At 34.6% G+C, this 69668-nt stretch overlaps 9 protein-coding genes across 22 annotated transcripts in view; 3 read left to right on the top strand and 6 right to left on the bottom strand.

Moving 5' to 3' along the window:
- Nucleotides 1-4044: 4044 nt before the first annotated feature.
- LOC140969245 (DNA ligase 1-like) lies at nucleotides 4045-15269 on the top strand. Its single transcript, XM_073430539.1, has 18 exons — nucleotides 4045-5135; nucleotides 5738-5854; nucleotides 7321-7422; nucleotides 7499-7615; nucleotides 8722-8952; nucleotides 9048-9142; nucleotides 10288-10375; nucleotides 11331-11462; nucleotides 12276-12388; nucleotides 12597-12698; nucleotides 12779-12840; nucleotides 13016-13087; nucleotides 13207-13280; nucleotides 13379-13435; nucleotides 13734-13811; nucleotides 13929-14006; nucleotides 14126-14255; nucleotides 14601-15269. Exons 1-17 carry the CDS (start codon nucleotides 4251-4253, stop codon nucleotides 14192-14194), a joined length of 2472 nt encoding a protein of 823 aa, XP_073286640.1. The 5' UTR covers nucleotides 4045-4250; the 3' UTR covers nucleotides 14195-14255; nucleotides 14601-15269.
- Nucleotides 15270-17084: 1815 nt separating this feature from the next.
- LOC140969261 (uncharacterized) lies at nucleotides 17085-18261 on the bottom strand. The gene is made up of 2 exons (XM_073430566.1): nucleotides 18101-18261; nucleotides 17085-18011 (listed from the first exon to the last, which is right to left on the bottom strand). The coding sequence occupies exons 1-2, from the start codon at nucleotides 18155-18157 to the stop codon at nucleotides 17316-17318; spliced, it is 753 nt and encodes a 250-aa protein (XP_073286667.1). The 5' UTR covers nucleotides 18158-18261; the 3' UTR covers nucleotides 17085-17315.
- Nucleotides 18262-21721: 3460 nt separating this feature from the next.
- LOC140969235 (gamma-interferon-responsive lysosomal thiol protein-like) lies at nucleotides 21722-25760 on the bottom strand. Its single transcript, XM_073430528.1, has 5 exons — nucleotides 25472-25760; nucleotides 24968-25033; nucleotides 24683-24823; nucleotides 22354-22446; nucleotides 21722-22164 (listed from the first exon to the last, which is right to left on the bottom strand). The coding sequence occupies exons 1-5, from the start codon at nucleotides 25706-25708 to the stop codon at nucleotides 21958-21960; spliced, it is 744 nt and encodes a 247-aa protein (XP_073286629.1). The 5' UTR covers nucleotides 25709-25760; the 3' UTR covers nucleotides 21722-21957.
- Nucleotides 25761-26684: 924 nt separating this feature from the next.
- LOC140969272 (uncharacterized) lies at nucleotides 26685-34877 on the bottom strand. Of its 5 annotated transcripts, none has more exons than XM_073430579.1 (15): nucleotides 34781-34877; nucleotides 33879-33999; nucleotides 33671-33782; nucleotides 33489-33599; nucleotides 31609-31713; nucleotides 31135-31218; nucleotides 30929-31044; nucleotides 30127-30228; nucleotides 29912-30025; nucleotides 29750-29806; nucleotides 28990-29056; nucleotides 28796-28849; nucleotides 28494-28568; nucleotides 27292-27327; nucleotides 26685-27014 (listed from the first exon to the last, which is right to left on the bottom strand). In XM_073430579.1, the coding sequence occupies exons 2-15, from the start codon at nucleotides 33896-33898 to the stop codon at nucleotides 26922-26924; spliced, it is 1146 nt and encodes a 381-aa protein (XP_073286680.1). In that variant the 5' UTR covers nucleotides 33899-33999; nucleotides 34781-34877; the 3' UTR covers nucleotides 26685-26921. The 5 variants fall into 5 exon arrangements, with proteins under 5 accessions (XP_073286680.1, XP_073286677.1, XP_073286679.1 ...); XM_073430576.1 differs by having other exon boundaries at nucleotides 33879-34067; nucleotides 34780-34876; XM_073430578.1 differs by having other exon boundaries at nucleotides 33879-34018; nucleotides 34780-34872.
- Nucleotides 34878-36183: 1306 nt separating this feature from the next.
- LOC140969293 (exosome complex component RRP41-like) lies at nucleotides 36184-39689 on the bottom strand. 2 transcript variants are annotated; one of them, XM_073430609.1, is made up of 8 exons: nucleotides 39501-39689; nucleotides 39235-39392; nucleotides 38728-38806; nucleotides 37838-37940; nucleotides 37594-37714; nucleotides 37119-37207; nucleotides 36686-36835; nucleotides 36184-36508 (listed from the first exon to the last, which is right to left on the bottom strand). In XM_073430609.1, exons 2-8 carry the CDS (start codon nucleotides 39371-39373, stop codon nucleotides 36419-36421), a joined length of 771 nt encoding a protein of 256 aa, XP_073286710.1. In that variant the 5' UTR covers nucleotides 39374-39392; nucleotides 39501-39689; the 3' UTR covers nucleotides 36184-36418. The 2 variants fall into 2 exon arrangements, with proteins under 2 accessions (XP_073286710.1, XP_073286709.1); XM_073430608.1 differs by having other exon boundaries at nucleotides 39235-39431; nucleotides 39501-39687.
- A 1290-nt stretch (nucleotides 39690-40979) lies between these two features.
- On the top strand, nucleotides 40980-41441 carry LOC140969203 (uncharacterized protein At1g08160-like). The gene has a single exon (XM_073430476.1). The coding sequence runs from the start codon at nucleotides 40980-40982 to the stop codon at nucleotides 41439-41441; it is 462 nt and encodes a 153-aa protein (XP_073286577.1).
- Nucleotides 41442-43614: 2173 nt separating this feature from the next.
- Nucleotides 43615-63666, bottom strand: LOC140969289 (uncharacterized). Of its 2 annotated transcripts, none has more exons than XM_073430602.1 (25): nucleotides 63180-63666; nucleotides 61822-61983; nucleotides 61059-61133; nucleotides 59040-59118; nucleotides 58324-58388; nucleotides 57600-57689; nucleotides 56397-56486; nucleotides 56180-56266; nucleotides 55858-55941; nucleotides 54039-54155; nucleotides 52584-52615; nucleotides 52260-52392; nucleotides 51259-51798; nucleotides 49442-49983; nucleotides 49291-49354; nucleotides 49058-49160; nucleotides 48689-48861; nucleotides 47597-47722; nucleotides 47021-47091; nucleotides 46258-46320; nucleotides 45273-45345; nucleotides 44374-44493; nucleotides 44207-44284; nucleotides 43996-44046; nucleotides 43615-43902 (listed from the first exon to the last, which is right to left on the bottom strand). In XM_073430602.1, the coding sequence occupies exons 1-25, from the start codon at nucleotides 63429-63431 to the stop codon at nucleotides 43801-43803; spliced, it is 3372 nt and encodes a 1123-aa protein (XP_073286703.1). In that variant the 5' UTR covers nucleotides 63432-63666; the 3' UTR covers nucleotides 43615-43800. The 2 variants fall into 2 exon arrangements, with proteins under 2 accessions (XP_073286703.1, XP_073286704.1); XM_073430603.1 differs by having other exon boundaries at nucleotides 51259-51738.
- Nucleotides 63667-64760: 1094 nt separating this feature from the next.
- On the top strand, nucleotides 64761-67865 carry LOC140969226 (mitochondrial ATPase complex subunit ATP10-like). 5 transcript variants are annotated; one of them, XM_073430504.1, is made up of 7 exons: nucleotides 64763-64982; nucleotides 65146-65186; nucleotides 65265-65328; nucleotides 65459-65647; nucleotides 66254-66325; nucleotides 67232-67410; nucleotides 67535-67858. In XM_073430504.1, the coding sequence occupies exons 1-7, from the start codon at nucleotides 64836-64838 to the stop codon at nucleotides 67650-67652; spliced, it is 810 nt and encodes a 269-aa protein (XP_073286605.1). In that variant the 5' UTR covers nucleotides 64763-64835; the 3' UTR covers nucleotides 67653-67858. The 5 variants fall into 5 exon arrangements, with proteins under 5 accessions (XP_073286607.1, XP_073286605.1, XP_073286606.1 ...); XM_073430505.1 differs by having other exon boundaries at nucleotides 64765-64982; nucleotides 65115-65186; nucleotides 67535-67859; XM_073430508.1 differs by having other exon boundaries at nucleotides 64824-64982; nucleotides 65260-65328; nucleotides 67535-67855.
- Nucleotides 67866-68093: 228 nt separating this feature from the next.
- LOC140969251 (argininosuccinate lyase, chloroplastic) overlaps nucleotides 68094-69668 on the bottom strand; it is a 4720-nt gene continuing 3145 nt past the window's right edge. Inside the window, exons 5-8 of one of the 4 annotated variants that reach the window (XM_073430550.1) lie at nucleotides 69561-69668; nucleotides 68916-69080; nucleotides 68735-68809; nucleotides 68311-68546 (exon numbers count right to left, since the gene is read on the bottom strand). The exon at nucleotides 69561-69668 is cut by the window's right edge and continues 184 nt beyond it. In XM_073430550.1, the coding sequence (XP_073286651.1) occupies nucleotides 68774-68809; nucleotides 68916-69080; nucleotides 69561-69668 (309 nt within the window). In that variant the 3' untranslated portion in view covers nucleotides 68311-68546; nucleotides 68735-68773. Of the gene's footprint in view, nucleotides 69081-69560 lie in introns of all 4 variants that reach the window. The other 3 variants (XM_073430547.1, XM_073430548.1, XM_073430549.1) reach the window with 3 other exon arrangements.

Genomic DNA, 69668 nt, shown 5'->3' with positions numbered 1-69668 from the left:
CCTAGAAAAGATGGGCTGAAAGTGACATTTTAGTGAAACAAAATATTCATCAAAATAACAATTTTGATTACATATGCATACTGGTTTGATATTTTTAGTGATATTGTTACGTAATTATGTTTTGATTGTCAATTTTTGTTTCATTATCATCCAAATCACGTTATTAAATACACATAAGATCGAACGATTGTTATTTTACCAAAAATTATAGCGGGTGGTAATGATGCAACTCAAATATTTTGAATTGTATAGCAGTCCAAGTGTCATGGTTCGATCGTTTTACTTAGCAAAGACAATTATTACACTTCAACGATCTTCCTCTCAATAATTGTACTCCTTGCAGTCAATGTGAATATAACCCATGACTTTGGTTGTGATAGCAATTGTGAGATCGAGTCTTGCCGCTTTACCGAAAACTATAGTTGGTGATAATGATGCAACTCAAATATTTTAAATCACATAGCAGTCTAAGCGACATAGTTCAATCGTTCTACCTAACATGGATAATTATCGCACCTCTACAGTGACTAATATTTTTGTTAGATTTTTTTTTATAATTTGGAGGTTTAACATTGATATTAGTCATTTAATTACATAATGTTGAAAAAAAAAGACAATAAATTGATTGTCATAACATAGTTACATGATTATAACTGTCAGTTAAGAATACCAGACTCTAAAATCACGTATCGATATTAGGGATGACGATGGGAATATGTTTGGCACGGGTTTAGACAAACTCAAGAGCTGTCTCATCTCACTTCATACTCGTCCTACCCCATCCCATAAACCCATATTGGACCCGGAAAAATTTAATATACTTTCTAAATTTTATTTGATACAAATAAATTTTTTTTAAATTTAATAAATCATTAAATTTACATTTCAAATTTATATTACTGATATTTATATAAAAAAATATTATCAAACTGAGAAGTATGTAAATATATAGAAGTCCAAGTCGAAATATATTATCGAATATCTGTAATTTCATAATTATTAATAAATATATTTTCAGTATATTATTATAAACATCACTAAATATTATAAAGTTATTTTTTGAATGATAAAGAGCTTGCATTAACCCATTAACAAATCAAAGCGTATAACCGTCTTGATATACACATAGAAATTGCATTCTTAAATAAAACATTACTGCCATTAAGAAAACTAATACGAGCAAGTTCATGGGCGACTTGGTTGACGTCTCGAGAGCAATGTTGAATCGAAACTCGAGGTGTGTTCGCACAGATCAGGCGGATGGCTTCCACAATATTGTCTTCCTCGAAAAAGGGATCGCGATTCGAAATTGATTAGATTGCCTTAAGATCATCAGACTCCAAAATCCAGCATGACCAACCATGGTTTTTGGCCACCAAAAGCCCCTTGTGAATAGCTATCATTTTTACCATGTAAGACGGAAATCCGCCTTCCAAAATATGGCCTCCAGCAAGAAGGAGATGCCCATTCTTGTCTCTGTCCACAATGCCAATCTCAAAACGATCTTTAGACACAAAAATAACATCATCGACATTTAACCAAGACACCTAGGGGGGTGTTGGTTGCCAAGAAAACATCATGTCTTTCCTTGTGTGAATGGGATTATGATGACTGAGTCTGAATATCTCTCTTGTTCTATTAGCTCACACCAAAGCATCTTCTGGAGCCCGAGCAGTTTCATGGAAGATCAGCTGGTTTCTTTGGATCCACAAACTCCAACAAATCAAAATATGATTTCCCAAATTCCTTAGGCTGCCATTGTCAACAATCCAGTTGAACAAGTCACCAAAAAATCCAAATGAGAAACCTCTCAGTACGTGCCATAAATATGTATTTTCCAAAATTTGCGGACAAATCTGCATGACCAAAAAGCGTGAGAGATATCTTCCGACTGTGAAGCATATCTAGGACACATCTCATCCACCATAATCCCTCTTGATATCAGATTTGTTCTAACCAGTAGAGCATTGAAAATTAGACGCCAGAAGTGGTATTTTATCTTGTTGGTCTTGAGATTTCACATCTTCCGCAGAACTTTGGTGAATCCACAATACAATCCATTACTTGTTGAGACATCAATTTCTTGGGCTAGGTAGTATCTGGACTTTACAGAGTACTCACCATTAGATGTATAATGCTAGATTAATCTATCATAGCCCTGGCCAAAACCAACTGGCATTTGTTCCACTTCTGTCCATTCCATATCCCATAATATATTGTTTACCATACTCCCATCCCATCCCATCCCCCCTAGAATGCAACAACTCACCGACTTTTAGATGTAATTGGGGTGGATTGGGAATTGTAATGGATTTGAAAAGCTTTGGTTTTAACAGCCACAGATCATTGAATACATGAGAAACCACTGAACCGTTAGCTATTCTCCATCATATGTCTTTTCGCAGCAGCTCTCTTCCCCACATATATACTTCTCTGAACAAAAAATGGATTGTGACCCAACCGTGCATTCCAGAAATTGCCTGCTGAGAAGTACATCCTTTCATATAAAAAACCGGACAGTGAGTTTGGATTTGTCAATATTCGCCTTACTTGTTTGGCCAACAGAGCTTGGTTGAAAGATATTAAATCCCGAAAACCCATATTGCCTTGAGAATTAGGGTGACATAATAACTTCTGCTTTCTCCAATGTATCTTCTTTTCATCCCCTGTTGCGCCCCACCAGAACTTGACAATCATCGCACGCAACTTTTGGCAGAGAGTATTTGGTAATTGTAATAAGCTCGTGGTATAGGATGGGCTGGCTTGCGCAACTTTCTTGATAAAAACTTTTCTACCTCCCGCAGAAAGCATTTTACTTTTCCAGGTTTGCAACTCACGCCACATTTTTTCACGAATTCCATCAAACATGAGTTGTTTGTTCCGACCTATGAAAGATGGAAGTCCCAAGTAACATCATAAATCTCATTACGGCGCATTCCAAAAGAAGAGAATAATTGATTTTTCGTGGTTTGATTTGTGTTGGGACTAAAAGTGGTGCTTGATTTTTGAATGTTGATAAGCTGTCCTGATCCTACTTCATATTTTCCCAAAATATATCGAAATACTCAGTTTTCATTGGATCTGCTTGGTGTCATCCGCAAAGAATAGATGTGTAATTTCTGGTGCAACGAATACCCCTCAAATCACCCCTGAATGCTCTTCTCTTGATAAGTGAAGATAAACCTCGAGAGCAGAGTAAGAACAAATATATGGATAATGGACAACGTTGTCGGAGTCTTCGAGATGGTCTAAAGAAACTTGAAGAACGGCCGTTCATAACTTATAAGCATGACCATTTTTTGTTCTTATACATAGTAGACATTATAAATTATTAATTTTTTTCCAAAAAACTGATATAAATTATTTATATATCATTTCCCAAATTCTACCAACAGCTTAATTTTCCCATATCCACAAATTTGAGACCCAAATTTAAATAGAATAACACATTCTAATATCAAAGTACTTTACCACTAATTATTTAAACTAATGTAACTTATAGTGTATGTCACATATTTCGAAGACATTTATATTTATAATTTTTTGTTATAAATCACGACATTAATTTTTTTTAGAAAATTGAATATATAGGATATCACACATTATTGGAGTTAATTTTGTGATAAGTGACTTCTTTCTTTTGATTTTTCGCTAGAACAATAATTTTTTTTTAAAATGTGGTAAGTCTGTCTCACAGTTCAATTTTATGAAACAAAACTTTTATCCGACTCGATTAATGTAAAATATTAATTTTATTAATCCTAAAAATATTAGTTTTACCTCTTCAAGTGTATTTAAAATAATTTTGAAAAGATCATTTTTTTAAATAAATAATTGATCAAAGTTAAAAAACAAAGACAAAAACTTGTGTGAGACAGATATCTTATTTGAGTCATCCATAAAAAAAGTATTACTTTTTATGCTAAGAATATTATTTTTTATTGTGAATATCGGTAGGATTGACCTATATTACAGATAAAAATACGTAGAACCGTCTCACATGATATATGATCAAAAACAAAATACCCACCATAATGGATAGGCAAGTTTCCCGAAGCCAAAGCTCCCAAATTCCAAAAGACAAGTTTTCAATTTTGTACCAAGCAATTGAATTCCATGGCAAGCTAAGTTTTAAGCTAGTTTCATGACAGATTAATGGAGGTTCTAATCAAATTACCACTCACAAAATTTCCCGCCATTTCGTCATTCTCCGCCTCCTCCAACCGCTGGTCGATGCTTTCGCTCCGTTCATGACTCTGCTGCTCAATCAGTATCTCAATCTCTCCACGAAACTACTCCCGATCAAACTGTTCATATCATTCTCTTCGAAGGCTTCGTTCCTCTTTGCGAGGTCAAACCCTAGATTCAAGGCGATGTCCACCTCTCGCCCCTCTGCATTCGATGTCCTCATGTCCAATTCTTCCAAGAAAAAGCAGTCACAGCAGCAGAAGCCGCAGCAATCCTCTCCCAGAAAGCGCAAAAACCCCGCTGACATTTCAAAAACTTCTAGTTTGAACCCTAATGTCAGTGATTCAGGTAGTCCCGTTGCTAAACCGATTGAAAGTGCAAATTTAGGCCAAACTGGAAATGCCCTTGTGGAGACTTTGTCAAAAGATGGCGAACAAGCTGCAATTGGTCCAACCATAGCTGAAGATACCCGTGCATCGGGGAGTTCAAAACAGGAGAATATTAAAAGTAAAGAATTAAATTCCAAACAGGGTGGGTTGGGAACTGCTGATTCGGATAAAGATTCAGTGGTGGTGAAGAAGCCCAGAATGTCTATTACTCCTGACGAGAGCGTAGTGGAGTTGAAGAAAAAAGCTGCGAAGTTCAATGTGAATGGTGCAGCATATTGGGCTGTGGGAGAGCGGGTGCCTTTTATGTTCGTAGTTAAGGCTTTTGATGCTATATCAAAGGAATCCGGGAGAATTGCTATTACTGAGATCGTGTGCAATATGCTTAGGACTGTGATCGAGACCACACCGGATGATTTAGTGGCTGTGGTGTACCTCTTGGCAAATAGGATTGCTTCCGCGCATGAGGGGTTGGAACTAGGAATTGGGGACGCTTCAATTATCAAGGCCCTTGCAGAGGCTTGTGGGGGTAAAGAAGCACATGTTAAGAAGCAGTACAAGGTGATGAGTTTATTCTAGATGATTGTTGGAGTGTAATTGAAAGTTTTTTCGGAGCTTTTCTTTTTTAAAGTGCATAATTATCACGTGGAATGTAATAAGATTTGCCACGCTGTGGTCATTGGGAAGCATGGATTTGTAGTAAAACATGAGTTTAAAATGAAAATTCATGTGGATCCAGCATAAAACTAAGAGGAAAGCTTTTTAATAAAAAATTATTTTTGTTAAGAAATGCTTTCTGTATCATCAACAAAAGGTCTGAATATGCTCTGTATTCCTCAAATTTTAAAGGCACCTGTCTGCCAATTGCATTTCTAATTTCCTCGGCATAAATATTTTGAAAGAAGCAAACGTATGGAATTTTTAATAAAATTATCAATGTGATTGAGGTGGTATGTCCATAGTTAATGCTAGTGAAGGTGATGTTTTTATGCTGTGTGAGTGGTGGTCGATTGGACTTCCAGTCAACTTTTGATTTGTTCTAGCTTTTATGTGTTTCGCTATGAGTAACTATGATGGACCTGCTTTTATATGAGTTAATTATTTCCATCTGCTCCTATCAAGGAGTTTATTAAATTCATCATTTCAATGTCAACTGATGATAGGAGCTTGGAGATCTGGGTCTTGTGGCTAAAGCCAGTCGATCATCACAATCTTTGATGCGCAAACCAGAAGCATTAACTGTTGCCAAAGTTTTTGATACTTTTCGGCTTATTGCCAAGGTACTTGAGTTCCGTTTGGTTATCCTTTTATGTATGATTTGGGGTCGAAGAAGATGTTTCAGTTGTGACTTGTCTATTTTAAATTTGTTTTCTGTTCAGATGTTATATCTTGATTTGTTTTATTTGAAACATTTTTTTTGCCAATGCTTACTTAACTTACACCATCCAAGAATAGGGTCCTCACTCCACCGGTTTAGATACAAGGATAACTGTTGCTTTTATTATTTCTTTTGTTGAGCTTCAGTAGCTATACACAACTGTACTGGGAATGTAGTGGAATTTCTATTTTTATTGTCTTCATCATATATCATAGAAACATGACGCAAGAAATATGAACTGAATTTACCAATGATTTTGAGAAACGAAGTCAAGCAAATGGCTTCATAAAGATACAACTTTTATCTCAGTTTCTTCGTTATGTACGGATCTTTGGAGTTGCAAATTTTCTCTAGTGCTAGAGTTTTTGTGGGGCGTTGATTGTTGAAGATATGTGGCTTTTGATTATGGATATGTTAGCATAAAGTAAAATCATTTAAATCGATAAATTAATTGCCTCTTAAGATATCTTCTATATTTTATTTCGAAACCTTAAGGGACATTCTCTGTGCATTCAGCGAGATTAATTTTTACAGAACATATAAAGTAGATGGAACATTATAAATCCTATTTTTTGGGCCTTTTTGTTCATGTAGGAACGGAATCCAATTTTTGGGTGTGTGTGAGAGAGAGAGGGAGAGGGAGAGGGAGAGGGAGAGGGAGAGAGATGGTGTAGCTGTGGGCCTAGAGAGAGATAGTTTATATTGAGGACTGGTATGCTTTTTTTACTCAACTCAATTTGAATGGATTATCTGATTAAAGAGTCCCATCATTGAAAGAATTATACCCATGCTATGGATTTTACCCTTTTTTATATGTAATTTATTCTCAGTGTTAATAGGAAAAAAATGGGGGCTTCAACAATTTTTGTCCATACATCTTCCTTTTCTAAAGGAGTTAGATAAAATATTGATGTAATAATGTAATCATAGGGATGCCTTACCCGTCTATTGGCTCCAGCCTCTTACACATTTCACTAAATATTGCATTTGGGTTGATAGATTGTTATTTTATTGAAAAAAATAATTATTTGTCAATAATTTATCTGTCAGATGTAACTTGTAGATGGACATTAATGTCTGTTTGTTCATAGTTTATACCTCTCTCTTTGATACCTGTCATTGAAAGTTGTACTTTTGGTTGAAGGAGGGTGCAATCTGTCAGTCACATTTTATGCAGAAAAGCTTGTGCTATTAAAACTGTCATAATTGATGTATGTAGATGTTCATATGCAGGTGCATATGTTTTTTGTTGCTTGTTCTGAGCTTGTAGGCTGTATTCATTGTTATTTTCGTGGTGCAGTGAGTGATGGCCTCTTGAGTTCTGAAATTAAGTTTTTTTTTTGGGCATAAAATTGTGATTGTTGGCAGGAATCTGGCAAGGACAGTCAAGATAAGAAAAAGAGTCACATAAAAGCGCTACTAGTCGCAGCCACTGATTGTGAACCTCAGTATTTGATTCGTTTACTCCAGGTTAGCTGATTCGAACATTCGTAGTTCATCTGGTTCTTATTGTGTAGTGTAAAACTGGTTTTAGTGATATATACAGACAAAGCTGCGTATTGGGCTGGCGGAACAAACGCTTTTGACCGCACTTGGACATGCTTCAGTTTATTCTGTGAAGCACTCATCACCTCATGCAAAGGTTGAGAATCCTCTAGAAGAGGTATGTTGTAATGCTCTAAGTAGGTAGACTATTATCCTTGCAGTTTGCGATGTTTGAGAACACAATGAAAAATAAGGCCATTTTATGGCACGCAAATATGTAGCGATAGATATTTCTTGACTGTTTTTACTGCAACAAGAATGACTGCTTTAATTTTCTGGAGCTAGTTTGCTGCTATGTCAAGCAATAAATTCCTCCACTGCTATTTTTTAGCCTTTTTCCCTAACAACTTGATTTTTTTATATTTCACTCATTAAACTCGATAGCATTTCGAGATGATTTCCATCTTTTAAGTTCTAATTAGTAAATTCATGTTGATAAACAAGGGAACTTGGAAAATAATTGAGAAAGATGTTCTGATTCTTGATTTCACTGTTATTTTCTCAAGCTTGCTGCTTATCTTGGATCAATGTTGACATGGTTCCTTCTACTTTCTAGTACGGGTGCAAATTGTTCAAATATTGATTGCTTGGGTTTTTGGGAATTAGAAACTGGAATCAAGGGCTTTCCGGGCTTGTTTTCTGACTCGAAGCAGTACCCAAAAAGGATGCACCCAGAAGAAAAAATTAATGATAAAAGTGTACCTACCCCGAGGAAACTTGAAGTAATGAGTCTTAAAGGATGCACATAACTTAGATCATATTTTCTAAATTCTATAATTAAAAAAGAGACAAACATGAAATTTTGACTATGCATGGTTTGAGCAGCAAGCAATCGTAAAGTTATGTCTTAATGAGGCTACATTTCAAGGGAAGGTCTCTGCTTCAAGTACCGTAAGGTGACTGATTATGTTACCATAATCAGGCAGATCACGGCTTACTTAAAACCCTTTTAGTTAGTGGTAGGACAAGATTTCATAAATTACATGACTCAGAAATATTCAGCCCGTTCTTCTCAATTTTGACACTTCATTAATATGGTAAAAGATCTCCATTAATTAAAATGACATTTCGTGTCTGTACTTTTGTGCCTTTAAATTTTACATTCATCTTACCTATGTTTAATTTCTTGTAGCGAATCTAAATATATTTGATTCATCATACTTATGATTTGCTTTTTATTTTTTGAATTGATCTTTTATTTTTTCCATACAATCTTTCTGTCAGGCTGCAAAAATTGTCAAACAAGTTTATTCTGTAATTCCTGTGTATGATAAAATAGTCCCAGCTCTTCTTTCTGCGGGGGTATGGAATCTCACAAAGACATGTAGCTTTTCTCCTGGTATTCCAGTTGGACCCATGTTAGCTAAACCAACAAAAGGAGTATCTGAAATTGTGGAAAAGTTTCAAGAAATGGAGTTTACCTGTGAGTACAAGTACGATGGAGAACGTGCACAGGTAGTGATACCTTGTTAAAGAAATATGTTTATATCCTTGAGTTTAGGCTTTTAAGAAGAGGAAATTTATGCTGCAATTGTCTATATTCCATGTAGATACATTACATGGATGATGGTTCAGTTGAGATATACAGTAGAAACGCAGAAAGAAATACTGGAAAGTTTCCGGATGTTGTTGCTGCAGTCACTAGGTGGTCTTTATTTCATAAAAATGTATATAATGTTCTCTCTGCCTAGATATTGGAATGTGATGCTTGTTAAACAGTGTTATAAAATCGCATAGGCTCTGGCTGACCGCATCTATAAAGTGTTAGTTAGGCGGCAAGTACGCCTAGGTGGACTTAGGCGGCTGTAGACAGCCGGAAATTATCTTTTTTTGGTCTTTTTATTCTAAAAGTTTTTTGGGCTTTTAATTTAATTTAAACACAATTAAAAAAATGAAAAGCATTATTTTACAGGCCTTAAACCATAGTCCAACAAGAAATGCGATTTATTGACTTGTCCTAACAAATCAAACTTCATCCTTTTATGTTGATACCTTGGAATCCGCATATCAGTAGCTAGTCCCTGCCTAGGCGCTGGTCTGACACTCGACTAGAGCCTAACGAATTTTAGAATGTAAAATATATTCCTAAAATCCTTCTTGACACCATTCAGTTTCACGCTGTTTGTGCGAATTTCCTTGACAGTGCAGCATACCATTTTACCTGGCCTGTCAATTGACTTGAAGTGCGAGATGTCTTGCTTCTGTTGTGTATAGAAAAACCGTCTTACTCTGAAAAAGTAATGGATTTTTGAAAACACAGGGTTTTGTCATTTTTCTTAGTTGTATATTACAGCTGATTTGATTGAAATAAAATTGTTAGTTACTCAAGTCTTGAAGTTTAGGCCGTCTTGGTTCGTGAAGTTGAGTAATTATAGTTTGTGGTCTTTGTTCGGGTGAGTGGAATATGAAACATAGTAAGTCAAGAAATATGTGGTCATGAAAGGAGCATGTGATCCACTAAAATATATGTGTATGTTTTCATCAATTCGAGAATCCCCGTCCCCTCTTTCTGCTCTGGTGGTCTTGTTGATTTTTGTGTTGATTTAGTGATCATATTTAACTCTCATTTCTGAGACGGTAGAAATTTTGATGCTGCATGTTTTTGACAGAAAAATTCTTTATAAGTTATTTTATGCTAATAATGTTGGTTTATTATTCATTTCTTATTTTCCTTATAGTTAACTAAAATAACATGTGGAATTATGTACCTTTTATATATTTTTGTTCTTTGTGTAGTTTGAGATTTTACGCTATAGTGACTGGTCATTAACGTTAACTGTCTTAATGCAGATTAAAAACACCTTCAGTGACATCATTTGTACTCGATTGTGAACTAGTTGCATACGACCGAGAGAAGAAGAAAATCCAGCCTTTCCAGGTGAAAAATTTTGGATTTAAGTTACGAGGATTAATTTTCTAACTACTAAAGGTTCTCATTGAATTTTTTTATCCTCAATCGAATAGCTTGATCTATGTTATGTATCTGTATCTCTTGAAAACAGTGGTTTTTTAACTTTCATATTTTTAAGTACTCCAATCCATCAAGATGGCTAGATAGAGCCTCAAAAATTTCTTCTCACCAAGGAAACATGAAGTGTTAGCGAGATGTTTGATTGAAAACATGATTGATTCTGCATGACATTGATAGGTACCAGATCCTCATGAACTTAGCCGATACAAAACTATATGATAACACCTAATTTTTTCGATTCGGCTGTTTTGGCAACCATATCAAATTACTTGTTTAGAAAATAGCTGCTCAAATCGTTAACCTTTTTATAACCATGTTATGTTGTGTACGTTTAGTCCTCTCTTTGATATCTTCTTTGTAAGGAGACATGTTTTTTTAACAAAATTATTTGAGAATGCATATGGTTTTGATTTTTGAAATTTCAGCTTCTGTTCTCAATCTAGCTTTAATTCAATGGATGCTTTCATTTAAAAGTTAGAAATTGGAACCATGGAATAAAGAATGCTTGAACCCATTTCACTCTGAAGTTTCCTATCACATGAATGGGCTTGGCTGGTTCATCTAAATTTGGAAATTGGAGCTGATGTGGAATGAAGAATATGCAAAATAATTTTAAATATGTTCTCTGAATTAATAAGCAAAACAGGTCATTCACGTTTAGTTTCACCTTTTTCCTTTATGACTTTTGAGTGCCTCTCACAAGTCTCAATGTTACTTTTTTTTCAATTTAATTTTTGCTCATTCTTATGCCGCAATTTGAAGTTCTTCGTGCAGCACCTGCATATGCTAATCATTTTGTGTTTGTTTGTCTTTACCAATGTTATGGTATGTTTATATATTATAAATGTTGTTCCTCCGGCAGATTCTCAGTACGCGTGCTCGGAAAAATGTTGCGTTGAGTGAAATAAAAGTCAATGTGTGCATATATGCCTTTGATATTCTCTATCTTAACGGCCAACAACTTCTACAGGAGCAACTTAATGTTCGTAGAGAGGTATGATTTCCATTGTGGGTTAATTATTTAAGACTTTTGTCCCAGCTAAGAACTAGTGATAAATGGTGTTGCCCGTCTCGGTTTCTTTTTAGCGACTGTGTCATCTTCATGTGGTTATTATGGTCGTGATACTGTTGAATTGAAGGGCATAAGCTTTCTTAACTCTTAAGTGTTTGAAAATGATGTTGAGAGAGTGTTAGGATATAAATTTTTTTAAAAAATTAATGAAAAGGGTAAAATATTGTATTGACTGATAGAAAGAGCATAGAGAAAAATTAATTATGTAGTTATTATATTTGGATTAGTTGATTAAAATTGTGAATTGATGCGGAGTGTAAACATTTCAAAAAGAAAGTAATGAAGGTGGTTGAATTATATTGCCCGAACAATGTTTGAACTCTTGAGTTGAATCAAGAGCACAGCCAAACAGCACTGTCTTTCGAATTTCACACTTTTTTTGAGAGCTGAGGTTTATTTGTTTTTGCTTTATGAGCTTGTGCTTGAGAATCTTTACTCCTTGTGTTTCTTATTGTATAAAATGCTGAATCTTCAACTGGGTGATTTGCTGTTACGTTTCTGTAATTTACTTTAACAACTTCTAATGATATTTTACGTATCTTAAGTATCTGATGATGGATATATGAAATTTGTTTTCTTTTACTCAACTTTATTACTGATGTTCATAATCTCAATCAGAATCCTTGTTCTTATTTACTTTGTATTCGTTATTTTTTTTTTTTAAAAACAATTCTCTCTGATGTATTATTACTCACTTGAGAGTGTGTGTGTGTGTGTGTGTGTGTGTGTGTGCAGAATCTTTACAAGTCATTTCAGGAGGAAGTTGGATTTTTTCAGTTTGCTACTGCACTAACATCAAATGATCTCGAGGAAATACAAAAATTTCTTGAAGATGCTGTTAGTTCTAGGTGATTCTAATATTTATGGTTTTATGTCGTGATATATTTGAGATGTGCACTGATGTATTTTGAGACATTCACCAACTTTCTGGTGTTCTTCAAAATTAATGTTCGTTAGTTATTCTTGTATTTTGTGCAAAATTCCTTTGTCCACGCCAAAGCTGTCAACTGTTGACATATTTCCTTTCTCATGATACTCACAAATTCTTCTTTTCAGCTCTGAGGGGTTGATTATCAAAACCTTGAATAGAGATGCAACATATGAGCCTTCAAAACGGTCTAATAACTGGTTAAAATTGAAAAAAGACTACATGGAGAGGTACTGATTATCTCTGAATTTGTTTGAGCTATAGATACTGCACACATGTCAAGTTACAGTTTATTAGTTATGCTTTGCAGTATTGGTGATTCTTTGGATCTGGTTCCCATTGCTGCATTCCATGGAAGGGGAAAACGTACTGGTAATTCACAAATATACTTTCTTCAGTTGAGAGGATATCAAATATGTATTGATGCTATGCATGTATCCATTTTAATGCATTATCTTGCTTACTTAATGTGATTGTTTTGGATTTGAAATTATAGTTAATTTTTGTTGCTTCTCGAATTATCGGCTGTTCTATTTTTTTCTTATAGGTGTGTATGGCGCCTTTCTCCTTGCTTGTTACGATAATGACAAAGAGGAGTTTCAAAGCATTTGCAAAATCGGTAAGTTCTGCTTCTAGCTGTTATCAGCCAACATTTTGGCGTCACAGGATGGCTTATAACGTATCTGCTGACTTATATATATTTTTTTGTCTAAACAACATGTAAACTTGTATCTTTAGGCACCGGCTTTTCCGAAGCAGTGCTTGAGGAACGTTCTGCCAGTCTTCGATCTAAAGTTATTCCCAAGCCAAAGGTTTGTTTAGTTCAAATATTAATTTACCAATCGGAATGTGTGTGTTTTTTCTGTACTAATTAATTTCTTTATATGCTTGACATGTATGCAATCTCCAGTCATATTACAGGTATTCAGATTCGTTAAGTCCAGATGTGTGGTTCGAACCAACTGAGGTAGCAATTACATCTTTTACTTTATGTGTGCTTTACATACATGTTCATGTAATTTACAAACACATGCACAGCTATGTCCTTGTCTAATAGCAGAAAAGAATTGATGAGTGTTCCTATTGTTAATAATAAAGTTCTGTTCAAGACGAGAACTCTTACGGGTTATTGAAAAAGATTTCCAAATTTTTTTACCTTTATATAGGTTTATTCTCTATAAGGAAATGTAATTCCTTTAATCCCACTGTCAAAAATTTAAATATTTCTATATATGATGAAGTGTGTCAGTTGCGTTCTCATTTAGGTTTGGGAGGTGAAAGCTGCAGATCTAACTATCAGCCCTGTTCATCGTGCTGCCATTGGTATTGTAAATCCTGAGAAGGTACAACCACTGCAAAATTCACAAGTTCTAGGTTTCATGTGTTAATTTATTTGTGCTGTGAATCGAGTGGTTGACATCCCATCTCATTTGTTTTCTCTTTAAATTTGTTTTGCTAAGGGAATTTCTCTACGATTTCCACGGTTGCTGCGTGTTCGAGAAGATAAGAATCCAGAGCAGGCATCTTCATCTGATATGGTAAATGAATTTTACAGTTTCTTGGTTTCAGCCAAGTTTCTTGCTTATTTACTTTTTTCTCTTATTCATCTGAAGCTGACAAGGTGTTTAATCTATAAGCTATTTCTTTGGTAAATTAGGTTGCTGATATGTATAATGCTCAGAAACACAATCAGCGAGATAATCAAGATGACAAAGAGGATGATTGAGATAAGGAAAAAAATGCCTCTCTCCTTAGTATATGGAGCTGGTTCCTTCATTCATAAGAATGTAAGCTGGATTGTTTTTGCAATATATATGTTTTTGTAAGTCAAATTATGCGTGTTTCCCTCATCAAAACACTGGAAAAATGTATATTACACTGATGTTTTCGACCCATGTTGCATGCTTCGTTGAAGCTATTTGAAACAAATTTATCCACCATAACAATAATAATCTCAGTAGCGAAGCCAGAGGGGTGTAGCTAAGTTATTTTATAAACTCCTATTTTTTGGTTTACATTTAGTACATGAGTGCGCTCCTCTAAATTCTTCAAGTTTAAGTATAAAAAATTATGGAACTGAAGAACATTCCGTGCGAGTGAATTTGAAAGTCCGTGATTTGTTTAATCTGCAGGATGGCAGCCATGTTAATGAATCGGCAGCTCATGCTAGAGATTTGAATGTTCATTTCCTAGTAAGATTTCCAGTTGTACTAACATAAACCGTGGCATAATTCATATTAGTTGTCAGTTAAGTCATGCCTCTCTTTCTTACATTCTCATGTCTATTGTATACTTTTAAAATTCTTTATTGCCAGTTTTCATAGACTTTATTTTGTTAAAATCCGAAAATTGGGTGTATTTGTGGGTGGCTTTTACGCGGAAAAAGAGAATGGCATAAAGAATACACCTGCCTATGGCTGTGAGTGTCCATCTAGAAAAATTTGACACAGAACTTGCTGTGTACTATAGCTGTTACCTAGCCATTGATTGTTTGTTTGTTTGTTTGGGTTGGCATGTTTGAATATTTTCCATGTGATTTTGCAAATCTATGGAGTCATGAGGCGTATTCCGAATACCACGTAAGTTGCTGTCAACATACCTCGGATGATCGAATTTTAAATTTTAAAGAATTTATCTTAAGATTTTTAAAATTTGTGCATTTGAGATGGGACGATTATTGTCCGCATGGCTCGGGTCCGAGTATAGTATGAATGTTGTGTTTTGTTGAAATTAGGGGTACAAGAATGTTGGTTTCAAGAAAATGTGATCCGGCCATTGAATTTCAATGGTTTTTTTTTCTTCCTTTTTCCCTTTTCTCTTCTTTATCTTACCGTGTGGACCAATCTCGAATGATTTATTGGGGTTCGGTCCCCTATAATTCCAACCGCCTTTCGCGCCAAAATTCAACCAATCCGTGCCCATATGTAAATATGTACCATGAAGCGGAAAAAGTGGAATACTTCACGTTGACTTAATTTTGTTTTTGCCAATTGTCTTGTAATAAAAAACGGCTTCAACAATAACATAGGTGATGTTTTATATATATATATAACAAATCGTGAAAAATAATATTCATGCACACGAATCATTACCATATCTAAGAGGGATGCTTGTATGAGTAAAGATAATCTGCTTTTGGATTTGTTCACTTGTCCTTATCCATAATGGACCTTTCTTGTGTGTAATTGGTAGTAACATCCCGTAGAAACGTGCAAAATAATTCTTTCTTTCATTTTTTTGTTTCCTGTCCTAGCTTTTGGAAGATATGATTATCCAAGAAGGTAAATTTTAAACTAAAGCAATTGCTGTAATAAGATAAATATGTAAATTAAAGAAAAAAAACAAATGGGATCTGGAGGTGGATCTCAAATTTGATATGTGGGAACCTACACGAGCCGTGTCTTTCACTAGGGGTGGGGTGGGGTCGGGTATGGATCTGTCTTATAACCTTCTTGCTTAATTTTTATCTCTATAAAAATTTTGAATATTTTTTCTCTCCATCTCGTACTCGAAAAGTGTTGGAATCTGAACGTTCGAATCTGGTCAAGTAATGAGAGGATGTCGTGATAAATATTTTTTTAATACTTTGAATCTGGATAAGACACGTCGATTTTTAAGTTTAATGAGTATGAGAACGATAGAGAATGCACATAATCATTAAAAATTAAATCATCTTTCTCGGAAATTACAAATAATCTGAAACAACTTCTTTACTATTCAGAGCAAATCCAAAACAAAAATTAGCATGCGGAATCATTGTCTCGTTAAACCATCATACAACATTCTCAAGCTCCATTTGGCATCGATCAATATTTTGTTAGTTTAATAATGTTTAGCGATTATATTTGTTCACTAATGAAATTTTATGATTACATTGTGTTCCTTTGATTTTTCTCTGTGTAGGCCGAAGGAGAAAATATGATGATAAATTCTTTTTTCATTTTGCATGATTGTATTTGAATTATAAATTATAATATTTGCCTACATGAATTTTTTATTTTGATGAATTATTTAATCATTAATTTAAGACCTAAAATTGTTATCTATGAATGGCTAGTCTTCTTCAAATGTGTTAGCCAATTTCTAGGGGTTAATAATATTATAATAGTTTTTCAATCAGGACGAGAATCCCGACAATTCGGGTCGGGAAAGCGCATATTGATATATTTTCGGGACGAATCGAGATTTTGGAAGATTTTGTCAGCCCTAAGTTTCACACGTTGTGGTCTTAACCTTCTCTCTATTTGATGATTTACTAATACCTCGGCGCATGTATTACATGCTTGTTTTGTATTTGGTTAAATTTTTTTGGAGTTTGATCTAATTTTAATTAATTTGATTTATATTAAAAAAAATTGATGAGAGATCATAGGGCTGTGGTAACATTTTGGGAGATCTAAGACCTTGACCTTAATAGTATAGTAATAAATATACAAGTCTCAAACATTCATTTTATTAATACTCCATTTATGATATTTTTTAAAGATTGTACAAACACGTCTTTTAATATGTTTTTGTGATTTAAAACTGATATTTATTCGAAAATGAACCCAACAAAAAATCTGGGGACACCCTTTACTCGAGAATTTATTCTTTTTAATGATTGAAAGCAAATAAAATTAAAATCTTTTTCATATGGCAACACCACTTTGTACGCTACAAATTAAGAGACCGTGCTCCGACCAGATTACAGGTCAGAAAAAGCAGACAGCAAAATCCTCGATTTTGTCTGAACCTTCCCATCTTCACTTGATCCAAACTACTACACTAACGCTAAATTAATCATTAGAAATTGCAGAAGTTGAAAAGCATATAATACAGTACTAAAAGCAATCAATCTAGCTAATTCATGGCGATTGGAGAAATCTCTTTTGGTATCTCAACTCAACGGTGGGATAATCAGAGTTTTCAGACAGAGCCCTCTTCTTATATACCTTCAAAATGTTGTTTTGTAACGATTCTTGGTGGATGGAGTGAATGGACATTAGCGTTGGAAGAGATGTTGGTGATGATGGAATCACCACCGGTGGCGGTGGGATCTGGTTGGTGTCAAGCGGCGGTGGAGGCTGGCGCCACCGCGGGAGAGGGCCGGCGAGGAGGAGGTTATGTAGAAGCGGCCCCGCTTTCATCACTGCTTGCAAAAGCTTCCCCTTTTCCGGCAATGACCTTTCGAGTAAGATGGGAAACTCTGGTTCCACCTCTCCTGCTGGCGGAGGAAGCTGCGGGGGCGGGAGGTGGTGTGGAGACGAAACAATACTCTCGTCACAATCCGAGGAAGAGAAGACATTGGTTAATTCAATCCCTTTTATGGGATCATCTTCTTCGATGCTTGAAATACCAGAATTCGGAGCAGATTGGTTCAATCTCTGCTGAATCAAAATCTTCTCAAAGAACACATTTTGGCACTTTTCTTGAGCTTCGTTTCTCTCTTTAATGGTTACGTGTAGCATTTCTTGGAGTAGGGCAATTTGTTCATCTCTGATCCTGAGTTCTTCCTCCAGCTCCATGTTCAGCAGCACAGATTGCCTCCAATCATCCATGCTCTGTTTCAAGAATCAAATGTTCACAAAATTCCATCTTTACTTCTGCTGTAAATTTGTACAGAATCAAGTGAGAAGTTTCAATTCATTACCTTTTCTTGGTGGAAATAAGTACTGTTTAGAGGAAGGAGGCCTTTTTGAACATCCATTATTGCACTTTAGCTAGAATTGAAGTGAGAACTGAGAGAATTAGTGTTGTCTGCTTAATTTTTTTTTTTTTTTAATAAGACTAACTTTTAGCAATTGTTTGCTTCCCTCCTTTCACCCTTATATATAGCAGTTCATTTTTGTTTGTTTAGTGTTCACACTTCACACTCACTTTATTAAAAAAATAATTACAATTTAAGAATTGTAAAGTGAAGTGTTTCTAATAGTCTAATCTAATCTAATTCTAATATATCTATATATATATATAGCATGAATAAAAATATCTATTGTGTATTTATTTTTAGAGTAGGTTTTTTGTGAGATGGTCCCACGAATCTTTATCTGTGAGATTGGTCAACCCTACTGATATTCACAATAAAAAGTAATAGTCTTAGCATAAAAAATAATATTTTTTCATGGATGACCCAAATAAGAGACTCATCTCACAAAATACGACCCGTGAGACCGTCTCACACAAGTTTTTGCCTTATTTTTATACCACTGACATTTTTATTTTCCGATATTGTTAATTGATGATTGATATTCCGTCTTTTAGTATTCATAATTTTGATTATCTATTTATTACATCCATTGTTTTTCATATATCTTGATGTTTTGAATAAGTGAATTCAAGCCCATCAAATCTTCTGTTTGCATTTAATAAGTTGGTATGACCGGTGAATGATGCATGCTTATTGCTTTGGCTTATTCTTTATGTGTTTAATGGTGTCAGCTGAATGAGTATTAGGGAAATAAATACATTTATCTATTTATTTTAAGCTCACATATGTTCTTTGAATCCTACTTCCTCCAATTACTTCTTCTCTCTACAACTACACAAATTTATTTATAGCTTGTAAAAGTTCTTTAAATCCTACTTATGAAAACAACTACACTCTATTTTGTAAAAAGTAGCATACGTGAAGTGTCGATGAAAGATTTATTGGTTAGGCTTTTGGATTTGTTGGCTTACAAAGACTATTCAAAGGTTCCCTAAAGAAACTCTTCATTATATTTTATTACCTTGATAAATACAATAATAAATTGATTTTAATTTTCATTGCTAAATGGATTATAACTATTAAAATATTAATTTTTTTTTGTTTTCTGCAAACTTACATCTGTGAGATGAGTCGATACGATCCATATTTGTAGTGCTAAATTATATTTTAGACATAAAATAATATTTTTTCATGAACCAGGTCAGTGATTTATCTCATGAAATTGATTCATAAGATAATCTCATATAAAGTTTGATGTAATAGATCAATTGAAGCGTAAATTATTACATTATATAATTTTACTTATCTATATGTGATATCTATGTAAAATTATTTATCTTTTTATGTATTAACCAAAATAAAGAGTCGCAAGAACATCATACACCTGACATATCCCGGGAAAAATCAAGTCATTACTTATCAAGTACAGTCACACACAACCATAAAGTTACCTATCCTAGTACATTTTCAATGGAACTGGTAGGAAGATACAGAGATAGAAGACAACAAAAAACACAAACTTGATCTTCAAAAATAAGACATCTATTTAGGTTACTTCATCATCAAATAACATAAACTATACATTAATATAAAAAAAAAATACAAAACCATTTTTGCTTGGTGAGTAAAATTTCTCCACTTACAAGTCCAATCACAATTCTGGGAAAAAATAATTAAAACGGTCGTTTAAATTAAAATTAAATTTGTCGAAATTTTAATTAATATATCTCGTCATAATTTTCACTTATTGCTACATCAAATTATTTTCATAATTTGTAATCTAATATACATTAAAATCACATTGTAAAAAAGTATAAAATTTCGATTTTAATCAAATTAATGAAAACATACACTGAAAAGACATCATTGAATTTGTCTTCTATTTTTCATGTTTCGATTTTTAGGTTGGCCTTTTGGACTAAAGCAGAAAAAGCCAAGACTTTATAGCATAAATCTAATATTGACTGGAGAGTGAAAAAGTGAAGAGTCCAGTCCTTTTTGTTAATATTTTATTTTATGAAAATAATTTAAAATATTTATATACTATTTTTTTTTCTGAAGATAAATATTATATTATCTTGACACTTGAAGTTAGCCTAGTCAAAGTTATGGATATATTAAAGTCTTAAATTTTTTAAAAGATGAGATTTCTTTTATGATTGATTTTTTGACATTACTTATAAAAAAATCACTTTACATATTATTATTTTATCACTACCAGCTCTTATAGAAATTCCTGTCTCGATATTTTGTTACCAGTTGCATTGATTTTATATATTACTTCGTGGCTAACAAAAAAAAAGTGTTTGTATTATTATTATTTTTCTTTAGGGATGATGAAACTCATATTTGTTAATTTTCAGTATATAATAGATAAATTTCGGATTCATATAATAGTCTGAAAACCACGTTAATCAGATAAATCACACTAGATAAACGATTTGTTTATATTATTTACTTTTATTGTCTATATTCGTCATTTATATGGCTACTTTATTAAATAAATAAATGAAGATTTCAATTAAATTTACAAACTAACTTTCGGTGCGTACGCTATTTAGTTATTACAATCGCATTAACTTTTATCCGCTCGTATTAATTACACCAGGTCAAAAATAATAACTTGACTATCCAGAGTCCCACTCGATTTTTTTTTTAAAAATAAATAAAAATAGATTCGAACAAATTATAAAGTTGACCTTTGTTTCTACAAACCACTTGAATATTTTTCATAGATCATTTCTCTCATTTTCTATAATTCTAATTTCTATAAATTATTTTTTGAGAATTTTAAAGATATATATGAATAATATGATTACATTGTATTCACATGCAAGATTTTTATATGATTACTGGAATAAAAGAAGTGAGTGGTGGTTGTGAAAAATGGTTGTTTTCCTTAGACAAACCACAGCTACAAGTCATGAGCAATCAGTTGGCTGTTTTGATGCAAAACTGGCAAGCTAAACAGAGACAGCATTCACCAAAGGCGGGAACGAACGCCATCATCGCTCGTCTTTTGGTGGACTTGTGTCTTCTGAGTATGCCCAAAACTCCATTTCTGGTAGCTTGAACTTTAATCGGCACCATTTTCATGACAAGTGATCTGAGACCATAACAAATTAATTTGCAGTTTGCATTCTCCTGGGTAGCTTCTTGTGCCATTCCTCGAGCTAATTTTGGATGATCAAAGAACAATTCTCCTTTTCTAACCATTCAGTTTGATTGGGAATGAAACTGTTCTCTTTCAAGAAAACATGTATAATGGCACACATTTGGTAGCTCACATATAGTTTTGAATTAAAAAAATTATTCCTTTCTATCATTATTCAGAAATCATGGGCAAGTTGAATCTGTACATTTAGTGCCCTAATTTTCTCTAGTTTCAATCTCATGCAATCTGCAACAAAGAAAGTGATTTTTAGGAGTTTGAGGAGATGTTTGTTACAATTGTGTCAACTTATTCCAAATTTGTGACCTTCATGATAGATGAACTAGTTGTCAGGTATATCGAAATTGATTTTTAGGGCATGCTAAAAGGGAGATTTTGGTTAAGAGGGCCTATGACTAATCCCAGAAACACAATAAATTAAAATATCGACTACAATGTTGTATAAAAATAGTTATGTATTAATGTATATATGTATGCCCACATATACAGCACAAAACTTAACAAGATGAGCAAGCTTGAACACAACAGATGATAAGAGTAGGTCTTTAAACTATATGATCATGTTCAGACCAAAAACATCAACCAAGTAGTAATACTAAGCGTTGTAACGCTGGCGATGAAGCTACCATTATTGCATTACTTGGTCCAACCATTTCAGTATATATTGCCTGATTTGAGACATCTTTGACTTGTATGTGACTTCTGTATAGAGGGATGTCATTGAGTCCATCATCACCTTTCGAATGCTTTTTCTCATTGATGATTCACTGCAAGCAGATGGCTTGGTAGTTCCTTTATATGCATTGCAAATGTAGCTGATAAAGTTTCGATAGTCCTGCAGCAACACAGAGAACGTAAAATGTAGGAAACAAACACAATAGTACAATCTCATCATCCCATGTAGCAATAATCAGTATCAAGCAGCATCAAACATCTTCAGTTGGAAACTTTTTGTTTTCGTAACTTCGTCAACTCGTTTTAAATCACGTTGGCATAATTTGGAAGGAATTTAAAGGATAATTACATCATAGAGCGGCTGCCCATCTACGGTAACCCATGGTACATATTTATGAGGTGGTTGAAGTGCACTTGTTTCAGCTGCATATGCAAGTTCAAGCTGCAAAAAGATGATAAATTTTTATTCAAATAACGTCAGCATAGAAAATGCTCAATCAAGGAACAATTAAACAAATATATGCCTGATACAGTAAAGCAAGGAAATAGGTAAGAAGCATGTGTATAAATTCTAGAATGAATGGAATGGTAAAAATTGAAATTCAAAGCATGCATCTGCTACTCATAAGTTTTCAACTACACTGTTAACAAAAAAAAAATATCAGAAACAGTCCATCGATTTTGGATATCCACCTCAATCATCAAAAGAATGTCTATATGTTTCAAATATAATCCACCCTAGTAGGGTTTTGCTGTATCGGAATAAAGTCCAATCTTTTGAAGTACACCTTCCTCCATTAAACAGTATACTAATGCCTTAGCCTCTGCCAAATTATGTCGACAATTTTTTTCAAAGCTTGCACTCAGCTATTTTACTCAAAGAGCAAGTTCCCACTGCAACTTTTATGAAATAGGAAAAATACAGTAATGTACACGGTTATCTACGCTGGAGGGAATACACAAATATAGGTATCTGCCATAATTAACTGGGTAAAACATGTCTCCTAGATGCAATCAAGATGCTGCTAAAATTTTCTCTATTCAGAGCAAGAAACATAGTTTATGAGGTACTTATTTGAAAAGAAAGAAGATGAATATTTCAATCAGTGTGCCAATTAATTATATAATACCATCCCCATAAATTTACCATGCAATAAGAATAGCCGCTGAGGAAACATATGGCATCTACTAGAGATTTCCACAAATGAGAAAAACAGTTAAACTAATGGCACATCAAACTCGAATAAGAGCAAAATTAACATACAGGATCCTTCAAAAATTGTAAGGACCTCATAATTTTTCAATTCGATCAACCAGAAAAAATATAGTAAGCAGTAGGAATTCGCTGAGGCGGAAGAGTCCAGAAAAGCAGAATAATAATGCACTGAAGCGGAAGAAGATTAAACAAAAGAAAACTACATATTCAGTAGAGATAAAGCAAACAATATGGTAAAGACAAACAACCGGTAGAGACAATACATCGGGTAGAAATAATGTATGTGGTAGACAATGGTAGATACAGAATCTGGAAGAGACGTGGAGTGGAAAATGTGTCACGTCATGGACATGCGTCAGCTATTTTCTAATCAATTACATAAAAAACGCACCACAATTTCCACTGACTCCAAATTTTTTTCCCGCAAGCACCATAAAATATGCTCAGATATAAAAGAATAATTAGCAGGCATGCAAAGTGAAAAAACGAGGAGTAATGTCACGGGCATGCATCAGCCATTTGCTAATCAATTACATCACAAATGCACCACAATTTCCACTGCCTCCTATTTTTTTGTAAGCACAATAAAAATTGTTAAGATATAATAGGATTACTGGTAGGCAAGTGATGGTGAAATTGTGTTTAATAATAAAAATGAGAGTACATTTTTACTATATTAAGGGATCAATAGTTTAATTAATATTTCACTTTCTTACAAAATATAATAGTTAACTAAAGCTTTATGACATAAGTCGGCCCTGAGACGTTCAAAAGAAATTTTGGTAGTCTAAGATATGGTAAGCAATACCGCTCATCTGGCAGAGAAGATCTCTGAATTATGTAGGTTCAATTCCGTTAAAAGGTTTATATTCTTCTAAATATACATCAAACTTGAGCATGATTAATTGTGACACTTTGGGAGTTGTGCATAAAAATCCTGGTTATCAATTTATTTGTTTCCGCATGCTAAGCTCAACAAAACGTGTAAGAGTCTAGTGATATGGACCATCCTATCACCACTATTTCTGGGATTTTGATAGAGGCGGGGCATCACAACTATATAATCTCCGTAATACTAAAGACAGATTGAGGATATAGACATACTGCCAATAACTTCTGAGTCTCGCATACATCAAAAGTGCTTTGATGTCTTTGCCACTAATTCAATAGTATAACCAAAATCATTGACGAGTTTCAAAATTTTCACATTAAATTTCTTTCAGAAATTGACTCCAACCAAAATCCTGGTATATAAACCATAAATCATCCTGTCATCATCCAAGAACTCTGAGCAACTCTGATTTACTTGATTTCATAGTCAAATTATCTACTTTTCAAAACTATGAATCTTAAATGTACAATTTTAAACGACAGAATTCTTGAACTCCACTTCAAATCAAATATGTCACAAAATAAAAGCAACCTGAGCGACTATTCAGATCCTGCAAGCAGGAGAGCTAACCTCTTTCCCGCGCTCGCTGACATAACAAGAAGCCACAGCAGAGGAATCCAAATTCAATTTCTGGAAACATGTTTCCCAATGAGAGTAATTTTTGTGGTACACCAGACTCTCCACACAGTAGATAAATGGAAAATGATCTTTCTGCATCAGGAGATGGAAAGATGGAAACAAGATATCAAAATCCTAATACATTTTGAAGGCAAAAAATCATAGAGCCTCGCCATGGTCAATTAAAGATCAGCAAACATAATAAGAGGTTCTAAATCTCGACCAAGCAGCACTAACCACATCTGGCCAGGCATCGATTGCGCATGCCTCCACAGTGTTCAGTATGCATTCATTTATTCCATGCTGCAAACACGAAAAACTCGATGTCAGTGAAGTGTCTAAGTCATATACAAGACGCTATCCAATGAAAGCTAGCTTCCACCGTTCTCCGTGGACCTTGATAAAAAATTCGGTTCATTTATCGAAGGAAAGAAACATGAGGTGGTTTTTCCAGCTGTTTGGTTGATAATTGATGCATGACAGGAAACAAAAGGCAGAATTTTAATCAAATTCACTAGAAGTCTATAAAACAAAGAAATGAAAAGGGCAACCAAACGCAATCCTTTCCTATCAAGTATCCAACTTGGCTGCCTACCTCTTCGATAAAACGATAACATAACCGAAAAAACATAACCATAATAACAAAAACAAGATCAAAATAAAAGAAAAAGAGACTGCCCGAAAATTATAATACTGAGATCACAAGGATATTTCATAATCTTCAAAGTAAAGAACGAAAACCTGGCAAATAATGGTTCCATTAGGACTGATTTTAGCGTTGCCATATGGGATGAGCTTCAGATCGGTGATTGAAGCCAGGTCGGACTCAAAAACCTCGTACAGGTAATTAACGATCAAATTGGAACAGTAGGGGCAAAGGGACTCATAGTAGAGCTCGAGCTTCACCTTCGACGCAAACCCAGATGAAAAAGATGCAGTGATAATGAATGAAACGAAGAGCAAACGAAGAGCATCCATGGCTGCAGATCAATTTCAACGCTCATCCAATTATTTCCTACATTTTTATATTATTATTATTAGATAGATATATTTGTCTGCTTGCACCACCAGGTGATTGATTCTAGTGGGCCGACCCTTGAGATTATTTTAAACGAACAAATTTATGAAAAAGCATCATCATCCAACGACCAACCCAAAGATTTTTGATTTGCTTTGCTTTTGTAAGCCGTTACGTAATCTTGTTTCTGTTCATGGATGAATAAACTCCACGTGTCTGTGAATGAATAGTTTTATACATATTACAAATTATAACTGAAAAATTGCTCTTACAATAAAATATTTTAAATTTATTTGCAAGACTTTAATGATCTATAACAGAGTTAAAGATGTTGGAAAGAAGAACGAGCAACTTTTTATCATTAGATCATTATATTTATGATAAATTTTTAAAGCCAAAAAATATTCCAGTGAAATTTTATTCATATTGTATTGAAATTAAAAATACTTTACAAAAACTCACGGCTTTTCACATGAATTTTCAGATTCAAGAATTTTGAGCAAACACATTAGGATGCGTCAAGCCTGTGTATGCCACGATTCTCGAGTGCCTTATCCAGCAGCATTTTGGGTTGACAACAGAATACCTATTGAAGTTGCTAGGATCCGCGGTGATGTTTGCTATGTTTGTCTAATTTTAACATCGCATAGACCGTGCATGAAAGCGTGTGGGATCCATGCTTTGAGCCGTATGCATGTCGTAGCCCGCCCCGCAATCTCTCCACGGAAGTGACTCAAGTCCATTGCTCTGTTTCTTGTGTTGGCTCGTATAACCACAAACCGTGTACATGTATTCAGGGGTATGCCAAAGGTCGGTGCTAGCACTTCGGGTGTAATGTGTTTTTTGTATGCAAGTAGCCGCGCACGCGCACGTGTTCTTTGTTGATCAGCAGGGTGAATCGATAAGCTTTAAAAGATGCGAAAGGAACCAAAAATGGGGAAAAACTAATTAGATTATGTTCACTAGGGAACACAAAACCTGACTGAAGCTGTACCTATTTTCCTAACAAAAAACCTACGGTAGAATATAACTGCATTTTTAAGCTACTTGTAAACTGAACTGACCTAGATAGAGCCTAAATGCCGCTCGAGCCAATACGAGGAAATTGGAAAAAAGTAGGACGAGGATGAACCAAGAAACGTGTACAAAGAAAAATTACTATCAGACGATAATTTAAATTTTTTCACGGTATGCAAAGTATGCCTTCTCCGCATTAGCAAGACGATCTTGAAACAAAGCCCATTCCTTCTTGCATCTCTCTCGTACCTTCAAAAAAGACAAATATCAGCCAAGATATATAAATCTATACCCGAAACCAAAATCAACATGTTTCCTGTGTTTTTTAGACTGCGTTATATGTAGTAGGTTTCAAATGGACAAACGAGTTTTCAAAGTTCAAGGATTATAGACAAGGTTACATGTTACTAACTTATAATCTTATTATGACAGTAGATGAGCTATAGTCTTGCTACGTAACATAGTTAAGAGGAAAATTAAAAAAATAATAGAGACAAAGATGAGTCATAGTTCAGGATATACATACCCCTTGCCATGGAGCTTTCCCATGATCAGACTTTCCCTGAGCATTTAAGAGGAAGTTTGGATTTAGTAAAAACTTTTAGTAGAAAATTTAGCTCACAAGATGAACAAGCGAAAAGTGAATATGAAAGAAACATGAATGCAAACAGTAACACATAAAAAGGAAAGAAAACAAAATATTATGCGTAATATAATTCCATGACATGATGTCATCTACATTTGTTGAACAAAACAAAAAGGAAGATGTTACGAGAAGATTGAGGTATAACATGGTGCTAGACATCAGAGCAAAAACTTAACAGGAAAAACAAACAAAAAAATTGAAAGAAAATATTACTATCTAACCTCCCAAAAAGAAGAATATGTGATCAAAAGAGCTTTAAAATCAATGTATGTTTCAAGATGACAATAACTATGAAATAAAAAAGGAACATTGTTGCCTGCTGTGCTTGAATCTGGCAGGATAGAAACTACTGTTCCTCATTCACAATAGTGAATGGCATGAATTATGAATATTTATAGCGGGAAGCCATATGGCACCAAAGGGACAAAAGGAAATCAATTGTTTTCTATAATCTGGGCACAAGGCAGACTACAGAGAATTTGTGGACATTGTGTGATGCTGTACATTGAGTCCTTGCCATAAATAACCACATTGGAAATCGAATTTTGGATTGAATTAGAAGAAATCGGGAGACAGATATGCCATGGGAAGTTCTAATCAGCAAAAAAATGAAAGGAAAAAATTCTACTCAATGGAAAATTATTTGCCATTAGGATAAACAAATTACATGGTAGACAATCCCTATGGCCATCAAACAGTAACAGAGCCCTAGTATCAAGACTAAATTGAGCGAGCTATCTAGCACCTCTCTCAAAAAGAGAAATTTTGAGTTTTACACCTAATAATCCATTCTATCACTCCACCAAAAGATGGCCCCCTTATCTATTGTTGATCTTCATCAGAATCTGACAATCCAAGAAATAATAACAAGACAGATGAAGATTTAGTCCTTAAACTGAACGTGACTAAAAGCTTCATGGATGTGCTTTTTTATTTCAATAATCTTATGAACAAATAAAGTCAAAAAACCTAGGTTACAATCCCCAAGCCCACAACAAAATGAACAACATGTAGCACGACTAAAGTTCAATGAATCTTGAATTCAGAAAATTATGAGAAAAACGTTATGCAGCATCACTAACCTGACTTCCAAGTGATGGAATAGTTTGGTGTACAATCCACTGCGCATCAACAACCCCAATTTTTTCATGCGAAGGCTACAGCGACAAACAAACACCGATGATTAGAAGTACCCCAATGACACAATGGGTCTCCAAGAACTAGTAATAAATAAGTAATATGCTACGAAAAATTGAAATGGCATTCTTTTCCTCTAACTAACTGCTGCTCAATGTTTTTGAGGCGCACACACTCATGCATGCCATCATGGAGTTTGGAGGGTTGGGGTGGGGAGTTGGCATGTGAGAGGGAGAGAGACACTGACTTCCACGCATCTTCTTAATGCAAAGTCCAATCCCCATCCATGAACCAAATCATTCTGCAAGTAAATGATTAAAAAAGAGTCATGGATGAACAATAGGTTGAAACATAAATCACAAAGGAAAGCAACAGAGTAGTGAAGTCAATAAATGAAGCAACACGTGAGGAAGACACTGTAAAGCAAAATGAGACAGATACCTGAATCATATGCCAAACACATCTCCAAGCTTTACGAGAAAACACGGGAGCCATAATTTCCACAAAGCTGAGCCAAACCAGACAGAAGAGGAAACAATTATTGTGCGCTAGGCAGGAGAGGAAGAAAATCAGATTTACCATAAATATTAAGATTCGTATGCGAGTGTTTATGAAACAATCTAGAGGAAATTAACTCTCAGAAGAACTTTGCAGGTCCACGGTCCCAAACATTGATTTTCTATATTATAGAACCCCACCACAAGGTTGTGAAGGAGGTTGATTGCTTTGATAGAATAAGAAGACTATTTCCTTTTTGGAAATCAATCTCGTAGATATAGTCCCTGAAGTCAATCAACAAGAATCTTGTGTTCGTCTCTTCTTTCTCCTTTTTTTAAATACTATAAAATTTAAAATGATACTAGAGCCAAAAATCGATGTAGGTTTATCTGACTCATCATTGTCTCCAATCTGTCGAATATCACACCTCTAGCCGTCTGTCACCAAAAAAACAGGTTGACATCTCCATTATTATTGTCCATCATGATAATCGTTTTTTGTCCACCCTTCGGTGGACAAATCACACTCAACAGAAAATTGACATACAAAAAAATTATGCAAGTTATAGCTTTAAATATTTGTCTTGTGTAGATGCAGAGCTTATGACCAACCCAATTCCTTATTCTTCAGAACTAGAAAAAACCAATTTAAATATACTAACCCACACAAAATGAAAATCTCTAAATTAGAAAAGAGATTTTACGCTGCGCATGGAGGCAAATATGGATCACTACACCAGCCTGGTTTCTCCTCTGCATCCCTGCTTATCAATATCAACCCATTTCTTATTTACAACTCAAATTTACAAATGAAATGGGTGTGGGCGGGGGTAGTATGTCTTACGATAGTCAGCCAATAAACCTACTTGTGTACTTCTCCATCACCTCTTCTCTTTGTCATTTGCCATGTCAGTCCATTATTGGGCTCGAGACCAGGTTGAGAAATTTCCAAACCATGTTTCTTAACAAGTTCGATATACCTGCCATGTAAAGAAAGCCCGAAGCAGTTGAGGAGAAATAAGCGATATACTAAACAAATACAGAATTTGGAAAATATCAGTGGCTAAAGAACATATGTTACTTCTCAGCATTGAAGTGTTCAACTCCAAGATCTTCATCCCAAATGAAAATGTAATCATAAGCAGCTACAACATCTGGCTGCAAAAATCTCTTTGCATACCACCTACGAAACCAGCAACAAGGACAAGTCATCAAACAAGGAAAAAAATTTACTCCGCAAAAATATGATCACTCACAAGTTGAGACCAATATTCATTTGAAGGATGATGCTTTTATTGGGGTTATGTTAATATGATATTGAGTATTAGCTCATTATCGTAGTGTTGGTTGGTTCTTGAGAAAGCAAGTTAAAAAGAATAGTTTCTTTGAAGTTTCCAAGCAGTAAACCATCTCCCCTGAGGCTCATATGTGCTACAGGATCCCCAATTACACTGCTCCTATGTCAGAATGAAGCCAAAAGATCAAGCTCTAAATACTTCTATCCTCACTAATTGCCAAAATTTAACCTAAATATTAAATGATATTTTAGCAATAGCTGTGGATACTTTTTACTCTCATTTTCGGTCCAGAAGTCCATTCATCTCTAATTTGTCTCTTAATTCTCTCATCTACATTATGCATGGAATGGTCCTGGTCATTGATTTTTTTTTTCCCTCGAGTCTGACCAAAAGGAACAAACGAATGAAGAATAAATAGTACATGAAAGGTTAACAGGTATATGCCCTAATATTCTAGTTATAGTTTGTGACCGTCACAATCAACATAAGAAGTTTTCAATCACGAAGCATCATGGCTTCTCAGCTCTTGTTAAGGAATGGAAAATCAAAGATGGCTCGTCGCTGATAAGGATAACCGAACATTACCATTTTGTTTGTTTTCTAACACTGACATGTATGGCATCTCGTGACCATTCAAATTGATCCCATTCACTTGTATGGCCATCATAATGGAAAAGTAAAATTTGAAAATCCTCAGAAAACTACAATATAAGTTAAATAAATATCAGTGCAATGAAACTTCAAGAAAGAAAATCTCTTTACACGTTAACAAAATTATAATCAGTCTTAACCTTTTTCACAGCTGCATCTATATTGTTCATTTGATTCAAACCAACTGTAAAAGTTACTAGGTACTTTGGCTTCCTTTTCAGATCCTGAAAGTTCCAGATTGTACCAATAAGCAAAGCCCAATACCATAAACTCCATTAAAATTTCTGTAGACCAGAGCCTTTGGCTGTCCAATATATGCAAAGACTTCTATAATTATGTTTATAAATGATAATGAACATATTCACAGAAACACAAAAGATGAAAAGAGTGATTCCAACCAACCAATAACAACATATACTACGAGCACGAAACCATTATAATGAAGTAGTTTCACAATTAACTCAAAATCAACCTACAAACGAGCATGGATGAATCAGATCTAGCATTAACATAGTACTGAAAAAATTGATACAGCATAGAGAAATGTTATTCTCTAGAGATAACCTTTTGTCGGTCCCAGAGCTATAACCATTTCAACATTCTTCAAACCATACCTTACTAGGGTCACCCCATAATCTTCTCAGATAAAAGTCTGATTCCGAGACAACAATTCCCGGTGGTAAGGACTCCGCACCACGAGGATTTGTAGGAATATGGATCTGAAATACCAAAAACATGAAAAACGACAGGTACAATTAACACATGACTGTAACTCACATCAAACAAAAGCCAACAAATAATCCAGTATATTAGGTGCTGCAATTGTAGTAGGGCCACCAATCAGGGCAAATACTTGGAACAGAGTCATTACAGCATTTGGAACAGAGTCACCGCGACATGGAGCTTGGTACTTGATGAAAATATATTCTTATCAATCTTATACATTCATATCTCAATCAAAATATGTCATGTCAACACAAATTATATAATTTTTTGTTCAATCTAATATAGGCTGCCACCCAATTACCAAATGGACAACTGAATGGAGTTTGTTTTGAGGTTTTCATCGAATTATGCCTAAAATGCAATCCATTATTTGATATTTTCAAACAGTTGAGAATTGAGATGTGTCTTATTATACTCTTTCAAAAATCTGTTTGTTTCTCTCTCCAAAGCTCACAAATAATTTCCATTATCACTAACTTCCAAAATTTTCTAGATGCTAACTCGTTCAAATATATATCGTTCTCACGAGTCTCCTATTTTTTTGCCACGCCCAATTGAAACCAAAGTCCTTCAATGAACAAACAGAAAATATGATTTCTAAATTCATCGTGTCATTTACATAAAATGCATGGTCAGGTGAGATTTATCACCAGACTCTCAACATAGCATGCTAAAACCAAATTAACAAGAACTCTATCTCCTCCTCTTCTCATCTCTTAAAGTCAACCTCTCCCCATAGCAAATATTCCACAATCCAAAAAGAAACATCATGGAATAAATAAATTTGCATTAGGATAGTTATTTAAAGATGATAGTCAAAAAACAGAAGGAAAAAAAAGAGAAGACCCCTCCCCTCCCAATCATCCTCCCAAAATCTTAACCTACTCCCGTTGCCCACTTTCCACAACCATTTGCAAAGTAGTTACTAATCACAAGCCTCCAAATCCACAATAACCAGGTCTCTTTTTCTCTAGCTTTCAATCTTCTCTCTAATAAACTACATTGCTACATTTTGACTCATCGTAACTTCCATAAAGAAAGACCTCATTTTTTTTAGTTTAGCTTACACACCACAAAGGATCTTGAGCGTAAAATAACTGCTCTCTTCCATCCATCAAATAGGTTTGACCACTTTATTAACTACATGATTCCTCCCAGCAAGACGGTCTTTGGGGCTTCTTCCTAATTCTAGACTCATGTATTTAATTGGCTAAAATCCATCAATTGTACAACCAATTATTCCTGCATATCCACTTATTAGTTCATCATTCGTGTTTATGCCTAAATTGTGTTCTTCCTAAGTTAATTTGAAATATAAAATTTGACAAAATATCTAGCAACTACATTGTTTCAAGAAAAAAAAAGAATCAATTGAAAATTAAAGATGTGAAGTATTCAGTCCCATTCTTTCCTCACCCGTGCCCTCCAAAATCTCTATATCCTTCACTTTATCGATTATCCTACTTAAGACATCTACCACAGGAGCAAACAAAAACAGTGACGGTTTGCTAAATAACTATCGTATACAATTCCAACGAAATAAGTGTTAAGTGTTGAAGAATGAAGATATTTACTTCTTTTCTCAAAAAGAAACTAATAGATCATGCTCCTGACATACATTCTTTAGCATTCACATCACAAAATACAAAGCTCCCGGCGTCCATTCTTCAGCATTCATATCACAAAAAGTGCACCACATATAATTTGATTGATGGTGGAAATTATGGAAAACTTTTACAACAGCAACATGCAAGAGAAAAAGCAGTACCTTGGGTGTTAAAGGAGTAGTACCAAGATTTTTGGGAAAACTACGAGTGGCAGATAAATGATCACCAAGCGCTATATCAATAGATGACCTTAAACTTGAGGGGAGATTAATCTGCCAACAAAAAATAGAAATCATGATAAACATCCTCCTTAGAGATTAGTTATGAAGGACCTGAGGCATACCTTCGATAAAGAAACTGATGGAAATGAAACACCAACAAAATATCCAAGCACCATTCCCATTATGGTTGTTATCACGAGCCGTGAACTACTAGTTGACTTCTTCGCAAACCCACTGCACATAGATATTGAAGATAATGAAAATAAAAGGTACATAAACTACCAGCCTATCAGTAGCACTTTACTTGAATCAAAAGAGAGCTTTGCAAACCTGCGATGCGGGGTTCCCATCAGGATAAAGAAAAGCTGCTCTACTCAAAGATCAGGGACAAGGAACAGATCAATTACATGAAAAACTCCACAACGCATCTGTCACTTTCAAAACTTTACTCCGCATGGCATAAAACAACTCTATATTGCAATCACTATCATAAATTTACTCCGCAGTACAAAAAATGCCCTGTAGAACACAATAAACAGACACTCTTTTTAGAGCAAAACAACCTCTCCGTTACTCAAACATCGCATCCTCATTGTTCAATCAATGATTCAATAAGATGAGCTCCATTAATTATTCAAAGCAATCAAGACAGCTTTCCTTTTTTTTTCTTTTTTTTTTTTAAATCAAGACAGCTTTCTTGTACGAAGTATAAAGCCAACTCGTACAATCATCGTTTTACACTTATGTATCAAAGATATCCATAATACGTAACCAAATTCAGAATAAAGCAGAAATTCAATTATCATGTAAGCAACCATTCGACCATTATTCCTAACCAAAATCTAAAAACACCTTCCCACTTGAAACGAATCAAAATACCTTATTCATCGACATGCCAAAAACATGGAAAACAAAAAGCGAGTAACGCATGCAAAAATCATAAAACAGAGGAAACAAGTGGACAAAATTCATCAATTTGCAGCGTCAGAATCAAGCTTACGCTGTTAATTCACAATCTGAACTTTCCAGATTAAAAAAAAACATTTATAATTTCATATCCTCTCCGAAGGATCGATCGTCACAGTCGCCAAACACAAGATTGTATTTTTATTTTTTTATTTTTTTTTTGAAAAAAAGAATGCAAACAGAACAGTTTTGAATAATAAAAATTTAAAATCATGGTACTGCAGGAAGATGAAATTACAAATTAACGAATCTTTCAATTTTTCACCTGCCGCTTTCAGGAAATTGACGAGAATCGTTAGCGTGTTCTTGATGGATATATGCTGTCTATACACCAATCTTTGACTGAAATGAGAGTTTCCAAAATGGTAACATGTAATGTTTTGAGTAGCTTTAATAAAATATACATATTACATTTCATGACAAAATTTATGTGATGGCTGACATTTTACCTAAAACTACAATATAAATAATAATGTAATTCAATATTTTTAAGTCATACAATAATTCAAATATTATATTTTGATCCATAAAAATAATAATAATTATTACTTCACGAGAATTATTTCTCAATTTATAATCAATGAGAATTGAATATTTATTATTATTATTTGATCTGGAAAAAATATTTAAAATAAACTACCACGTTTTAAAAGAAATATTACAAAAAAGTTGTCTATCACATTTTATACCCAAGAGGAGGTGTCACTTTCAGTTGTACCGAACGTTGTGGAATATTTTGTGAAGAATTTCATGTGTCAAGATTTTATGTACACGTCCATCGTTGTCGCGTAATATAATAATTATAAACTTTAATTGAATTTATTATGTTGACTTACTATTATTATTATTATTATTATTTCTGTTTGAAATGCATGTTGAATGTTTGACAGGATTATTGTTTCTGCTTCAAAAACCATATTAATGAATTAAATGAAATATCAATTTAACGTATGAATAATATGACATCTGAGAAAATATGATTTAGCCTTTTAAAAATATATTACATTTATCAATTAAATAGAAAATTGTTCAAACGAGAAGGAATTGAGAAAAAAACTAATATTAGTTATTTATTTATATTAAATAAGCAGTAATGAAAAAATGCAACACTAAAAATATATTTATTTATTTTAGTTGCCTCTATTTTTAATTAACTTATATTTTGCGATAAAATAAATTTATACATGAATGTTAAATTTATTTAAATAAAATACATGTAGCCGTATATCTAACTTATTCAAATAAAATGTTGTTTAACCGAAATAAGAGCTTCCCAAAATTGTTTTTGCATTTAGGAAACATGGGGATTTTCTAAAATCAATGTTTTTTTATTTGTATCAAAACGCATTACATGAACTTTTAACAAAATTATATATTTTTCAGGAAAATGACTAAAACTTTCATCGAAACAATTTTCATTTCGACACACATTCCAGTTCAATCATTTGGACAAACGGATTATTAATAAATTAAAACATGTAAATATCAATTAATTCATTCAAATATTTTATTCTGTTATTTTTTTTTAAAAAAAAATAAATCATTAAAACCTGATACGTTTTTGAAGAACGAATTTTTGGTTCTAAATATTTCGATTTTTTTTGGTTATTTTGGTATCAAAAGCGAGTTCAATTTTAATATTAATTTTAATTCGATTCAATTAATTAAATTTCATGCAAAATTGATCACGTATTATATAACGTGCTACCGAAAGTCTCAGCCCAGTCCTCCTCATCTGCATCATATATGTTTCTTTTGTCTGATGAAATCCCTCCCTTCTTGGGGGGCTTTCTTTATAAAAAAGGACGAAGAAGAAGAAGAAGAAGATGAAGAAGAGCGGAAAAGAAATAGGGCTCCGAACAAAAAATTTTGGAAAATACAAGCTAGATGGATCGACAGGTTTCCTAATCCTGATTACCAGAAGCAGCTTCTTTTAGACAAGACCTCATTATCTTCCCTAGCTTGGAGCAAGCATCAAGGCATAACTGCATTGCCTACATGATAACCAGTACAGCGCACAGTTAATTTTCATGACAAATATCAATTTTTTAAAATAAGAACTTTGGCGGTGGACGTGCACACATGAAGCCATGCAGGCAGAGGCTATAGACTATAGTGCTACAACTTTCTAACACAGAAAAACCAGTAGTACACCGATATGCTTTTCATACCTCGTGGATCTTTGATGTCGACCATTCTCCTGTGACAGTCATTTGAGTAACCTCATTACGCGATGGCATGAATGTAATCATTAGACTGCCATCTTGGTAACTGTCCTCTTCTGATATAGGATCGATAAGAAAGTCCTTGCCAAATAATGACTGAACATGAAGAGATATTAATTATAAAGACTTACGAAACACTCATTAATACACCAAATTAAATATATTTTCAGTGTAATGTGTCTGAGGTTTTGTTTTTAGGCAACATGAATATTTTCAGGGAAAATTGTCCAATGGTAAAACTTGCGTTCTCAGATTGGATTCAAGTCAATTAGGAATGAAGAAGATAGCTACGCCTATTATCTTTACTAATTTGAATGTATCATGACCCATGCCACATGATATTCCAAGACTAGGTAATGAACAAACATGAGATGCATACCACTGATACACAGGTAACCATGTCATATAACATGATGCCAGCATCTGCTAGAGCAAGACTGGCACACGATATTACCACCGGGAGATCGCCTGCAACAATTCAATGACTCCATAAGTAAAAAAGCAGTAAATTTTAAGAATCTGAAAGACACCAGCTTCAAATTGTGATGCAAATGATTAACATAGTTTGATTGGCTTGGTACACTAATTCTTTTTTCCATGAAGCTCAATGAAACCCCAATCTTGATGTACGTACCAATAGTAGCTTCTTAAGTATTTGTATACTCTACTTCAAAAAAATTCACAGATTAAAAGCCTCTGAAAGATTTACCAATTATATAACCTGTCAAGGGTAAAGACATGCACATTCCTAGAAAATGAACTACCACTTTAGATTTTGATGCCCATAATTTTAATCCATTAATGACAAATGCACGGCCCAATCATTGATCAACAGAAACTTAAACTTAACTTACTTCCTCCGGATTCCAACACCAATGCAAAAACATCAACAGTTGTCTTGGGGAAAGATTTCAAAATAATAGCACCCTCAAGAGCTTTGTGGAGTGTTGACGACAGATCTTTAGTCTCATGTGCCTGACAAACACAGGGTGGAAAACTAATAAAGGATAATAAAATATTGATTTAAAATTAAGCGGTAAATGGTAATCATGGAATACAAAAAAAAGTGCAAGGATGTGAAGAATATAAAAATAGCACCTGGCCATGAATGGGTGTAGCGAAAGTAGTATAACTGACATTACAATTTAGTCTCCCCGTGTCACTGTATATCATTGCTTTCTTACTTTCTCTAGGGCCAAATCTGGACATGCAAAAACAAATAGGAAAGCTTAGGACCAAATCTGAACATTACAAATCAGTCTCCCCCTGTCACTGTACATCATTGCTTTCTTACTTTCTCTAGGAACAAATCTGAACATACAAAAATGAATAGGAAAGCTTAGGCACAATCTACCTTGCATGTATGTAGAAGGAGGAAGAAAATGAAGCATCTATAACTAATACCTCATTTGGTCATTCAAGAAACGGAAAACCATTTTCGTAATCGAATACTTTATTTGTGCGATTTTTTCAGATTCCAGTACCAAGAAACATACACCAATATAATTCAACTGCTATACCATCCAAACCGAAAAAGAAGGTTTAGTGACTCAGATTTTCCGTGTTTCCTTAAAGCATATTTGCAACTAAGAAGTTCATAAAAGAAGAAAATCAATTCAATGTCTTTTGTTTGTAAAGATAGAGCAGCAAGAGAAAGGCAAAAAAAAAAAAAGTAATATTATTATAGAATTTGTGTTTGCCTCTTCATATGTTTGAGCACAGAAAAGAAACCTACTACATAAGAGAAAGCAGATATGGAGAGGGAGAGTTTCCTACATTGATAAACGAGATCGAGAGGATATTTCAAAGATTTCTCCCACCTCTCTAGATAACATTTTCCATTCTCTCTAAGATTCTAACCAACAATGCCACAAGCAAAAAATGTTTTATGCAGAAACATTAATTCTAGCAACAAATAATTTAATGGGGATGGATGCTGGCATTAAACAAAACACGTTATGGAAAATTCTATGAAATCATGTACTCACACAGATACAATGACCTTGGTGTTTCCAAACTCTGCATAAGCAGACCCTGAGGCAGAACTCACCGCACCTGTCCTTAGTACTGCAGAATTCGAACTAAAATATGATGCAATTTTGAAGTATGCGCGATAATTTTAAATCTATACTAGCACCAAGCATGGGAGAAAGAAAAACAAAATATTAGTCCTGAATTTATAACTTCATATAAGTTACTCAGTTAACAACTCGACACGCGTTTAAAAACCCAAAGCCCCCAAAAATGGTAATCTAGCAGCTAAAACAACATCGATATCTAAAACTGTTAGAATGACAGAAAACACGATGAATAGAGCGAAGAAATAACAATTAATTAACAAAAAAAAAGCGCCAAATAGCAACACAAACAATGAACAAAATCACAGCGCACCCCTTAAAATTAATCCAAAATGAAACTCACATACAGAGACAACATGCCGACACAGGCGAACACCCACTTTTTACAGCTAGAGAGCATGTCTATCCAACACTTACATGCAGGGCGGCACTGGTGGATGCGGCGGCCGTCGGAGCGTACCCAATCAGAACCCGAGACATTCAAGGTCTTCTTCTTCCTAAAATTCGTCAGCGACGGCGAATACGTTGCCGCCGTAGAGCTTGGCTTTCCTGACATGCCTTCTTTCTCCAAGTTCCTTGGCAGTATGATAACAATGCACAATTACGATTTCTCCCTGTTAAACTCCCGCTACGTCATTTCTATCCATGACATCAAATCAAATGCTACAAATTCAAAATCCTACCTTCTTCCCTTGGCTTCAACTCAAATCTCCTCTCCAAATCGAACGACGATGCTCAGCAACATTCAAACTCTCCGCCAACAAGCTCCATTGTTCAATTAATCATTTGGATCTCGATTACTCGAGTAATATGTCGTATGGCGTTGAAACTGAATATGGATTTAGTTTTCCCATTTTAGGGTTTGAGAGAAGTGGACTAGTTGTTTAGCCAATTTGGGCCCATCTACATTTTGATATTATTGGTTTTCGGCCCAACTCATCACCATATATTTCAATCCCAAGTGATAAAATAGAATTATTTTTAGGCTCAACCTAATCAATCTATTGGGCCCATTAAGTTGGTATTTTAATCGATTTTTTTAGGAATATTTTAATTGATTTTTAAGCACACTGAATTGTAGACCCGCCACCCAACTCGGGTCAATGTTGATTTTAATCGAAAATTAAATAAAAGAACGTTTTTTTAAAAAAAATAATAGTATTAAATTCAAAGAATTACATTTATTTTTATATATTTCATATATAGATTACCAAAATTGTGTCTCATAAAATATTACAAAGATAGTTTGGAATCACTTGATATCTAAGCAAAATTGCAATTGTTGGAGAATAAGATTCCAAAACATCCGTTCAAAAAAGGAAAGAAAAAAAGAAAAAAGACCGGCTTACTCGATCTCCACAAGACAAGAATATTTAAAACTAAACTAAAGCTCTTTTTATTTACAATATAAAAATGCTACTTTTTTTATTTGGATGATTCGAATAAAAGTTTTATCTCACAAAATTGACTCATGAAACTGTCTCGCAAGAGTTTTTGTGATCGCTAAATATGATATTTTTAAAAAAATTACTTTTGATTATATTTCCAATGCATATAAAATATGTTAAAACGTAAAATCATTTTATCAATGATAAATCCGAACAAAATACATGTCAACATTCGAAAAAATTAACCTTTGATTGACCAGTGTTTAATACATAAACCATCTTTGTTTTTATTAAATATTTAAAAATCAATTTTAATACTCATTCATGCAACACAAAAGCTATTATATACATATATATCCTCAACTTTACATGCATAAAACATATGTCATCCCTCACATGGAGCAACCTCCGCCTCAGGTACGATGTTGGCCGCAGATGCTGTCCCTGCATACACCACAACAGCCACAGCCACAGCCACAGCCACAGCCACAGCAACGATGTTGGCCGAAGATGCTGTCTCTGCATACACCACAACAGCCACAGCCACAGCCACAGCCACGATGTTGGCCGATGATGCTGCCCCAGCAGACACAAACACAATCACAGCCACAGCCACGATTTTGGCAGAAGATACGGTCACTGCAGATACCGACACAGTGGTGGGATACGATGTATTCCAAGCAGGGGTTATGTATCGCCATTGTTTCGCTGATCTCCATCATCTTCATCTGTCTAGTAGCCACCATCATTTGGCTCTCATTTCTACCTAAATATATGAAATACTCGATCGAGCAGGGCTCCATCTCCGGCTACAGCTTCAAGAACGATACGCTCAACGCGAACTTCCACTTCCTGCTCCAAGCAAACAATCCCAACAGCGGGTTCGCAATATATTACAAGGGAGTGAATGTTTCGGTGTCGTACGAGGGCACGACGCTGTCCGATAACAGCACTGTCCCTACGTTCCACCAGCCGAGCAGAAACATCACGCATGTGGGATTTGATTTGGTGGCGAAAGATGTGCGGATTAACAGGACCGTGGCTGGGGATTTGAACGCGGAGTTTGAGTCCGGGGATATTGCATTGGATTTGAGATTGTGGTCGAGGATGATGATGGAGTTCGGGGGTTTCAGGATCCATCGCGGGCTTACTGTTCATTGTAAGGGTTTGAAGGTGCCATTTTCTTCGTCTAAAGTGTTTGAGAAGGTTCATTGTCGCAAACATGTATTTGACTAAGTATTGTAAATCATTATAATGTTCTCTTAAAAATGAATTTATTTTTGAAGTTTTTTAGAAGATTTATTTATTTATAGTTTTGGTTATGTATGTTTATATATATATATATACACCATTAATTTTATCTTGCTTAAAATTTACTAGCTTCTCGAACACAAAACATTTGTTATTCATCTTTTAATTTTTACCCGCATGATAAAAACCATTGTTTTCCCTTTTTTATGTTTTGAAATTTGTTTTAAAATTTATTAATTCCATCGTTTATANACCCAGGAATACGGGCGAATTCCGAGGAAGCACATGCTGCTTAGCAGGCTTAAAAAAATTAATATATTATTAAAATTTCTAATAAAATCTATTTAATTCGATTTTTATATCATATATTTTTATTAAAACTCGATTTTTTTTAAAAAAATATAAAAGTTCTTTTAATTCGATTATCGACCGAAATAAGCGATTTTTTCGATTTGTTTTATTTGATTTTTATAGTAAAATTCGTCTGATTCAGTTCATCGAAAATAAATTCAGCAAATTCAAGTTTAAAAAGTTCAGTTCGATTTTAACCGAATTCTCATCCCTATTCATTAATATCTAAAAAGGAGCCAGCCATTCTTTTATCTTTTTTTTTTTTAATTAATGATAATAATTTTTTACATCTACATGAACGTAATTGTATTAATCTTTTTACGGTTTTATAAAACTTTCAAGAATTCATGCGCCAGGTGGAGACACATGTCGAAATATTTCGATTTAATCCTACTTGATTAAAAGATCTAACTCTGGATGGTAAAAATCCTCACAGTTCCGTGACCAAGGGCCTTTGACCTAAAAAAGTGCCTACGATCCGCTTGCAGCCACAACCTAACTTGCACGAGATTCAGGGAATTTTAGTTTAAGTCTCATTTGTATACATATAGTGGCTATCCTATAATTTTAAAAAAAATTCCTCACAGTTCGTCGTCTATCCAAATTAAAGAAATAATTTTGGGACTAAAAATTTGATTTGAAATAATATAATAAACAAAAAATAGGGGTACAGCTGGTTTGCGAGAGGATTTCTCCATGTTCATGTTTTTCCTGATTCACGTACGGTCGTCCAGTCACTCATGAAACCATCTAATGATCATGAATATATCGGTTCCTGCACTTTGGAGATTAAAAATATTCTCATGGAGCCGATGGTAGTTAGCCTAAAAGCTTATTAATTAGATGTTAGGCTAATCGTGTAGCCTTACGTCGTTGTTCTGTTGGGTGAACGAGGATTTTTCATCTTATTGGTTAATATCTATGTATACTCCTCCTTAATAACCATTAAAAAAATAATTATTATTATTATTGATTTTTAATTAATTACACGAACACAAAACATAACGAACCTGTGGATAGGGGTGGAATCAAGACATTGAGTAATTACGAGAAATTTTGAGTTTATTGTCGAACAATTTGTATTAGTTAATTTTATATCTGTCGAGCCCCAAATTAACATAATTTGACCCAAGACCCATACATCCGGTTTTGTTGTGTTGAGCCTAGAGGGCACCACAACGGAAGAAACTAAAGGAAAAGAAAGAATCATGGAGAACACGACTACACATCTACCATCAAATTTCTAATTTTCTAGCCATATTTATATTAGGAATTTGATTTTCGATGTTCTACTCTATTAACATCACATTCAGGTTCCAACAGCCAAATGTAAAGCCACTAGACAAAGTTTCCAAGAGCAATTCCTCATGTTAGTATATGATGCGGAGACGCTGACATATAACGACGTTGCTGTATTTGTCGTTTACCTAAATCATTCTTAGTCTAGCAAAGAATTGAACATCGATATCTCCGAGACTGACTAACTTTTGATTTAGTAGGGTTATATTTTGACAATATCAACATCTCTTAGTCTTGAGTTAGTATCCCAATCTTACCGAAAACCAAAGTGTTTTTATATAGCTTTGACAAAGTTTAGTCCTTACGTTTCATAATTTTGAAAGATTTTCATTTCTTGCATTTATTTTCGAATGTATACATGTCATGGTAGGAAATTTATATGCAAGTTATCGGAGACATGTGACTTCACTCAAAATTCAGTTCACAAAATGGAAGAAATGAAGATAGAGAGAACTTTATTCGTTACTAAATCTCAATTATTCATCTATATGAAACTGATTTGAAAAGATACAGCCAATGGTATTTTACTATTTTATAGGAATATGACAGATTACAAGTGAGACACCTTTTAAAAAATGGAAGCAAGGATCCAATTTACACAGATGGTGGTACGTATTTTATAAATATAGAAGAAACGGGAGAAAAATGGACTCACAAAACTTATTTCAAGTCCTTAAGCTGTAAAAGCATGGGGTCATTCTATTTTTTCCAACACTTCCAACCTGGTTTTCCTTTTCCAGCCTTTCATTGTTGCGACCAGGTTGATCAACCCAATAATTTGGGTCTTACTATATTCCTGCAAATGAAGAAGGCATGTCATAATTCAAAAACAAAGCGGTTGATGTTCCAAAATAATATTATTCGGCTGACTTAAATCTAATTTTCATACTGGATGAGCGCGTGACCAGTGAACATATTCAGTTTCTGGAAGGTAGAAGGCCTGTTTACAAGTGACAACAAATACGGTGTAAACATCAGATGGTTGCTGCTGGGATGCTGATCCATACGTTTACAGACACACTTGCAGTGTAAAGCCACGTTTCGAGTGTGAAAATCAGTAAGTTTTTACCCATTTGAAAAGTCACTACATGCAGTATTACCTTGATAAAAGTTTCAACCACCTGCAATTTGGGTCCAACTTCAATTGAGACGAAGTGCTTTAGGCCATTTATTAAAACCTGAGAACAGGAAGGCTCAATGAAATCCAGAAGGAAAAGTAAACAGAGGGAAAAGAAAAAACATCATTCAAGTACAAGTAAAGAAAAACCTGAAGATCCAGTGACATAAGTGCCCTCCCTTCATCTGTACATCGTTTCACTCTAGATAGACCTTCAATGAGGCTTTCAGCAATATTTTCAAGTCCATATTCCAAGAGGAGATCTTGAACCTGGAATCAAGTAAACAGCAGGGAGCAGAAATATATGTACCATTAACTTTGATAATGACTGCTTGACCAAAAACTTAATCAAGCCCAATAAATAAATGCAGGAAACATAGTCGAATGACACTTGTTAAAATTGATGGTCACTTTGTCCAAGGGAAATTGGAGACCTGTATGTGTCTACACACGGGCAACTTGTGAATGTACTCATCAAAGTGTAAAGTGGTACATCTTCAGAATACTGTCTCCTGGGAATGGAACATATGTTCTCTAGCTTTGAGGGGGAGTATGGGAAAATAAAATAATAGCTCGTATATATGTATGTCAGCTAATTAGAAGATTTATGTAAAAATCTGTATCACTAGAATCAGACTGATTTGATTAATTTTCTATTTTGTTAGGATATCCCATAAATCACGAGACCTGACAAGTTCCTATTTTTCTTTTGTAGGATAATTAAATAATAGACAAGAGTGTATTATAATTGTATCAATGAAGAGAAAATCGCCATCTACATGGTCAAAAAGCATATAAGGGAATTTGCTGCAGCATACATTCATAGCCGGCAAACAACAGCACCTAGCACATTCAAGTGAAAAGTTACTGGAAAACTAAAACCGCCCACCTACCACCACTATTTCACAACCCTATAGCAAATTTCGCTGGGCCGTTGAGAATATCGACCAGCCAACAAGAATCCCATAGTTTCACATTATATAAAATTCTCATTAGAATCCAAGTTGGCAAGTTGTACGCATTTATGAGTATCTTAGAGCAATCTTTACCTCCTTTCTGATACCCCCATGAGCAAGCCTTGTTTTGTAGTGTTTAAATTCTCCCAGCAATAAATCAACATACCTGTTAAAACAATTATATGTAGTCCTTAAATCCTCCAGCAACAAATAATGATATATATTCTATTCACACGAAGTAATGCACAAAGTAGCAAATGCATGAAATACGTAAATCTTGGACTCAGAGGAGACAAGTTGAGACATTATAACCTAGGTTGAAGATCCATAATAAATTTACTAAATTGTATGGGAGCTGTATGACGAGGGTTGAAGCTTATAGAAGAGGTAAAGGCTCCGAAAACCAAGAAATGAAAAATAACAAGTTTGCAATGCATTTGCGATTGTGTTTCAAAAATTTGTTCATTCCTTTTCAAACTCAACATACCAAAACCATGTCACAAACTTTTTCTTTTCGAACCACTTTCAATTTTAATTTTCAAAGAGCAATTATTACATTTTACAAAACACCTTCAGACATCCAAATTTCTGCTTCATGCTTATTAAACACATATGGACTCCAAATCTCAATATTCTTTAGCAGTCATACTTCCTTTACATTTCAAATCTTTTTTTTATGAACAAGGAGAAGTAACTGAATAAATTTGACCCACCAAATATTGTTACATGATCTAAGGTCTTGATAATTCATTTTTTGTAGATTACATTCTTTTTTTCTAATTAATGCTTTTATATGATGCCATTAAGATTGCACTTGGATCAATGAATTTGATTTGGAGAAAGCTATTTGATTTGAGAAATGATTTGAGAAATGAACTTCAAATGACACCTATTTTGGAAGTATTTGCTATTGGAATTGCTTAACTTGATATAGTGTATATTTGAAATTCACTTAAATTTTGTACATTCAAATAAGTTAAATGAAATAAATGGTTTGAAATTTATCGATCCAAAGCGCAATCTAAAAAAAGCACTTCCTCGATGTGATGAACGTGTTCAAAAAGGATAGGGAACCTACCCATTATGCTCTAACCCAAGTTCCTTCACCTCCCATTTAGCATTGGCAATCCGATCAACATACCTGCTCAATTTTTTCCAGTCAATAACACAACAATATGGCTAAGCAATTAGAAAAGACACTGCAAGAAGGAAAACACGATATGCCATTAACAATTTACTGCTGCTAAATTAAAAATGCCAAAAGCAACCGTCAATCGAACTGCATATCTGCCTATTTTCAGTCAGACCCCGAAATCTAAATAACCCACCAAAAAAATATATGACGAAACAAAAGACAAAAACCCATCCAAGCAGCTGCTCCTATCAGACAACGGAAGAAACCGAAGTGAGTGATAACTTGATTTCAACGCATATGATGGAAACGACTAGATTAATGTCAACAGTGAGACGATTGATCTTCACTTATATGACAATTTAAAGTGAGAAATGCAGGAGTTCTGTTTATTGAAAAATAGGGTTTCAGGCTACATGATGTCAGATAAAATGAAGATTCCAAGGTTGAAAGGTTCGTGATGTGCAGCTGGTCGAGGATTTTTCACGGATTCGATATCTAGTAACTTGCTTTCCTTTTACCTATTGACCATTAATGGTTCTGAAATTGTGGCACTTAAAAGTTATCTCCTGTACCTCGGGTTGTCTGGGAAATGTTACACATAATAATTGACCAACTTTTAAGTGCATACATCTACATATGAAAAATTTTCACAACCAAAGGAATGTACGACCGATGATTGATTGAATAATATCTCATCATATCTCACCCATCAACATGAAGTAGCAATCTCGCAGTAGTCCTGTGAATTTGCTGAGTAAGTTCTGGAACAGCATCCACCTATAATTGAATTCCATATAAAATAACTGCAAGATTCACTCAGGAAAAAAATACCCAATAAAGACAACTCAACTAACGCTATCATAATTTTCTCAAGAATGTGTGAGACGGTATTAGCGCAACGATGGTTAACAAACAATGATCAGCAACGAAAAAGTAATTCCAACTATTAGATTAACCAGTAATTACAAAATCACGGGAATCATATACAACTTTGTCAAAATGATAAAAGTCTTGTGTCAACTTCTATGATTTGAATGTAATGTTGATGATTACATATCATTGAGAACTGCAGATAACTTTACCAAACTGATAAAGTTTTATGTCAGATTCTATGATCTGAGCAGTATGTATTTGCAGATCCACGAGTTAGAAATTGCAACCAGTTTGAAGAAATGAAATCCAAGTATCTGACCAGACAATTCTTCTCACTCAGTTAATGAACTACTTGAATAAATGCATCTGTAATGCAACATGCTGGCCTAAATGTAGTTGCAGGACATACCAAATTCACATAAAAGTCCTCAACTACAGCTCCATTATTCTGCAGAAGCCTTGATTGAAGATGGGCTTTAGATCTATGCAACAATTTAGCAACAAGAGATAGCGTGTCAGCACCACCACATCTTTCCTGCAGCATAATGTTAATCCAAATCACTCATATAAAAGTCAAACTGTTACTCCCAAGTCAGAACAACTAGGCAGCATCACATAATATAAAACTTCCCAAGTCAAAATGAGATTTTCAGCACATTCTATTAATGCCAATAAACATAGATAATTTACGCATACTGAGGTGTGTTGATCCTGATCATGGAGAAGGAAGAAAAAGTGGACAAATCACAAAAAGGAATTTGGAAGATACATAAAGACTGGATCCACACATTATCATAATCAATCAGATGGAGTAGAAACCATCATGCATTACATACCAGCTAGAGGTAATACAGAGTAATAAAAGGAACGGCTGAGAGTGGGGGAGAAAAATCTAACACCGGATGAAAAGGGAACCATATGTTAAGACAACATCAATTTAATAACTCCTTTAATTTAGATTAATAAGTCAATATATATTCGCTGCAGGCTCTATAGTAATTTGATATTGATGACCACAATCGGAAAGACTATGACACAGAAGATTAACACAGAAGTTGCCAGAACTTGAGGAAAATTTTTCTTTGTTCAAACCTCAGTCAAAAATGGAATATTCCCGTACCAAATCCATACTCCACACACAAATTAAATATCAAAAGATGGTCGGCTTCTGAAATATGACCCTTTGCAATGTAATCTATAGACTTCGTGGCCAAGGTAAGGCAAAGCATGTTGCAACAGGAAAAAGGCAAAACTTCTTGAGAATTACATACTCTAGATATGTTTCGTAGTTCAGATCGTAAGAAAACACACGATTTAACATGGTCGTAAATTCTAGAGCAATCATGTAAATGTAAATTATATATCCTTGTTATCAGTTAACTAAATGAATAAGAAAATAAACAGTAGTGTAATTACCATGCCAACTACTAGAGAAACTGATGTTAGTCGAGAATCAAATATTCACAAATTAATAGCAGAATTACTTCTTCGGCATAAGTACCTTCAAACCAGAAGATATGCTATTCAAGTGAGTGGGTGGACTGGTAGGAGTGACATCGTTATGAGATAATGAAGTCAAGGACGTTGGGGATGAAGAAGAAATTGGTGAAGACTGAGGTTTTACCCACTGATCACAGTCTTGTGTGATTCTCGACAGTGCAGTCTTTAGCTTGTCTGATGAACACACAGAAAATGGTGATCAGATAACCATCTTTTTTTTTTTATATAGGAAACATAATCAGATAACCATCTTACTCCAAAAACAATGTATATTCACCATATTGAAGACGACAGAACCATGATATGCCATAATGCTTCACGGGGTAAACAAACAATATAAAATATGAATCAAGGGATAAACAAAACATACGAGGAAGATTGTAATTAAAGCCCTTTCCACCAGGGGGGATACCATGCTGGCAGAATGTCTCAAATACAAAGTGGAAAAAGATACCAAACAACTGGCAGGTTCCCTGTTAAAAGGGGATTATTCAGTTATAACGTAAAGAGATAAAAGATAAGAATGCAAATATAGAGGAACAACAGGACATTAGGGAGGGGGAGAAAAACAAAAGCGTCTAACCGAGATAGTAACCGGCCTACCTTAAAAAACTCAACATTGATGATCTCTAATTTCTGCATCAATCGTGCATACTTGTCCATCAACCTGATGAATGAACAGCGACAAAGCTGAATGACTTTAATGAACGTGCACGATATGTTATTCAATCAGAATATAAGACCCTACGGGTACCTCAAGAGACTAAGTGATGATCCTGTTTGCGCGATTGAATCTTCGTCGTTCCCATGAGACGATTGATGGCTTGAACGATTTGGTATTGAGATACGACTAGGAAGCTGACTGTCTTCGTCAATAAAATCTGCATGGAGATCATCATTTTCATCTTCTGAAATAGGACTCCCACTAATATGGTTTGCATCATCACTTTCTGGAGAAAATTTAATATGCCGGAGCTTCCCACTGACATTTCCAGATTCTCCATGAGTAGCTACGCCATTAAGGTGAAAGGAATCAGAATACTCCAGGGAATTAACATTCTGTTTCAACAAGAACGGGTTTCCGCACTCCAGCCAATATGAAAATCCGCTCCTCTTTGATCCACTTACGACTGAACCAACTGATCGATTGGCATGAAGTACTCTCGCACTGGGAGAACTATCGGGTGAAATAATGAAGGCAGCTCCATCACCAACAAGTCCCGCAAAACTCACTACTTGAACTGTTTCAGGAGGCATTATCTGCCAGTTCTCCTTTTCCATCACCATTTTCAAAGCCTGGAAGCCAAATGATTATCTAAATGTTATATTAGATGAATGTACTGAATAGAAATACATCTGAGAGAGAAATTTATCATTTTTTTTATTTAATGATTGTTTTGTCAGGGATAGAATAAAAGTGTCAATATTTGGACAAACATAAATCATTTATTGCAACGAAAAATTATCATGGTTATAAGGGATTTTATAGCTGAAGTTTCTATAACCTGCAGAAGATTTAAAAGAAACTCAAGTAGTAGAACAGATATCCCCGAAACCCAACAATTCTTCATTCTCAGATATCACAGCAGTGCTTCTCAAACATTACCATGGTGCTCTCCAGACAAAAAATTATGGTCGTCATCTTTCCAGTGACACAACCACCAACCTTTCACAAACTACTATGCCATTTCACCAGCTTCCACTGGCCCTCCCCGGCTCCCCGCTCCCTTTCCACCTTCATCAACATTTTTAAAAACCCTAGCATGCCAATATTCACAGTTAATATCCCAATTCAATACAGACCTATAACCCTCCCAGCTCCGCAGGGATTATCACTCAGGAACATCATTGTCACCCAAGCTAGTGGCAACTGTTTTTGTCAAGTGCATGCACATATGCACAGAAAGATATCAAACTTCTAGTTAAACCCAAATAGTCATAGGTCAAGACACCAGTCAGAAAGTTTCCTTCCTGAATCTTAATTGGGTAAGAACAATAATGAAAAGTTTGTTCAGTCAATCTTGAACTTCCTGAAGTCTCAAAAGTAGGCATCAAGGCATGCACAAGTGCAAACCTCAGGTTAGAACTCTTAATTTCATGAGATATTGAAATTTAGTTAGCGAATGAATAAGAGATACATCTTAATTCCTTCACATAGCTTGGTGTATTCAAGGCAGCACTGAATTTTCATGCTGCAAGGAGTGATAATAAGGGTAAGGAAAATTTAGAGTGCATGGGCGGGAACACATGTGATACGTCTCAAAATTTCTTCATCTAATTTATTTTTTTTTTGCAAATTTTTTCCATTATTCTTCTATTTCATATAGCGATTGCTCGGTAACAATTTGTGCTTGAATCTCATTGTTTAGACTATGAAATCCAATGAGTAGGAAATGTACATATTTTGATTGAGTTCATGAATCAAGTCACATAAAAGATGTAGTTAGTTATGCACACAATCATAAAAGGAGATGAAGCAGACAAACAAAACATAGAAATACATATTGCTACCAAGAAGTTATTGTAAGGATGTTTTGTTGCAAAGCAAAAGACCGCAATTTTAAGACTTACATTGATATTCTGCCGATGGAAAGCAACAAAATAACATTCACAAATGGATTTGAGTTTATGTCGGAATTCAACAGCTTCTATCCCACAAAAAGCTTCCCCGGCCAGAATGAAGATACTTAGGTCTTCATAATTTCTTAAAAATTGATGAATGCTACTTGAAGTAGCAGCGGAAGAAGAAAGCAAAACTGCTATCCGGCTTGTAGTAAGTTGCCACAAGTTCTTCCGACCCCTCTGTATGGTATGTGAAACCATCAGTGTAGCATCTTTTCGCAGGAGGAACCATGGGGATCCACTACTTGATGCCGCACTTCCATTATCTCGTCCCTCGTCATTGGGATGATCTACAGACTTGGAACCGTCAGAACAAGATGCAGAATATTCAGGTGGCTCATCAGTTGATGTTAAAGAAAATCCTCTTGCAGTTGAAACGAGTGAACCTTCTTCTGCTGGAAAAGTGGAAGAAGCTTCCCTCTTAGAATCCTGCGATATCCCAGATAAGTTACTATGTTGCTTCACACCGGGAGAGTGGAAGGAAGAAACCTGTCAGAGCATGTATTGAAAATTGATTATTCTCAGTCACAAGTAGTTCACATCAAGTCACATTGCGACTCCTGTTAGATTTACAAATAAGATTTTTTAAAGCAAGAAGTCCATAAGAAAGATATAACCGTCCGCATCAGAATATTCTGAAAGGAAGTATGAGCAATATCCTCCAAGATGTTGTAGTTTAGAGACGTAATAGACAAACAAAAAGAATGATAAGACAGAGAAAACAGATTTTTCCAAATTAGGTTGTAGCTTCGAAGAGTCAATGCATATAAGATGAATATATATGATATAGGTTATGATGAACTATGCCAAAGATATTCATCAAATATGATAAATACATCATACTTCCAAAAACCATTAGTAATAATTTGATTTCTTGCCAGAATACATACTCAACAAAGGAGAAGAAAGGAATGGACGAAAAGACGACATCATATAACAAAAAAACTTACATTCTCGTCTAGTTGGAAGCTCATTATCGAATAATATGAACACATCTGCTTAAAGAGAACAGATAGAGTTGCTAGCAAACACTGTCTGAACTTGGATTCAGGTATCCGTAAACACAAATCACTGTACGTAAGCCTGGCCAGGATTGAGAAACAAAAAACATGAAATGCATCCAATCACAACTGCTACTTTATAGGCTAAAGGAATCTCTCACAAACCTTAAAAAGAATCTCTCACAAACATAAAAATAAGAGAGAATAGAGGTGTCCCGAATAATAAGGTCAATATTAGTGCTTTGCCAAATAGTAGACAAAAACAGCTTATACCTCATATTCTGCATGTTGGAATCTTCCACATCCTGCAGAAAGTCAAACTATTAGCTGCTAGCATGAACATAACATCCACAACCAAGACAGTCGATGCAAGGAGTTAAAGATTATTTTTGGACATCCATAACAAAAAAATAATCTAGCATGGATCCCACATACCCACTAAACTCTCTCTCCATCGTAAATAAGTCCAAAACAAAAAAAATGCGATATCCCCATTGTGTTTAAGCAAATAAGTAACAAAAAATACAATTATGACACACCATTAAGAAACCTTTAATATTACAAACTTATAAACATATGTTGAGAGTAAATAATATCTGCCATATTAGTTAAGATAAAAGAAAATAATGGAGTGCCCCACGGGGTTCAGCTAAACACATTATAAGTAACCTTGCTAAACAATGACCGAATCAATTTATTTTTGTAAGCATTAAGTGATTAATTAATTCGTTTACATCATTTATCCAGTTTACTCAAGTATTTTCGCATGGTCTTCAATAAAGCACGGGACAAACAAAAATATAGGACTGTGACAGATATTTTTGGATTTACATGAGCTTTAAGTGACCAGTCTAGTTGCTTTCTTCTTTAGCTTATCCCAATATTTTTCCTATTTTTCTTTTCATGAACCTTAGGTTGTCAAATGTACATGCACCTGTTTTCTTGCATTAAGAACTACATATTCAATACACAAATCCTTCAGCGAGTCTTTAACATGCATCTGGTGTGTCCCTAACATGTCAGCAAGTAGAAAAAACATTGAAACCATTCCTGGAGGTGTTCTTGTACATCAGAGACAAGTTCCACCAATAATCACACATACAAAGATGTCCAGGACAGAAAGACCGAATGTGCTTCTTTGTAGGAGGTGAGAGAAGGGGAGATGACAGAACGAATAACCAAAGTAGACCAACAATGACACTGGAGGTAGCAGAAGGAGGAAAGAACAGTGTAAGAAAAATTATCCGACACAAACACAGCACATGTTTTAGTGCAGGATGCCACTGATAGAGGTATATCCAAAAAGATGGTACAAAATGAATTCAATCATCATTGTCGCCACAATACGTCATATGCAACAACTTCATGAAATAATTACTCATAGAGATGGAGAGGAAGTAGGGGAAATTTTTTACATAATCCGGGTACATAAAAAATATAGTTGTTAATCAATCCTGTGGGTTACAGAGAGGAAGTTGGGAACATTTCCAACGACCTTAGGTACAGCAGATTGTAGTTGTTTATTAAACCGGTGGGTTCTCCAGAAATCTAACTCATGAGCTACATTTTGACTCAATAGTTTCATGAAAGCACGATGTCCACTGGGTAAACGATGATATGATAAATTTCTTTCTTGAGTTTGGCATTTCAATCATTTGTTCCAAATTAAAACCATATCTTCAATAAATCATAGGTGCTTGAATAATGATATGTTGTAAAAGGTACCACCTGCACAATGACCCTCAAAGCAGAGTGGCTTTCAGTTAGGGCCTCCTGCATAAAAAAACTCTGTATCTTTTCAGCTAAACCAGAGACATCACCAATTAATGCATATGCATCGATCACCTGCATACAAGAAGAAAACATGGATCAAGATTATATTTGATCTGATGCATGCAGCATGTTTGCTTGAACCAGACACAGTCAAAGTAGAAGAAAAGAAAGGGTACGAAGCTTCATTTGTGGGCTGCTAACTTCTTTACCCTTAATATGATGAAGAAATCTTTACTAATTATTAAACACCTTTGTATATTTGTTAATTTAGTCACTTATAAGTAGCTTAGTTAATTTTTCAGTTAGTTTTGACAGCTGTACTCAACTCTTGCATATATACTCTTGCCTTGTTCATTGGAATAATACACAGAAAATATTTCTCCATCTTTCTTGTTTACTCTCTGTTCGTAAGACTAATTTCTGACAAGAAATCAACCAAGGATAGAAGCACTTATCTCACAGGAAAATGTGAAATGATTGAAACCAAATCCACACCCATGCTATTAGGATATATCCTCTACATTCTTGAGTGGAAATATCAAGGCCAAAATACTACATTAAACATGATGTGACTCAATGGATTAATAAATGGATAGATACCATGGAAATATTTGGGAACAAATATATTGTTACAGTAGTAGAAAGTTACACTTCAATCCAACAAGCCCCATCACAGTTGTCAAAGTTTATGAGTAAAACTTCAACACAATACGATAAAGTTCACCAGTTAATCAGATAAGTAAAATGTAGGTATTGTCCAATCAAATAGAAGCACATAACAACTTTTTTATCTTGATCTGTAGTTATCTAGTGACGTTTTCATTATTTTCTTATTTAGAGTAAGTATATACAGCACCCAAAGGAACCCCTTGATTGGTTTGAGGTTCAACTAAATTTACCAGCTTAGTGTTTTTGAATATCTTGTTATCTCCTAGTCTTACTATAGCCAAAACTCGACAATAATTCCTCTATTGTAACCTCATACCATGCATGGATTTAAAATTGACAAATGAGATTCGAAAGAAAGCAAAAACAAGAGAGAAGTAATATCTATATCTATAATTAGAAACAAAGAAATAATGCGTAAAGTTTGTAAATAGTATCCATAAAATATCTTTGTTAACCATACTTCTTTTTTTGTTTTTGAAATGAAACAATATTTTATTATAATGATATTAAGGTTTACAACAGCGGATAAGCAATCCGCACTAAATTAAAGAACCTACACTATTACACCACCATTAACCATACTTCCATTTTCTTTACATTAAAAATAGGCCAACCAACTAGATCAAGGGATAGCTAGTTGGTTTCCCATGGCAAGCTCGTGGGTTTGAGCCACATCAAGGGAGTTAGTGAAAACAAAACACAAAACATCTTATCAATTGATATTGATTTTCATCCAATGAAAAAATACAATACAAATCAGTTTTCATTGATTTTATTCTTCTCATTCACTTTCAGAGAAAAAATATGACTGAAAAGAAGTATAAGTGAATAAAAAGATAAAGAGTGGGACCGCCTTCATTGGGAAGGTACACTGCCATGAGAGAATGAAAGATGTGGGCACTCATCAAACATAACATGATGTGCACACAAGTACAAAATCGACCATTAAGTAAAACACCAGTTATAAGACTAACCAATCCCAACTATTGATCGTGTTAAATGAAGAGGAAGTAGATACTCGAAACAAAATAGTTGGCCAACCAATAAATTGCACTTTATGCATTTCACTTCTAAATTATTTATATAAAGCAAATGTGGCACTAACAGTTATATAGTCATCCTCTTTGAAGTCCTGGCACACTTTTAATAGAAGTGAATCCAGCTTCTGAAGAGTTTTTCCCAACCATACCTGCATTAAATTAAAAAAGAAAAAGAAAAGAAAATGAACAATATGATCTATAACAGAAGTAGAGATGAAAAGGCAATAAGGATGGATTAACACGTAAAATAACACAAACCTAACCAAATTTTAGCCAAATCTATATGTTTATACATGGAAGGAGCAGATCACAAGCACGGCAAGTAGGAAACAGGAGAACTCATTGCTTTTATGTAGTTTTAAAACAAAATGCAATTGCTTAATTCACCTCAACACCGCTGGTCATCTCTTTCACTACCAAAAGGCCAGACAAACTATCAAGAAGCTGCAAATATTCAGATAGTATTTGGAATGCCTGAAATGGACAAGTCACATTTTCAGCAAAAAAGTTTAAATATCCACGCATATACAGAATTGAAGTGAAAGCATAAAAATCTTCTTGAAGAAAAATAAAGAATAAAGGAACCAGCAAGGTGAAATAATACCTTGGAAAAATTTCCTTCCCCAACAAGAGTTTCAAGAGCCTCTTGCATGTCCACTGCATGGCTAATCTCAGTTAGAATAGGGAGTAAGTCCTGCAATTTACAAACAATAATTTAGATAACTAAATACAAACTTTGTAGCTCGATAATTAAACCAGTAATACAATATTGCTCAATGTGTCACCTAGTTTAAAATGAGAAAATCAGAGGTGAAGATTTTGTCAATCAAAGTATGGATATTAGTTCAAGATTTAGAAGATAAAAAAATCCAAACCAAACTGATTATTAATATAATTACAATAAGTTTTATCTTTGAATTACATGTGTAAATGTTTCGACAAATATTACTTGTCACAAATTTTTTTATAGCGACGGATTTGTTTGATTGACTATAAAACGTAACAGTAAAATGTGGTTAAAATGGCAATCCTACATGTTTGATTATCATGTAAAAAATACAATTGTTGTAATTGACTTTATTGCTTTTCAAAACTATTTCTTTATTCTTTCTAATAGATAGTTATATGATATATGTAATGTCTAACAACAGATGACGGTGGACTTCTTTAGAGATAAAGTCAATTCATTTGAACATTCATATTTTTAATGTTAAATTAATGTATATAATGTTAAACAATATATTATTACATTTCGTAATGGTAGTTAGATTTGTCTATATTAATCATGGTTAAATGAGGATCTAAATTATGCTTAACAATAATCAAAATATTTAATTTGGAATAAAAAAACTCAAAACTTATTGACCATCCAAACCGAATCAAACTAAAACTCTTGGTTTGGTTTGTTATTTGATAAAACCACTAAATTTGGTTTCGTCTTAACTTTCATTAAAAATCGAACCAAATCACACTTGAACAACCATATTTTGTTTTCCTTGTAGTTTCTTCAGGAACTCAATCGATAAATTTTGGATTAAAATCTCTCTATTTTAAACACTGGATTAGTATAACACAAGGGCCTGAAGAAAATAAAAAAAATACTGCGAATCTAGATTATAAAAATCCAAAGTGTCAGTGAAGAACAAATTTCAAATAAACAAATAAGGAACAGTGAAATCAAACTAGGTCAATCTATCTTAAAATATAATCTGTGTGCATCAGACTGTAATGATGCTTTCATGGGCAGGTGAAGAAACAATAAGTTGGAAGGATAATAACTTGTCTAAACTCTCAGGAGAGATATTACCAGAAGTGTTTGTTTCTTTTTGGAATTTGTTGTCACAACGAGATCCCTAGACACTTCATTCCTTGAAGAGGTAAGATGTCTTCGCCCATTCTGCATAGATCAAAAGTACAGTAACTGGTTGAACGAGTGAGTTTGGAAGTTTTTGAAGAATCAGAAGCAGTCCTTCCAAAAAAGCAAACAAACTAGAAACAGGTAGAAACTTTAGAGCACAAAACAGATATAGTTTGAATAATTAATGTGAAACCTGAATGATGTATTTAATAAAGAACCTTGAAAAGAATATATTTAATTCAAAAGTTTCTAGAACAAACATGTGGAGAGCTCTACGAAATCTCCACTCAAAAACCCAACCAAATAGAATATTACCTCCCACTTGATCTCTCCTATTTGGTACAAGCATTTAACTAAAAACACGTTCAGAGGTATCAAAATATCTCACATGATACCTGGTATTGGTAACTCTATTTTGTTCTTACTAGTTTATCGTGAAAAGTGGAAACTAAAAGGTAATAAGAAAGAGAAGAACGTGAAACAAGAAAAATAAATTTTGATTATTTGATACAATATGTGATGGACTTTAGGTACAATTTTCTGTTTTGGAATTCATATTCGGAAAAGATAATAATTTGTCTGTTATCAGACCTTCCAATAATTGGGGAAAACATAGGGAACACAAGTACATGTGAATGTTCATTGCTGAAAGGCAAAAGAGTCACCTGCTTACCATGCAAATAACATTTGCAATCTTCAAGTCCTTCTCCAGTTCCCGCACCAGATTCATACCCTTCACTGAAACAAGTATCTATTTGATACAATAGTCTAAGAAGAAGTTTCATAAGGTAGTGCTAATTCATTATTAGAAGACCCGGAATGGTGTCTGATATGCAATGGGAAATGAAATGCTGCCAATCAATCCCATGCATTAGAAGTAATGAAAATAAACAAGACAAAAAATAATTCTGCCAAGTTCCCAGACTAAGGATATGAAGGTGAAATAAAAAATAAGTAAACTCCTTCCATCATCAAGACAAGGATGTGATTGGAATCAAAACAGTGAGCATCCAAACAACTCCATGCTCAAAGCAAAGAAAAAACAGAGTGAAAATCGTCTCATAAAACTCGTTCATAATTATAGGAGGATAGGAATCACATCTATAATTACATGCTACCAACCAGATCTAAAATTATCAGCCACAACCATCACAAAAATGATTTTAAAAACACATGTCTGCTCTAGGGAAAAAAGAAGAAGACCCAAGCGAGGGAGCACCTTTGTATTACCAGATAACAATGCATGGACTTTATAAATGTATGCTTAAGTTACCAGACAAAAATGCATGGACTGGTAACAATGCCAAATAAACAATAAAAACACCGATAAAAATGCAATAAGAGCTCTCATATTGTCCAGAACATAAGGGTTCGAAAGATGAAACCCACCCATTTCTTCGTGATGATCCATGACATGACGTGATAGGCGCTCGGAAATTTTATCTAGTTGCGCTAGGCGAAGAGTGGCCTGTAAAAGCATGTGAAGCATAATGCATCTCATTTAAATATTTTGCCCGACAAATAGAAAAAAAGTTACTAAAAGAAGAAAAATCGCACTCAATCCCTTACAATTCAGCCAAGGGTAAGCTAGAAAATTGGTAAAGTTCAAATAAAGTAAGGTACAAACAACTAGAATTAGTGTCATGTTGTCACGAGTATCATATTTCATACTGCAATCATGAAAAATACTAAGAACATGGACTTAAATAGAGCCAATGAACCTTGAACATGCATTTCAGTAAAATAAATTGAATCGAATCAATGAATAGGCATGCAGACAAATCCAGTGGTTCAAATGATAATTATATATGATACGGTAAAGTCGTGATCGTTAACCATGATAAATATAACATCCACATTTTTTTCTTGGGATTATATGTAGAAGTCTATAATCGTGTCTTACATGAACCCATAAAATCTCCATCTCCGGGAAGTGTAGGACACTGTATGATCTAAGATTCTCTAGTGAGTGTGCCCGGTCCCATCACGATTCATGTGATTTTCTAGTTTTTGCCTCCACTCCACTTCCGCAAATTATAGAGCAAAACGATCGAAATTCATAGTAACCCGACCGATACATTAAACCATAAATGGTTCTTCAGAGGTGCAGGATAGTCAAGCAGACATGAACTTCTTTGAATCCCAAAAATTTTCATGATCCTCTCTTTTTGGATATTTTTTCCCCAAACTTTTAGAATCACTGCTTCGATCTTAAGTGGGGATTTGTGAATTATTAGCTATATAAGAGAGATTAACGTTTTCTTTTGGGAGAGAATTAATATCTGCCCTCCTCTTTTACGATTTGTCTGTATTGCAGTTTCTTCCATTTTTCTAAAATCTAAAAGATGGTGATGTTTATTGTGTTTGCTCAATTTAAAACTCAAATCAACCAGCAAAACTCAATTGCGCACAATGGGTGAGCTGAGCTTGAGCCTAATAACATTGACTCAAATTCAATTTACTTCATTAGGACTCGAGCTTCAAAATGTTGCTGATAATTGAATCGATTTTTGACTAATTTGTTTACCAATTGTAGAAAATATATGGTAATTATTATCATACCATGAATCCAATCAACCATAACACCATGAATCGAATCCACTAGGGGGCAAACAGCACAAACTATTAAAAAATTCAATAGAGCCTAATTTATGATAAACTTCTTCAGACATCGTCTGTTTGCTTAGCATATATGTACTGATCCTCTTAAACTTCTTTCTGATTTATCAAGGAGAAAAACTACCACGATCAAGCAGTTATAAATGCCAACAAAACTGAATTTGTCACATTTCAAGGTGAGATTACCCTACATTCGCAAGCTTGATTCGGTTTTTTTAATAGATAGAGAATTTTCTGCCTGTTAAAACTTTCACTGGTTAATACATGATGATGCAGCATTAAAGAAAACAATATGTCCTTAAAAACATTTTACAATATCATCCAGTTAGCACACAGTTGGTCTTATTTTAGAGACTTAAGAGCGTACTGGTAGTCAAATTAGGATGCACGCATATGTAAAAACATACATACCCTATAAACAGAGACAACAGAAATGGAGGATAAATGGCTTAGATGCATCTATCCGTGTGCTGCAACCACTTTTCAAAGATAAATCCAAGTATTGATCGGTACACAACAAGCCAGTATAAACAGATAAACGCTAACCAACCAGAGAAGTATGTTCAAGGCACACGAACCCACCCAGAGAAGAGACCCTTAGAATAAGTAACATGTATAAAGCAAGCTAGGAGTAATAGAGGTCACAAGTGCAACATGAGCAAGAAAAAATAAAATAATATAATATAAACGAACCCAACCCCATTCACAATATCATTAAGCAAACCAAGTCAGGTACCAATTTCAGTAAATGGTATGGAGGCAAGACATGAATGCAGCAAAGACAGATACCTTTTCCTCAAAATATGAAGGTCTAATCTCTTCATAGGGAATTTGTTCCAAGATATATCTAACAGGATCAAACTCCTAAAACAAATACAACATATTTATCAATGGAATGGCTTGAGTAGGACATAACTGTGAAACGTATTCAAGGAAAACACGCATACCACAATAACTTTAATCTATGTAAAACATGAGTACCAGTCATGGAAGTGGACATTCAACATCAAACTAAAAAAGAAAAACTTAACAATGTTCTGCATGTCCTTCCATAAAAGAAATCATCAAGCATATCATTTTCATTTCAACAAATAAGGCATCATAAAATATAATTTGTGACCTCCAACATCATGCTCAAAACAGTTTTTCTCCATTGAATTAAATATCAGCTATAATATATTCATGAAACTAACTATAGCATCATACAGTTTCACAGGTAAAGTCAAATATAGAAGCAATTTACAAGAAACGTTTGTAGCATTGGGCAAAAGTGCTTCAAAGACAACTCATAATACTAGTCTATTTTTACATGTCACCCAGGATCAGATCTTTATCCAAACTGTCCCGGGCACACAAAAATATCGACAGTTTGCTTCTTCTTATGACTGAAATCTCTTAATGCATTAAGTCACAGATGGCGTTGTCAGTATTTTTTGTATCTAAAAAATATATATAACATCTCATTAAGATTATCTATTCTAGTGATAGATCTTTCCTTATTAAATAGTAGTTTAAATCAATCAAAAAAGGCAACTAAACAATATTTGATAACCTCCTTGAAGAATTCTTCCTCAAGCTCATCCACAGCTTGAGGTCTGCATCCATATATAGAACTTAACTCTTCTGAGCTCAAGGATAAAGTATGCCTCTGATGTGGAGGCAGTCCAGCAAGAACCCGGGCTACAGCTGCGGCGGCTGCGGCTCGTGCTGGAACCTGAGCACGATATTTTTCAAATGTATCAAGTCAGGAATAAATGACTCTCAGATTACCCTACATACTTCTACTCAACAATATACTCATACACTTTTTTATAAAGGGACCATCAACAAATATACTGAGAACTTCGAACAAAGACAACATGATCCCTCCAGGACTAATAGGTTAAGCTCCATTTGAGTCTATGTACCAACCAAAAACATGTAATCATTTTAAAATATTCATGGACACCTTATCACAGTGAGGCAGAACCCTGGAATGAAATATCTCTCCGAAAATATATTCATTGTCCTAATCAACTAAGAACTGTGATATGTTTGGATGGAACTTGCTCGAGAAATTCTCTGCCGATTTTTTTCCCTTAACTTAAGAAATGAGGCATAATCATGGTCATAAGCACCTTAGTCAAGGTTAGCAGCCTTTGCATATGCTAGCAAGTAATTAGCTTTATTGGTAAAATTTTAAAGCCTAGATGTCTTCAAATGTGTGACACTCTTTTTGAAGACAAATTTGGGGCCACAAAAATCAAACTACAAAGAGAAAACTCAATGAAATTTAAAATCTAGCTCACACGCCCACATTCCCAAGTTGAATCAAATAAACATGGGCATTTTTATTGGTACCAATAATTGAGAACATGTAATCATTTAAATCAGATGTTACATCTATAGCCAATATCTCCATTGAACAACTTCAAATCCTAAATGTCAATCTATCACTTGATGAGATAAAGAGCACTTCATAAACCATGTAACTAAACCAAATTTCATGCATGCACAAGATTTCATCTACCCGGTGATATTAGTGGTACTTAAAATCTAAAAAAAGTGATCAGGCATTTTCTTGACTACTCAAGTATCACAATATTTTACCGTTACCTACATATTCAAGCATATTAAACAAAGAGTCACTTCAAGCATACAGGAACCGGCAGCCCCAGCAAAGCACTGGACATTAACTCTGAGATAAGGGTACTACTATAACCCAAGCCCGCACGATCATCATTCATGAAGAGCACTCACAGAAACTATAAACAATTCTCATAACAACTATATTAGCCCTCCCTCCATCCATCATCATAACTTATTTAACCCACCAAAAGTAATTCATCACGTGTATAAAGAATCGCCATACTCAATTAGAACTTTGTGTCGTCAGTTCTACACTTCAACGGCACGCTAAAATCTAAGTACCTCGGGGCGATCCGATGGAGATGGAAGAAGACCGAGAGAACGAGCAGAGCGAACAGAGCTAAAGATCTTTTCTCCGACCTTGGACAAGTCCATACCGCCTCCTTCTCTGGAGAAGAGCAGCGATCCCAGAAACAGATACCTCGACAATTCAAACCCTCCCTCTCCTAAATCCCCAACGCCGCCAACGGCATTTAGCAGCAGAAACGGACTCAGAGGAAATGGCAGTGCCTGTAAATCCGTGTTCCGCTGCATTTCAGTTACTGCCCGCTGCCGCCGCGTATTGCTGAATCGCACCACCGCATTATCACCAGATCAGATCGGACGTGTAGAAAATTCAGCTCGATCAGCGGTCTACGGAATTTCCGCGGGGGTTTACTCCGATCGGATTGTGGAGACTTTATTGATTAGGTATTGAGATTTGAGATTCAATACTCCAGTTTGGAAGTAAAATTGACAAGGAGAAAATATTCACGTTATAAATGGGCTGCGGCATCAACAAGACTGGTAAACACATTATGATTTTATATAATATATCAATAAAAGTTATATAAAAGATTAGATTTTTGTGTGAGACGTCAATTATGTCTATATTTGTATAAAAATAATATATTTTTCATTGGTGATTCAAATAGGATATTTATCTCACAAATTAAACACGTAAAACTATCTCACACGAGTTTTGTGTATAAAATATCAAACATCCTCGTAATGTTTTATATTATCTATGTATTGGTTGGCTTCTTTTTGAGTTCGGGCACCTATACTAGTCCATTTTCACACTTGTGAGAAGGTTGGATGTTTCAAGCAAATATCATCTTAATCATTTATGGTTTGTAGAAGATTAGATGTATCATCAATTGATATTGTTTTGATATAAGAATGAAATTCAGGAGGTTCAAAATATCATATGGTTCTTCAAGCTTGTGTCTGAAATTTGTCAAACTTCAAACCTTTGGTTCAGTCAATTACTTAATGTTAGATAATATTTAATTCAAAATGAAATTGGTGTAAAATTAATTCGAAAACACGTGACATTTAATTTGCAACAAATCATTTAACCTTAAATCGCAGGCCCGAAAAATAAAAATATTTTCCTATTTATGATTGATTCGAAAGAAAACGGGACTCACTTGATCATTTTGTTTGTTTTCATGGGTATTGATATTCGGGGTTATCATCTTCACCAAAACTCATGTGAGACGGTCACACAGGGTAGCTTCGATGCTACATGTGAGGGCACTGTCCCCACATGGTTTTGATGGACAAGATTCACATGTGATTTTAAAAAAATTAGTGGACCCCATGTATGTGTGGCTAAATTTGAGCCATTGATTTTATCACGAGGGTAGTGCCCCTACATGTAGGATGGAATCAACCGTCACACAGATCAATTTTGTGAAACATATATTTTATTTGAGTTATCCACGAAAAAATATTACTTTTTATATCAAATTTATTAATTTTTATTATAAATATGAACATGATTGATCAACACAAATGAAGAATTAGCCACTGTGTTTGACACGTTTTGGGCTTCAGTCGGGCTTGAAATGTCTGGGCCACTTCAATCTATGAGCCCAACTCATTCATTTGTTCTCTCTTTCCGAAGCTTTTACTCAGGAAGTATTTGTTTATCTGAAAAAAAAAACATCGACGATGCTGAGGTCGAAGAGACTGCTGTGTTCATCACCGGTAAAATTTTATGCTAGAAACTGTATCAAAGAAGAAAGTAAGCCATTCCCAGTTTTCCCTTCACAGAATCCATCTCAATGGAGCTCCTGCCGCTCCCTCGACATTTATCAGGTCAGTTGAAACCATAAAGATTCGCCTTCAAGATTTGGTTTTGTCCCGTGAATTCAAATCACGATTAGAGGGATTGGTTTTGAATCGGTTTCGAGTGATTTTATTGATGGAATTCTATTGGTGTTGTTTAAGGAGTATCCACTTTTGGTTATTTGGACCACAGATTGGAAGTAAGGAGGCAATTGAGAAAGAACGTGCTCGGCTGTGAGTAATTTGAAAATTCATGTGTTGTGAAGCTGCATTTGGTTAAGTGTGAATGATTTTATTTGCGGTTTAGGACAGTAAAGATGAGATGAATAGAGGGTACTTTGCGGACATGGCTGAGATGAAGCAGCATGGTGGGAAGGTATGGTATTTATTATTGGATATCGGTGTTGGTTATATTGTTGATGAATAACTTTTAGGAGAAACAGTTGAAGAATTAATGCTTACGAGGTCGGATAGCTTGGTGAAATGTTATGCGTCGTGTCATGCAGATAGCAATGGCAAATAAGATTATAATTCCAGCAAGTGCAGCTGCAAAATTTCCTATGTTGGACGTGAACTACTCCGATGGTTCTAGCCTTAAGCTGCCTATAACCTCTGCTGGGAATGATGCGAATACACCCAAGTTGAATGTAGCTAAAGTGACATTATTGTGTTTGTCATTTCGTGCCAGCTCACAGGTGAGAAAACATTAGATGGATTCTGTCGAGCCATCCTCTTCAGCTGGAAGATTTTAATTATATATAAATATGTTATATCTGTCACAGTTATCAACTGTCGTGGTACATATTTATTGTTCTTGATGTGCAAATAAAGAGTCAAACTATAGCTAAGTGTATCCACTAAAAGAAGAGCAGAAAATGTGAAATGCCTGGAATAATTTCTTGTATTCATATTTCTGCTTGAAGCTTTCTAAATTGGAATGAATTCAAGTGTAACCTGCTATTTGACTTTTGAAATGCATGTTATTTCTGAAGTTAGTATGTGCTCCTGGCTCCTATTTACGAATTGAGCAACTACAATAAAATGGAACTGGATTAGAGAAGTTAATAGATCGTGATTTTGACTCTTTGAATAGTTAGTTTTCAGTTGTCTGAAGAAAATGAAAAAAAATCATTATGTTCAGAAAAAATGAAGCTAGTAGAAGATTAAACTTGTATAGCTGTGAGAAAAACCTTTCCTTTGCGATCGTTAAAGTTTTATTACAATATATTGAGATTAGATTTACTAGGACGCAGCTTTTTTTTTTTGTTTATTTATTTCATTTCTCTCTTGGGTTTTGACAGCCTATGATAGATTCTTGGAGCTTGCCTTTTCTTGATACTTTTGGTCATTCTGGTGATGTTCAGTTATACGAGGTATTTCTGTTAATCTTCTGATACTTTGATTGTCAAAGAATCAAATTTTAAAGCGAAGAACAATATTTTTCCACTAAATTTGTAATTTAACTCTCTCATTTGTTTAATGAATGTTACATGATTTTTCGCCTATCTTCTTTCAGAAAATAACAGGAAAACTTTGGTTATTAATCTGGTGCTTTATCATGCTATGTGAGGCTGTGCCATGCAAAAAAATCATTGCTTTGAACCATCTCTGTCTGCAGAAGCTTATAGTCTCTGTGTTTGGGTTTTTAATTGGAGATTTATCCACTTGAAGACCGATTAGCACTAGGTTTTTATCAACCATCAACGATCAATCAACTTGATCTGCTTTAAAAAATTATATTTCTGTCACTGTCACTATATTGTTCCCAGAAATATAGACCCACAATCACATGTTCAAATATTGAAAGATCCATCATACATCAAAAACCATACGAACCAGTGTCTAAAATCAAAATATTTCATCAACTTCCAAAAATTCTTTTTCAAGTAAGCTCATAAAAAAGAATTTGTTAAAGTAATTTCAAAAATTCGAAGTAATAGAACGTCCAAACACCTTAATAATTCATTCTGAGGTGCCCAACATTGCCTGCTACACTTTTTTGCCGTTTTCTTTCCTCAATCTTTACATGAAAATGGAAATGTGATGCATGTGGTGTGAAGTTATTTGTCTTCAATAGTCTTGCATAAGGGATAGATGTACTGTGCGATGATCATGTTTCATGTTTTATTATTTTGCTGTAAAGATTGAATGGCATGGTCGTATCTCTCATGTTTGGCAGTATGACACTTTGGTACCAATAACCCATAATTTTTTTTCTAGCAAAATGTCATCTGAGGAGTGATTCCTATCTTTTTATGGTTATAACTTCTCTGTTGCAGATATCCTTCATAGATTCATGGCTATTGACTCGTAATCCTATCAAGAAACTACTGCTGAAAATCATGAGGAAGCCAAAACCTGGAGGAACGAAAGACTTTTTGCAAAGGCGGATAGTTTATTCATTTGGTGATCACTATTACTTCAGAAAAGAGCTTAGAATATTAAACCTTCTTACTGGGTACGTGGAATTTTGCTTGTGTTTTCATCATATCTCGTTTTCTAAGCGTTCTCACCTGATTGCATAAATCAAATAATTTTGAAGTATATTTTAGTTATAATTATCCGTGACTGATGTTGTGCAGGTACATATTCTTGATTGACAAAATGGGTAGGATTAGATGGCAAGGTTTTGGTTCAGCAAAACAAGAAGAATTGATATCCCTTCTTTCCTGCACGTCCCTTCTACTTGACGAAAAATAAGGAACGACCACACAAATCGAACAATCATAAACCGGTTATGCTCGAGTTGAACGATGTAAACGCGTGAACAATTGTCAATTTCTTGTTATATTTCACTATCTCAGCGTTGATTCTTTCTTTTGCTCAATTAAATGTCAATGCCTTGTCGAGAGAAATTTACACCAAGTGGTTTCAATCTTGATCGTGTTTACTATTCCTTTTATTGTTATTTTTGCTGTGGCGGAAGGACTTGTGAGGAGTGGAGGCTGTAGGGTTTAGTTAATTAGCTGATAAACTTCGGAAAATGATGCTATTGGGAGTCACCCAAAATATATCATGATCTCGACTCTCTCTTGAGATCGTATTAGATTTGAGCCATTTTTCATGTGATTGAAAAGAAAAGAAAAAAGCATTTTTCTACTTTTAAGTTTTAACCGTAAGCCATAAGAATAAAGTAGTGGAAACATTAATACCACCATATATTAATAGTCAGAATATAAAAATAAAATTTCCAACCATAGCATAAATAAAGCTTCAGAATGTATACTATTCTCATCAGACAATTTTACAACCACCTGTTGCTCGCAAAATTTCCTTGCGGCATCCACCTGCGACACAATCAAGTTCTTGATTCTTTTTCCTTGTGGGCAAACACTACTTCTCTTTATTGCTCATGCTGAGTTTGTCGACCCAATATGCGAGTTGAATAGACACACATTCTGAGCCAGTGGAACCATAAGAACTGAAATTTTTAATTGCATTTTCGACTCCGAGAAAATCGTAGACATCTTCGTCAAATGATGGGCTTATGCTTCTTAGCTCATCGAGACTCAAGTCCGAAAGCTGGCAATTTCTCGAAACACACATGGCGACGGACCTTCCAACTATATCATGAGAAGTTCGGAAAGGTATTCCCTGCGTGGTTGATATTATTGTTAGAATGGATTTCAAATATCAGGCTTACTGAAGGTGCCAAAAATTCATCCAGAGCACAACCTTTTCTAAAGTAAATGTTAGATCACAACAATAAAATAGACGAGGAGATGAGCAAGTTTTGGTCATTTTGATCAACAAATCATTAGTAGCATTCCTATCCACCAGACCTTTTCAAGTTTTCAGGTTGCTGAAATCATAGAATACGTTCACACAAGTTTCCAGCTCCACAATATAGCTTTTTCCTTGTATCCTCGACCAATGTGACAATTTCATCAAAGTTGGGAAACATATTATTAATGACGATTGACGATATTCAGCAAGGATCGAATCAAATGATGTGTCACGTACCTTTTTGACAAGGTAGTCTGCAAGTGTTGTGGCATCAAGATGACCAGCAGGTAAAGCTTTCCGAATTCTCTCATGATTAAAGGTGATGTTCTGCGCAAACTCTGCCGACACTTCAAGCATTCCCACTATGGCTTTGACACTGTCAAACACAGGTTCTTTGTCTTCCTGGTTTAAAGAATAAACATTCAGGCTGTCTCTAAAATTATAGGATCGGGATAGTTAAAAGTTCAACTTTATGATTTGAATTTTTTCCAATTCATGAACTTCCACGAGAAAAAGCGTATATACAGAACTGTTTTGAGAATGTCTTATATTTAAAAATTAGTTTTGAGAGGGTCATTCTCCAAAAAAAAAAAATTCCTCACAGGATTATAATAAAAATAAAAATAAATTGAAATAGCATGTCAGACTTCTAATCACCAGTAATGAAGCGGTACCAGAAACCATATGAAATTTATTTTTTTAAAAAAACATATGATGATGGAAAAATGACATTAAAGAAACCAACAACATCAAAAACAGTTAACATTGATGAGCAAGAGAGGGATTGTAATTCGAAAGAGGTGACAAACTGAGATTTGAGAAAGCAGTCGAGCCGGACGAGTAATACTTCATTTTGGGTAATTGAGTTGTTCGATTTATAACCTGTAAATCCCGGTTGTATGCATGAGGAAGACCCTTGCACAACACAAGAAGTGAAACCAGGTCTCCTATAACTCTGGCAGATTTTCCTCGGACGAGTTCCATTGGGTC

Source organism: Primulina huaijiensis, unplaced genomic scaffold, assembly GCF_012295235.1.
Source record: "Primulina huaijiensis isolate GDHJ02 unplaced genomic scaffold, ASM1229523v2 scaffold40277, whole genome shotgun sequence".
NCBI classification, from domain to species: domain Eukaryota; kingdom Viridiplantae; phylum Streptophyta; class Magnoliopsida; order Lamiales; family Gesneriaceae; genus Primulina; species Primulina huaijiensis.
The sequence above is the reverse complement of the archived record's forward strand: the minus strand, read 5'-3'. Positions and strand labels throughout refer to the sequence as shown.

Coding starts and splice junctions, on each gene's coding strand:
- LOC140969289 (XM_073430602.1), bottom strand. CDS start 63,431: ATGCAGCGGAACACGGATTTACAGGCACTGCCATTTCCTCTGAGTCCG. Junction 58,389..59,039: donor GGATCATCACGAAGAAATGG/GTGGGTTTCATC, acceptor TACTTGTTTCAG/TGAAGGGTATGAATCTGGTG. Junction 57,690..58,323: donor TTGCAAATGTTATTTGCATG/GTAAGCAGGTGA, acceptor TGATCTATGCAG/AATGGGCGAAGACATCTTAC.
- LOC140969293 (XM_073430609.1), bottom strand. CDS start 39,373: ATGTCAGGAAAGCCAAGCTCTACGGCGGCAACGTATTCGCCGTCGCTG. Junction 37,715..37,837: donor CTACACCCATTCATGGCCAG/GTGCTATTTTTA, acceptor TGTGTTTGTCAG/GCACATGAGACTAAAGATCT. Junction 37,208..37,593: donor GGTGTTGGAATCCGGAGGAA/GTAAGTTAAGTT, acceptor GAATTGTTGCAG/GCGATCTCCCGGTGGTAATA.
- LOC140969235 (XM_073430528.1), bottom strand. CDS start 25,708: ATGGATGCTCTTCGTTTGCTCTTCGTTTCATTCATTATCACTGCATCT. Junction 24,824..24,967: donor TCGATGCCTGGCCAGATGTG/GTTAGTGCTGCT, acceptor CTCCTGATGCAG/AAAGATCATTTTCCATTTAT. Junction 22,447..24,682: donor TCAGCGAGCGCGGGAAAGAG/GTTAGCTCTCCT, acceptor ATCTTTTTGCAG/CTTGAACTTGCATATGCAGC.
- LOC140969245 (XM_073430539.1), top strand. CDS start 4,251: ATGACTCTGCTGCTCAATCAGTATCTCAATCTCTCCACGAAACTACTC. Junction 13,281..13,378: donor AAGTTATTCCCAAGCCAAAG/GTTTGTTTAGTT, acceptor TGCAATCTCCAG/TCATATTACAGGTATTCAGA. Junction 13,812..13,928: donor GTATTGTAAATCCTGAGAAG/GTACAACCACTG, acceptor TGTTTTGCTAAG/GGAATTTCTCTACGATTTCC.
- LOC140969203 (XM_073430476.1), top strand. CDS start 40,980: ATGAAATACTCGATCGAGCAGGGCTCCATCTCCGGCTACAGCTTCAAG.
- LOC140969226 (XM_073430504.1), top strand. CDS start 64,836: ATGCTGAGGTCGAAGAGACTGCTGTGTTCATCACCGGTAAAATTTTAT. Junction 64,983..65,145: donor GCTCCCTCGACATTTATCAG/GTCAGTTGAAAC, acceptor TTTGGACCACAG/ATTGGAAGTAAGGAGGCAAT. Junction 65,187..65,264: donor GAGAAAGAACGTGCTCGGCT/GTGAGTAATTTG, acceptor GGTTTAGGACAG/TAAAGATGAGATGAATAGAG.
- LOC140969261 (XM_073430566.1), bottom strand. CDS start 18,157: ATGGATGTTCAAAAAGGCCTCCTTCCTCTAAACAGTACTTATTTCCAC. Junction 18,012..18,100: donor CTTATTTCCACCAAGAAAAG/GTAATGAATTGA, acceptor TTCTTGAAACAG/AGCATGGATGATTGGAGGCA.
- LOC140969272 (XM_073430579.1), bottom strand. CDS start 33,898: ATGGGAACCCCGCATCGCAG. Junction 31,045..31,134: donor TAGATGCAGCTGTGAAAAAG/GTTAAGACTGAT, acceptor CTTATATTGTAG/TTTTCTGAGGATTTTCAAAT. Junction 27,015..27,291: donor GGAAAGCTCCATGGCAAGGG/GTATGTATATCC, acceptor TCTTTTTTGAAG/GTACGAGAGAGATGCAAGAA.